This window comes from Zingiber officinale, chromosome 6B (assembly GCF_018446385.1).
Source record: "Zingiber officinale cultivar Zhangliang chromosome 6B, Zo_v1.1, whole genome shotgun sequence".
NCBI lineage: Eukaryota > Viridiplantae > Streptophyta > Magnoliopsida > Zingiberales > Zingiberaceae > Zingiber > Zingiber officinale.
The window spans coordinates 114,539,763-114,597,934 of NC_055996.1; the positions used below are offsets into that span (position 1 = coordinate 114,539,763).

At 38.7% G+C, this 58,172-nt stretch overlaps 6 protein-coding genes across 10 annotated transcripts; 2 read left to right on the forward strand and 4 right to left on the reverse strand.

Annotated features, from left to right (window-relative positions):
• Positions 1-28,549: 28,549 nt before the first annotated feature.
• On the reverse strand, positions 28,550-30,159 carry LOC121989065 (ethylene-responsive transcription factor ERF113-like). Of its 2 annotated transcripts, XM_042542882.1 has the most exons (3): positions 29,968-30,159; positions 29,458-29,796; positions 28,550-29,209 (listed from the first exon to the last, which is right to left on the reverse strand). In XM_042542882.1, exons 2-3 carry the CDS (start codon positions 29,603-29,605, stop codon positions 28,656-28,658), a joined length of 702 nt encoding a protein of 233 aa, XP_042398816.1. In that variant the 5' UTR covers positions 29,606-29,796; positions 29,968-30,159; the 3' UTR covers positions 28,550-28,655. The 2 variants fall into 2 exon arrangements, with proteins under 2 accessions (XP_042398816.1, XP_042398815.1); XM_042542881.1 differs by lacking the exon at positions 29,968-30,159 and having other exon boundaries at positions 29,458-29,953.
• A 4,586-nt stretch (positions 30,160-34,745) lies between these two features.
• On the reverse strand, positions 34,746-43,539 carry LOC121989043 (poly(A) polymerase I-like). 3 transcript variants are annotated; one of them, XM_042542848.1, is made up of 13 exons: positions 43,198-43,538; positions 42,997-43,116; positions 41,599-41,696; positions 40,365-40,448; positions 39,946-40,076; positions 39,644-39,716; positions 39,508-39,553; positions 39,278-39,387; positions 39,104-39,211; positions 38,958-39,017; positions 36,622-36,683; positions 35,566-35,878; positions 34,746-35,344 (listed from the first exon to the last, which is right to left on the reverse strand). In XM_042542848.1, the coding sequence occupies exons 1-13, from the start codon at positions 43,391-43,393 to the stop codon at positions 35,120-35,122; spliced, it is 1,626 nt and encodes a 541-aa protein (XP_042398782.1). In that variant the 5' UTR covers positions 43,394-43,538; the 3' UTR covers positions 34,746-35,119. The 3 variants fall into 3 exon arrangements, with proteins under 3 accessions (XP_042398782.1, XP_042398783.1, XP_042398784.1); XM_042542849.1 differs by having other exon boundaries at positions 42,997-43,113; positions 43,198-43,537; XM_042542850.1 differs by lacking the exon at positions 38,958-39,017 and having other exon boundaries at positions 43,198-43,539.
• Positions 43,540-43,687: 148 nt separating this feature from the next.
• On the reverse strand, positions 43,688-44,659 carry LOC121991409. Its single transcript, XM_042545417.1, has one exon. It carries the CDS (start codon positions 44,657-44,659, stop codon positions 43,688-43,690), a length of 972 nt encoding a protein of 323 aa, XP_042401351.1.
• A 2,355-nt stretch (positions 44,660-47,014) lies between these two features.
• On the forward strand, positions 47,015-48,907 carry LOC121989053 (E3 ubiquitin-protein ligase APD2-like). 2 transcript variants are annotated; one of them, XM_042542868.1, is made up of 8 exons: positions 47,015-47,144; positions 47,233-47,459; positions 47,522-47,624; positions 47,690-47,761; positions 47,834-48,057; positions 48,136-48,193; positions 48,269-48,563; positions 48,632-48,907. In XM_042542868.1, exons 1-8 carry the CDS (start codon positions 47,078-47,080, stop codon positions 48,708-48,710), a joined length of 1,125 nt encoding a protein of 374 aa, XP_042398802.1. In that variant the 5' UTR covers positions 47,015-47,077; the 3' UTR covers positions 48,711-48,907. The 2 variants fall into 2 exon arrangements, with proteins under 2 accessions (XP_042398802.1, XP_042398801.1); XM_042542867.1 differs by having other exon boundaries at positions 47,020-47,148; positions 47,228-47,459.
• Positions 48,908-49,040: 133 nt separating this feature from the next.
• Positions 49,041-52,735, reverse strand: LOC121989054 (probable protein phosphatase 2C 78). Its single transcript, XM_042542869.1, has 4 exons — positions 52,235-52,735; positions 51,780-52,147; positions 49,657-49,893; positions 49,041-49,562 (listed from the first exon to the last, which is right to left on the reverse strand). Exons 1-4 carry the CDS (start codon positions 52,491-52,493, stop codon positions 49,299-49,301), a joined length of 1,128 nt encoding a protein of 375 aa, XP_042398803.1. The 5' UTR covers positions 52,494-52,735; the 3' UTR covers positions 49,041-49,298.
• A 1,265-nt stretch (positions 52,736-54,000) lies between these two features.
• Positions 54,001-54,933, forward strand: LOC121989071 (microsomal glutathione S-transferase 3-like). Its single transcript, XM_042542890.1, has 4 exons — positions 54,001-54,196; positions 54,294-54,369; positions 54,469-54,641; positions 54,721-54,933. The coding sequence occupies exons 1-4, from the start codon at positions 54,084-54,086 to the stop codon at positions 54,794-54,796; spliced, it is 438 nt and encodes a 145-aa protein (XP_042398824.1). The 5' UTR covers positions 54,001-54,083; the 3' UTR covers positions 54,797-54,933.
• The last annotated feature ends 3,239 nt before the right edge of the window (positions 54,934-58,172 follow it).

Here is a 58,172-nt window from a genome sequence, read left to right on the forward strand (position 1 = left end):
ACAACAGTTTTTAACTGTTATCTTTGAGCACCCCTTTAATAACACAACATTTAATAACAGGTCTAAAGAGGCTACGACAACGATGAAAAATCATTGTGTTAGGCTTTTTTCTTATAACATGAAGACTAGGTATACGCCCGGCCAGTGAGTATGGTCGGCATAAGGTTTGCTCGGACATGGAGTCAGACCCAGGGGAAGTGGGAAATTGGGCCCATAGATATGACCAGCTCTAGGTCCGACCAGCTCGGATCTAGAGTGTAAGATATGATAAATTAAATAATAAGTGTTATTGGAAAAATAACTTTATGGAATTTTTAAAGAATTTTTAGAAATTTTTTAAGATTTAAACAGAATCCGTATGAAATATTTAAGGGGATGAATCTATTAGGTTTAGAGGAAACCTATTTAGAATATCATTAAAGTGAGAGTTGATTGAGGAAATTAGCCTAAGGTTGAAATCATTTAACCTAAGTTAATTTCATCAAAACTTAAGTATAAATATTAAATCTTATGTTTAATACCTTACCTAAGCTTCATCTCCCAATTCCATTCTCCGATCCCCCTCTCCCTTTGCCGCCTCCATGTCGGCATTGCCCGCGCCCGTTTCACATGTGTTGTTGACTGCCAGCCTCCGAGGTATGATGCCAACAACCACGAGAGTCGAACGCCTCCGTCCAGCTCACGTTCGCCTCATCCGCCATCATCCCAAGCCCTCACCTAATCCTCTTTCCTTCATCTTGCTGTCAATCTCTCCTCCCGTCTTCATTGTCGACATGGTTTTACCGACCTCTTCCTCCTCCACTCCCTATAACCACCCGATTGTGCCTGATCTCTACTCGGCGTCACCACTTGATCGTGTCGGATCCCTGCTTAGTGTCACCACTCGATTGTGCAGTATCTCTGCTCGGCATCACCGCTAGATCGGGTCAACACCACATCGTCGTCATCCTTTCCTTTGCCTTGGCTCGCCACCACATTTCTCTGATTACTTCAAAGTCGATGCCCTAGTGTCATCACTACCCTTCCCTCTGCCCCGGATTACCACCACAACAACACTCAAATTTTGTCCAAGAGGAATATGTGGATTTGGTTTAGGGGTAAGACACGCTTGGTATTAGATTTGCAGAGATTTGATTTCATTTTCGATGTTGGAATATTGTGACTAACTACTTGACCCATTCTTGTAGCTCCAACCATCAGTTCGAGCAGTGGTTTGGGTAATATTAGTCAAGTGGTCGTAAGATCGGATGGTCGAAATGCACGGAAAAATTCACTTATAACTTATCTAATCGACACTAAAGTCTAGAGCTTGGATATAAGAGCATTCTTGCTTATAACTCAGTCTGTCAGTATGAGAGTCTTAGAACTTGGTCCGTCGGTGTTTTGATAGCCCCTCTCAGGGAGTATGAGCCTCTTTAAGGGTGAATCTCTTTTAGTTTCTGGTCGAGGAGATTGAGCCTCTAAGGGTGATTCTTTAATGGCTCCTGCTCAGGGAGGTTGAGCCTCTTTAAGGGTGAATCTCTTTGATAGCTCCCGCTTAAGGAGGTTGAGCCTCTTTAAGAGCGAATCTCTTTGAATGCTCCTGCCGGGGAGGTTGAGCATCTTTAAGGGCAAATCTCTTAAAGGCTCCCGTTCGGGGAGGTTGAGCCTCTTTAAGGGCGAATCTCTTTGAAAGCTCCTGCTCGGGAAGGTTAAGCCTCTTTAAGGGTGAATCTCTTTGAAAGCTCCTGCTTGGGGAGGTTAAGCCTCTAACGGTGATGAATTAACTTTTATTCTCCCAAGTCGGTTAACCTTTTATTTTATAAGTAAGTGCTTACATAAGATATTTAAAAGATGGACACTCAGTATACTCATTGGGTCTTGTAGGGTTGAAGATGAGTTACACTCCAAGGCTAGCCCAACATCTTTTTTCTCAACTCTTCAAGATAATAACTTCCTGACTTCATCTTGCTGTTGATCTTGTAGGGGCCTCCCCATTGTGATGCAAGTTTGTTGACATCGCTGATCGACTTAATTTTTTTTTCCATACAAGGTCTCATACCTGAAATGAACGAGGAGTAACTTTTCGATTGTACACTTACCTTATCCGCTATCTATATGCCTTCAGCCGAGAGACCGCCTTGTCTCTATCTTTGGTGACAAAGTCAAGCTCCAATAACCGATTTTGAATAATGCCTTCTTCCTCGTAAGTGTCCCGCCGCACAGATTCCTCTCCTACCTCAACCGGGACCATAGTTTCTCCCCCGTATACCAAGTGAAAAGGAGTTTGATCGATACTTTCCCCTAGAGTTGTTTGATATGCCCATAGGGTGTACGGGAGTTCATCCACCCAACAGCCTCGCACATGGTCCAACTTGATTTTGAGGCCTCAAATGATTTCTTGGTTGACAACCTTGTGAGTATCCTGGGATAATTTTATGTGGTCAATTGAGTTAAGTTAGGGCATGTTGTGTATGATCCTTGTGTTTAAGTGTATAGGAACTTAGGAATATAAGAAGTCGAGCGGAAGACGCGGATAGAGAGAAGAATGATACGAGAAGTAAGTCGACGGCTCGATGTATCCGAGTGACAAGGTGCTACGGAAGAGCACACTAGAGGATGAGAAGGGCGCATGTGGTGCTTCTGAGGGATGAGAAGCTAAAGTGAAAGACTACTTTTGGAGAAGGCCGAAGTTAGGTTCAAGTGAGCTCAACTCTGGATGAGCAAAGAATCACCCAAACGATCGGTGCAATAGAGGGATAAGTCAACATAAAGTTGACTTATCCAGGCGCCCGAACCAGTCCAGGAGCCTAGACCAACTTGGGCTAGCATAGACACCCTTTCAGAGACGTTGTAGCGAGATAGAGTTTGGGTCCACATCAGCAACACTCCAGGGACCTGTCTAGGTGCCCGGGTGTTGGTTGCTACTCGGAAAGCCTAGAGGTTCCACTGTACAAAAATTTTGTACAAAGGTCTGAACCTTTTCCTAGCTACCATGTGTTCTTTTAAATTAAATTTTGGATCGCCTGCGGAACTTAACACGTTTGATCCAAAACTTAATCTATTTGTTCTTTTAGGTTTTGACTTGGATCTCCTGCGGAACTTAACACGTTCGACCCAAATCACCTTAAGTTATTAATTCCATTAAATATTAATTTCCATAATTGGTTCCCAGTACTGACGTGGCGAGGCACATGGCCTTCTTGGATATGGGAGCAACCACCACCGACTAGACAAAACCTTTTATAGAAATCTAATATTTAATTTCCTAAAAATAACTTTAGGTTAACCGAAAAGAACAATCAAATCACAAGGAAAAATAAAACAAAAGAACACAACTTCGAAAAACATATTCGAAATACTAGAATCGTAAGCCTCTTGTATTTGGTATTATTTCCAAAAATAACTAGTATGATGCGGAAAGAAAAATACTAGTTATACCTTTTAGAAAGACCTCTTGATCTTCTACCGTTTTCCTCTTCTAACCTCGGACGTTGTGTGGGCAACGATCTTCCGAGATGAGAATCCACCAAAGCACCTTCTTCTCCTTTCTTCAAGTTTCGGCCAAGCACAAAGCTTCCAAAAGATGAAGATCTTTTCCACCAACCAAACTCCAAGGGATACAAGCTTTCTCTCCTTCTTCTTCTTCTTCTCCAAGTAGTATCCGGCCACCACAAGCGCTCCAAGCAAATAGAGAAGGTTCGGCCACCACCAAGAGGATGAGAGGAAGAGGTTGGCCCACAACACCAAGGAAAAGAGGGAGAGAAATAATAGAGGTTGTTCACCATGAAGCCTTCTCTACCCCCTCTTTTATAATCCTTGGTCTTGGCAAATAAGGAAATTTAATTAAAAACTTCCTTAATTCTTTTACCATGAAAAGGAAAAATTTATTTAATTAAAAACAATTTTCCTTTTCTCAATTTACATGGCCGGCCACACCAAAGCTACAAACAAGGAGAGTTTTAATTAATTAAAACTTCCTAATTTGTCTCCAGAAATTTATAAAATTTCTCCAATAATTTAATCCCTTCATGATTGGTTTATAAAAAGGAAATTTAATAAATTAAAATCTTTCTTTTAAACATGTGGATAAAAATAAAGTTATCTCTAAAAATTAAAATCTCTTTTAATCTACAAATAAGGAAAGATATCAAATCTTTTCTCAATCTTTTGTAGAAACTAATAAAAGAGAATTATTAATTTTTAAACTTTCTTTTAAATCATAAACATGGTTAAAAGGAAAGTTTTCTTAAAATTTAAAATCCTCCTTTAATCAACAAATAAGGAAAGATTTCAAATTTTAAACTCTCTTTTAAACATGTAGATGATTTACAAATAAGAAAAGTTTTTACCAAAAATTAAAACAATCCTTTTAATCTACAAATAAGGAAAGAGATTAATCTCTTCTCTTAATCTTTTGTAGAAAGTTATAAAAGGAAATTTTTAATTTTTAAACTCTCTTTAAAATCATGATATCCACATAAGAAATAATTTTAATAAAATCCTTTTAATATTCTAGTGGCGGCCACTAAGCTTGGGACCCAAGCTTTGGCGCCACCTACAACTCATCCACTTGGTTTTGGCCGCCAAGCTTGGCCGGCCCCATTGGATGGGTAAGAAGGTGGGTATGCGGTGGGTATAAATCTCTATATACTAAAGGCTACGATAGGGACCGAGAGGAGGAATTGGTTTTGGTCTCCCGATGAAATTAAGCATCCCGTGTTCGCCCCGAACACACAACTAAATTTCATCAATAATAATTCATTCCACTAAAGAACTATTATTGCACTACCGCACCAATCCCAAATTACATTTTGGGCTCCTTCTTATTATGAGTGTGTTAGTCTCCCTGTGTTTAAGATAACAAATGTCCACTAATTAAGTAAGTTACTGACAACTCACTTAATTAATATCTAGCTCCAAGAGTAGTACCACTCAACTTCATCGTCATGTCGGACTAAGTCCACCTGCAGGGTTTAACATGATAATCCTTATGAGCTCCTCTTGGGGACATTCTCAACCTAGATCACTAGGACACAGTTTCCTTCTATAGTCAACAACACACACTATAAGTGATATCATTTCCCAACTTATCGGGCTTATTGATTCATCGAACTAAATCTCACCCATTGATAAATTAAAGAAATAAATATCAAATATATGTGCTTGTTATTATATTAGGATTAAGAGCACACACTTCCATAATAACTGAGGTCTTTGTTTCTTTATAAAGTCAGTATAAAAGAAACGACCTCTAATGGTCCTACTCAATACACTCTAAGTGTACTAGTGTAATTATATAGTTAAGATAAACTAATACATAATTACACTACGACCTTCCAATGGTTTGTTCCTTTCCATTATGGTCGTGAGCTACTGTTTATAATTTATAAGGTACTGATAACATGATCCTCTGTGTGTGACACCACACACCATGTTATCTACAATATAAATTAATTGAACAACTACATTTATCATAAATGTAGATATTTGACCAATGTGATTCTTATTTCTAGATAAATGTTTATACCAAAAGCTAGGCTTTTAGTATACACTCTAACACCGGGTACCGATAAAGACTTATTAGCAAGTTGTTGAAGAGTCATTGCGAAGCAAAAAAGGTGCACCGCTGGGGGCGCTCGGACCTGCTCCAAGCGCCTGGAGCTACCACGTCAGCCAATGGATAAATTCGACCAGTAGGATATAAATAGAGCCCTAGTTCAGTAGACTATTTATAGTTTACTAGTCAAAATGACCGTTTGTTGATGTGGCACTTCCCGAGCACCTGGAAGCAATCCAAGCGGTTAGACTCGGTTGAGTCAATCTACTTGGCAACAGATTTCTCTAATAGTCTTGGGCTTCCCGGGAATATGGAAGGGATCCGGGCGCCTAGAGTCTGATGATGTGGATACCGTGTTGATCCGCTTTGACAACAACTTTGCTGACATGGCTGCCCTTCTCAGTGTTGGACCCTGTGGTAGTTTTGATGTGATCAACCAAGTTTAGGTTATGTCCTGTTTGTCTGATCCCTGTGTCTAAGTGTGCAGGAACTTAAGAGCGCAGGAAGTCGAGCGGAAGACACAGCTAGCGAGAAGGACGGCACAGGAAGGGAACCGAAGGGCACGGTGCATCCGAAGGACGAGAGAGCTGCGGAAGAGTACATCGGTGGGCTTGAAGAACGTGCACGGCGTTCAAGGGATGTAAAGCCAGGACGGAAGACTGCTCGAGGAGAAGGCCAGGAACTGGGTTCGGATGAGCCCTATTCTGGTTGGCCGAAATCACCCAAAGAAGTCGAACCAGAGCAAGTCAATAGGAAGTTAATGTTGGTGCAATATCCCTCAGGTCAAGGTTGACCTGGTTAACCAAGCTGAGTCTTGGTTTGGGTTTAGATGTTTGACAATAAGATACTGATTGAAGGAGAGTCAAGTAGGTCAAGGTTGACCGGATACTTGACTGGGAAGTCCTGACTGGGATGTCAGGCAGAAGGAATTCCTGGTGAGTGAAGCCAGGTGAAAGTCCTGACTGGGATGTTAGGCAGAAGGAAATCCTGGTGAGTGAAGCCAGGTGAAAGACCTAGTGAGTGAAGCTAGGCAGATGGAAAACCCTAGTGAGTGAAGCTAGGTGAAAGTCCTGGTGAGTGAAGCCAGGCAAGGGAAAATCCAGATGGATCAAGGATGATCGGACATCTGGTGTTGGGAAGTCCAAGTAGGTCAAAGGATTGACTGGATACTTGGCACGAGGAAATACAGATAGGTCAAAGGGATTGACCAGACATCTGAATAGAAAAGTCCAAGTAGGTCAAGGGAGTGACCAGATACTTGGCATGACGAGAAAAGTCCAAGTGGGTCAAAGGAATTGACCGGACACTTGGTGGGAAGTCCTGGCAGGTCAAGGAGTGACCTAGGCATGATGTACCAACAGGTCAAGGATGACCGGATGTTGGTTTGGGAGTCTTGGAACTTGGCTTTGGGCAAAAACCAAGTGCTGGATCGATCAGGGGATCGATCCAGGAGCTGGATCGATCAGTGGATCGATCCAGGCTTTTCCCAGCGAACAGAAAGCCTCTGGATCGATCCGTGGATCGATCCAGATGTCCCAATCGATCAGTGGATCGATTGGGACGCGGCTGCTTCGCGCGATAAGCGCTGGATCGATCCGTGGATCGATCCAGGCGTTTTTCCTAGAGCACAGAGGCGCTCTGGATCGATCCGTGGATCGATCCAAAGCCTCCCCGATCGATTGGGAACATTTGAATCGATCGGGTTCCGACCGTTGGCGTCAATTTAAGCTGCAGGCGTGCGATGGCTGCGGCATCTCTTCTCCGATTCACTCCAGATCTTTCGCCAACTTCTCCACAGCGCTCTCAAAGATCAGATCGCCAGTTCTTGAAGGATCTTGGAAGCTTTCCAAGTCAAGAGGCGGATCAAAGACAAGAAGAGAAGCTAGGGTTAGGGTTTTCTGTACTCATTGTAAGCTTTGCGCTTGTATTTAGTTTCCCTTTCCTTTCTTCTTGTACTGAGAGTCTTGTAGGGCTTCTCCGCCCTCGGTAGTTACCGAAAAGGAGTGTTTTCATAGTGGAGGGTGCGTGCGTGGTGTGGATCCTTGGACTAGTCACCTCTTGTGAGGTGGATACCAAGTAAACCAACCTTGTTAGCGTTGTGTGTTTGTTTCTGTTATTTTCCGCTGCATATCCTTGAAGAAACAAGCCACGCCGAGCGACGAGCACGCGATGAGCTATTCACCCCCCCTCTAGCTACTTTTGGTCCTAACAAGTGGTATCAGAGCAAGGACGCTCTTCACCGGAATCATCACCGGAAGGGTCAAGCATAACAAGAAAAGCTAGAGGGTGAAGAAGTTGGAGCAAATTCTTCAAGTTCAAGACTTTATCAAGCTCAACTTCAAGATGCAATTCCAAGATGGACTTGGATTTGACACAAGGGTGGCTCCACCATACACTTCTACGAGTTTCGATTCTTGGAAATCAAGAATCGAAAATTTTCTTATGATGGAGATAGAGCAATGGTTTGCTCTAATGGAAGGCTTCAAGGCTCCAAGAAATTCAAAGGGTAAAGTTCTCAAGAGGAGCAAGTGGAGCCAAGAGCAAGTCCAAAGGTGCGAGGCTAATGACAAAGTGACCAAGCTTTTGGTCAATTTATTGCCAAGCACCATCCTTTGCAAAATTGGAGAATTTGAAGATGCAAAGGAGCTATGGAGCAAATTGGACAAGCTTCATAAAGAGATCCCCTCCACTGTACAAGATCATGAAGAATCCAGAGAGGGTGACTCTTTGGAGCAAGATCAAGAGGAGGACTCCGAGGTTGAGAGATGCTCAACCTCCGAAGAAGAGGAAATCCAAGAAGCTTCATCCTCAAGGGAATGCAACGAAGGGAACAAGGAGGGAGCATACTCCTTGTTTCATGTTCAAGATGATGAAGCCTCCACCTCTAGGATTGAGGGGGAGCAATCCTTGGTGACGCCGGATCAAGAAGAAGGAGAAGCTTCTACATCCGGGCCAAGTGAAGAAGAAGAAGATGGTGCCACCTCCGAAATTCAAGAAATATCAAATGGAGGAGCAAGTGCCATCCCTACACAAGAAGGTATAAACATTTCAATTAATAATAAAAATCATATCATATGTTTTGAGTGTAGGGAAAGTGGGCACTACAAGAGCAAGTGTCCCAACTTGGCCAAGAAGAAGGGTCAAGTGACGCAAAAGGGCAAGGAGAAGCCCGAGGAGACCATTCCCGGAACAAAGAAGAGCAAGGAGCATATCATATGCTTCTCTTGCAATCAAAAGGGGCATTATCGGAGTCAATGCCCTAAGGGGAAGAAGATGGTCAAGGCTCAAGGAGGAAGCTCAAGTCAAGGGGGAGCCTCTAAGGTAAAAAGGAAGGTAACATTTATTGAGCCTACCCCTTTACATTATGGTAAAAAGCATGATAGTTCTAACTTTTATCATTTTAATGCAATTTACCATAAGAATAGGAAGCATGAGGGCTTTAAGGAAAAGCATGTGGCCCTACATGCCAAAACTACTACATCTAAGGCTAGGAATGTAGGTAAAAGTCTAGGCAAGAACTCTAAGGATTGTAGCTACAAGCCTAGAAACAAAAATGCTCATGAACTTAATGGAAAAACAAAAACTAAGGACTTAGTGATGGAAAATCAAGTCTTGAGGTCAAGACTTGATAAAATGGAAAAGACCCTAAAAAGGATGGAAAATATCCTATTAGGGCAAAAAGAGCATAACCTAGGTTTAGGGGTACAAAAGCCATCCAATGGCCATAGAGGTTTGGGATACAAACCAAAGGCTAAGAAGGATGTGCCCTCTTACCATAGAGTTCCATATAGTTATGGAACAAACCCTAGGTCTAGTGGTCAAGCCAAAAATACTAGGGAAGTCATCCCTAAGAGTATTTTTGCAATAAATGTGACTAAGGCTTCTAAGAAGTCTAAGAAAGTCACAAACAAGGTCACAAGGGAGGCTATCCCTAGAGTTGACCTAGAAAGTGTGACCAAGGCCTCCAAGAAGCCAAACAAGGTCACTAGGAAGGTATCTAGGGAAGGTATCCCTAGTGAGTATCTAGAGCATCCAAGGAGCACCAATAGGTGTTGGGTTCCTAGGAGCATTTTTTCTACCCCATAAATGGGTTAGAGAGTGTCAACTCCGATTAGAAGGGTAGTTAACCCAACTTTGAGGAAATTGACACTCAAGGAGCATTTTCAAGGTTTTTGTTAACCTTTGAAAATGAAATGGAATTATTATTTACTCCTTGAAAGAGTAAAATGTGCCTAATGGTGGAAGAATTGATTTTAGTCTTAAATGGCACATATTGGGAAATTCATAAGAACTACCAAGTTGGGATTACGGTATGTTCTTAGGAAATGTAAAGGCAATCCGGGCCTTAATTTAAAGTGCTACTCTTGTGGAAAAATGAAATATGCCAACATTTGAGGATATGCTTACTTTCAATTGGCATACATTAATCAAGGAATTAGAAATGCCAATTTAGGCTTTGGCATTTTCTTGAAGCACTTTAGGGCAATCTAGGTTTAAGTTGTAAGTTTAGCTAAGATTTTAAGGATACTTAGATAGTTAATCTAGGAATATTTTATTTATGCTAAACCTTGCCATGATTGTTTGCTCATAATATGCCATGACATCATATTTTATCTTATTTGTATTTTGCATTCATGACTTATCATGAAAAATACAAAATACCATGTCATGCCATACATACATCATGTAGTTATAGGAATCTTTCTTTTGAAAGCTATTTTATTTTGATGTATGCCATAACATTATCATGCATTATGTTTATTTCCTTAAAAATTAAGGACATATGGCATTAGTTAAACAAGTGGCATTTGTTTACAACAAGTGGAATAAACAAGTGACATTTGTTTAACAAGTAAATCAACAAGTAACATCCTTTGTGGATGTCTACCTCTCAAAATGCCTAGATAGATATGCATGATCCCTAGAATAGGGCAAAACCAAAATCTTACATCTCACAAAGACCTATAAGATGACTTGTATGTGTTTCAGTGCACATTAGATACAAGTGAGATGTTAGGATGATGAACAAAACTCAAGATGTTGATTTAGTGCATTCTTTCGAGTTTTAAGTTCATCAAAACACATAGTTATGTGTTTTCCCATCATTGGGAAAGCTAATGTACAAGTCATGTGCATTATGCCCAAGGAACATGATGGGATATTGGTTTTAAAAAAATGTTTTTAAATGTTTTTGGAAAACCTTGGTGAAGGCTGTCTTTTGATAGTAATCACCATTGAATAGTTAGACACAAACTTGAAGAAAACACTAAAGTTTTTGCAAGTTTTCAAGTTTGTGTCAATCTTTGAAAATATGATGTATTTTCATAGAAAACTATTTTTCCATGATTAAGTATGCCTTAAGTAATGTCTACACAAAATTTCATGATTTTTGGATTTTTGTAGAATTTTCTAGGGGTTTCTGAAGTTGGCTGAATTTGAAATTCAGCAACTATCAGAGGCTCCGATCGATCCGTGGATCGATTGGAGTTCCTGAATCGATCCGTGGATCGATTCAGAAGGCAACTCTTGCGAGCAGAAGCTCGCTGGATCGATCAGCCGATCGATCCACACATCCTGAATCGATCAGTGGATCGATTCAAATAGGTTGAATCGATTGGAACCCAACTCCAATCGATCCAGGATGCTGATTTTGGCTGGGAAGGTCTGATTTCAGCACTCTAAACCTAATTGAGTCTATGTAACCATTCCAAACCCCTAAAAATACATTTGTATATATAAAACGGGTGTTTTCGTGTGGAAAACAAGGATGGATTGGTTAAGGAAGGCTAAGTTGAAGTTTAGGTTGAGATTTGTTTCAAATTTTGAATATTTGAACCTCAAAACTTCTAAATTTGGGTTTCCTAAAGGTTTAGGGATTCCAAGTCATTGTTGGTACAATGACAGAAGTTACCACCATGTCTTTAGGGGGAGGGACTCTTTAAAGGCATGAAAATTATTTTTCATGAACCTTGGAAGGTGGTTAACCTTCTTTAAAGAAAATGCTCATGGACGAGCTTTTGAACTTGAAATGGGGAGTGGATATCCTCATTATTTCAAGTGGAAACTCAAGTGGTTAGAAAATGCTCAAGGTTGGGTATTTGTCTACATTGAGGGTGAAGTTAAGGATAAATGAAGGGTATGAGACCTTCATTTGTCGTGTTGATCACAACGAGTGATGTTGTGAACAACGATGAGCAACTCTTCAGGGGGAGAGTTGTCAACAAATGGATTTGTTGATGTATACCCAAAATTGGGGCATGGGTTGATGTGTGCCCAAAGATGGGTTGATGTGTTTTATCAGTAGGGAGTTGATGTGTGCCAATAGGGGGAGAATGAAAGGAAGTAAGGTAGGTTTTCATTACCTAGAGGGAGTTTGCCCTCTTAGGGGGAGAATGAAAAGCTTAACTTATGTGTTCATTACCTAGTGGCATGAAGAAGGAGGCTATAGGATTAGCCTAACTTACATGTGGGATTGTAAGTGTTATTGTGGTATTGTCAAACATCAAAAAGGGGGAGATTGTTGGTGCAATATCCCTCAGGTCAAGGTTGACCTGGTTAACCAAGCTGAGTCTTGGTTTGGGTTTAGATGTTTGACAATAAGATACTGATTGAAGGAGAGTCAAGTAGGTCAAGGTTGACCGGATACTTGACTGGGAAGTCCGAGATGGGCAGAAGGGAATTCTGGTGAGTGAAGCCGGTGAAAGTCCCAGGAGGATGTTGCGAAGGAAATCACAGTGAGTGAAGCCGGGTGAAAGACCTAGTGAGTGAAGCTAGGCGGATGGAAAACCCTAGTGAGTGAAGCTAGGTGAAAGTCTGGTGAGTGAAGCCGGGCAGGGAAAATCCAGATGGATCGAGGATGATCGGACATCCGGTGTTGGGAAGTCAAGTAGGTCAAAGGATTGTTGGATACTTGCACGAAATCTGAGATAGGTCGAAGGTTGACGGACATCTGAATAGAAAAGTCCAAGTAGGTCAAGGGGTGACCGGATACTTGGCATGACGAGAAAAGTCCAAGTGGGTCAAAGGAATTGACCGGACACTTGGTGGGGAAGTCTGGCGGTCAAGGGTGACGGATGCTAGGCATGATGTACCAACAGGTCAAGGATGACCGGATGTTGGTTTGGGAGTCTTGGAACTTGGCTTTGGGCAAAACCAAGTCTTTGGATCGATCGAGGATCAATCCGAGCTGGATCGATCGGTGGATCGATCCGAGCTTTTCAATGACGAAAGCCTGCGGATCGATCCGTGGATCGATCGAGATGTCAATCGATCGGTGGATCGATTGGGACGTTGCTCGCGATAAGCGCTGGATCGATCCGTGGATCGATCGAGCGCCCTGAAACAGGCGCTCGGATCGATCCGTGGATCGATCCAAAGCCTCCCGATCGATTGGGAACATTTGAATCGATCGGGTTCCGACCGATTAGCGTCGATTTAAAGGCTGCGCGATGGGCTGGCATCTCTTCTCGATTCACTCCGGATCTTTCGCCAACTTCTCCACAGCGCTCTCAAAGATCAGATCGCCAGTTCTTGAAGGATCTTGGAAGCTTTCCAAGTCAAGAGGCGGATCAAAGACAAGAAGAGAAGCTAGGGTTAGGGTTTTCTGTACTCATTGTAAGCTTTGCGCTTGTATTTAGTTTCCCTTTCCTTTCTTCTTGTACTGAGAGTCTTGTAGGGCTTCTCCGCCCTCGGTAGTTACCGAAAAGGAGTGTTTTCATAGTGGAGGGTGCGTGCGTGGTGTGGATCCTTGGACTAGTCACCTCTTGTGAGGTGGATACCAAGTAAACCAACCTTGTTAGCGTTGTGTGTTTGTTTCTGTTATTTTCCGCTGCATATCCTTGAAGAAACAAGCCACGCCGAGCGACGAGCACGCGATGAGCTATTCACCCCCCCCTCTAGCTACTTTTGGTCCTAACAGTTAACTTGTCAACGGTTCGGTCGACCGAACCCCATGATCGGTCGACCGAATCCCTTTTCATCAGAACCGTTGGTGACACATCAGAATACACGTCAGCAGCCAGCCGGACTGATCGGTCGACCGAATCGAGGATAATCCATAGACTCAGTCGAGCATTTTGATCGAGCCAACTCAGCTAGAGACCGTTGGCTGATCGGTCGACCGAACACAAGGATTGGTCGATCGAACCCAAGCTCGATCCAGATAAACTGCACCTGGACTGAAGGTTGGGCAGGTACAGCAGGTTCGGTCAACCGAACCTGGAGATCGGTCGACCGATCCCTCTCGAGTCAAAACCTGATCCCGAAAATCAGGTTATCTGATAAGTCTTGGAACCCATATATAAAGGGGTCTCGAATAGCTGTTCAGAATAATGAAACAACGATAAACTACCACTCCTATACTTTCATTCTAGCAATAGTTCTGTGCTTCCAAGTGTGTAAAAGGCTTCTCCGCCTTCAGAGAATGAGATCGTTTATAGCGCTTTCTTACTGCCTTGGATTAACAACCTTCTTGGTTGTAACTAAGTAAATAGCTGAGTTCCCTTTTTCTGTTCATATTTTAGTTTTGTTTAAATTTATAACTATTGCATTTATTTGAGTTTAATTTGGTTGAGGAGGGTATAGTTTTTATTCGCAAGCAATTCACCCCCCTCTTGTCGGTCTCCGCTGTTCCAACAACTGGTATCAGAGCCAAGTTGCCTTAGAAGGACTAACCGTCGTCTGAAGCATAAAGATCAGAACAATGGCCGGCGCGAACATTCATCCCCCGAAGTTCGACGGAGATTTCGCTACATGGAAGCGAAAAATGGAGGTATTCTTTAAAATGGATTTTGACATTCTTATTACAATGAAATATGGTTTTGCAGCTCCAAAAGACAAAGAAGAAAACCAATGGACGAAGAAGGAGTAGGCTGACTTCGTCGCTAACGGAAAGGCTGAGTTCCACTTGCTCAGTGTTCTTCCGCCCCAGGAGGTAAATCAGATCGGAAGTTACAACTCTGCAAAAGACCTCTGGGATAAATTCCTGGAGCTCCACGAGGGTACCTCGGAAGCAAAGCTAGCGAGGCGCGACATCCTTCGGACACAACTAACGAACCTCCGGATGAACAATGGCGAGAAGGTAGCGCAACTCCAAGCAAGGATTAAGGAGCTAATAACTCAACTAATCAATCTTGGAGAAGAAGTAACGAACCGGGATTCCATCCGATACGCACTCAACGCCTTCCCCAGAACTCCAGACTGGGTGTCCTTAGTAGATGCATATTACATCTCTAAGAACTTTGAGGTAAGTAGCTTAGAAAACTTATTTTCTACCTTCGAACTTCACGAGTCTCGACTTGTAGAAAAACCAGTAGAGAAGTCGAATCTCAACATTGCCCTACAAGCCGAAAAGGACGATCTCGACTCCGAAGCATCAATCGACGAAACCGAAGCGGCACTACTAGTAAGACGTTTTAATAAATTTCTTAAATCTAACAAATTTAAATCGCAGTCAAGGAAGCATCAACGCAACAGAAGGACGGTCTGATGCTACAACTACAACGAGGAAGGGCACATCAAGGATAACTATCCCAAACTGAAGAAAAAGAACAAAGAGAAACCTTAAAAATCGACGTCCTCTACACGCAAGAGCCTGAAGGCCACATGGGATGATTCTTCATCCTCTGAGTCAGAAGCCGAAGCTTTCTCGGGACTAGCACTGGTGGCCAACCATCTATTCGAAGGTGACTCGGACTCAGAGATGAGCATTGATCAAGGGGGAGAATTAGAAGAAGAAAGCTACGATGAAGGGGGAGCATCACCAAGTGAGGTAAGTAAGGTACGTGATCTCACTCCCTCTCAGTCTTTTAGGTTTATCAAAGTACTTGCTAAAGACTTAGTCAAATCAAAAAAAGAAATTGCCAATTTAAAAACAATGTTAGAAAATATGAATTTAGAAAATGAGAAATTAACTTTGGAACTTGAAAAATTGAAAACTGAAAATGCATGCTTAAGACCAAATTGATTTCAAAAATAAAAAATTAAGGTCTACGGAAAATTAAATTGGTATATAAGAAAACATCAGGGACAACTTAGGAAAGTTACCAGAAATTATGTACCCCCTAAATTTCTGAATAACCCAGTAGGAAGGAATCTATACTGGATTTCAAAATCTTTGCTAGTTTAATTTTTTTTGTTAAGAGCTTACAGTAAGAAAATTAAACAATGGGTTTCTTTATGGAAGCTTTGTCTAAGGAAATGGTTGTTGCTCTAATAACCAAGAAGGCCTAGTGCCTCGCCATGACCTGGAAGTCGAAATATTGAAATAAAATGTTTAATTAACTTTCTGATAAAAGCATTAAAATTAGAATTAAATAATGCTTTGAAATTTTTTTTAACATTTCCTTAGAAATTCTCCAAAAATTATTTTTGTTACTTAGAAAAATTCTCAGTCTTTGATAAGTTAAAATCTCTTTTTACACTTAGAAATTTTTTTGTCTTAATTTAAGTTTTTCAAAAACTTAGAGATTTTCAAAAGACTAAGTTAAAAGACTAAGTAAATTTTCAAAAGACTTTGACAGTATTTTTGTACCCCGTTTTTGCTGTGATCAAAGGGGGAGGATAAGTGTAAGTTCAGTTAAGGGGGAATTTAAAATTTTTTTTGTTCAAACAATTAACTAACTAAATTTTGATGTTGCAATTACTTTAAATTGCAAATTTATTTCTAAAATGTTAGTTTAGTAATTTTTTTAAATTACTATGTGTTTGTTATTACCCTAACCTGAACTTGGGTTGATGCACATCAAAAAGGGGGAGATTATTGGACCCCGTGGTAGTTTTGATGTGATCAACCAAGTTTAGGTTAGGTCATATTTGTCTGATCCTTGTGTCTAAGTGTGCAGGAACTTAGGAGCGCAGGAAGTCTAGCGGAAGACGCAGCTAGCGAGAAGGACGACACGGGAAGGGAGCCGACGGGCTCGGTGAGTCCGAAGGACGAGAGAGCTGCGGAAGAGTACATCGGTGGGCGTGAAGAACGTGCACGGTGTTCGAGGGGCGTAAAGTCGGGACGGAAGACTGCTCAAAGAGAAGGCCGGGAACTGGGTTCGGGTGAGCCCTATTCCGGTTGGCTGAAATCACCCAAAGAAGTCGAACCAGAGCAAGTCAACAGGAAGTTGACTTGTCAACGGTTCGGTCGACCGAACCCCATGATCGGTCGACCGAACCCCTTTTCATCAGAACCGTTGGTGACACATCAGAAGACACGTCAGCAGCCAGCCGGACTGATCAGTCGACCGAACACTCTGATTGGTCAACTGAATCGAAGATAATCCACAGACTCAGTCGAGCATTTTGATCGGGCCAACTCAGTTGGAGACTGTTGGCTGATCGGTCGACCGAACATAAGGATCGGTCGACCGAACCCAAGCTCGATCCAGAGAAACTGCACCTGGACTGAAGGCTGGGCAGGTACAGCAGGTTCGGTCGACCGAACCTGGGGATCGGTCGACCGATCCCTCTCGAGTCAAAACCTAATCCCGAAAATCAGGTTATCTGATAAATCTTGGAACCCCTATATAAAGGGGTCTCGAATAGCTGTTCAGAATAATGAAACAACGATAAACTACAACTCCTGTACTTTCATTCTAGCAATAGTTCTGTGCTTCCAAGTGTGTAAAAGGCTTCTCCACCTTCAGAGAAGGAGATCGTTCATAGCGCTTTCTTACTACTTTGGATTAACAACCTTCTTGGTTGTAACCAAGTAAATAGCTGAGTTCCCTTTTTCTGTTCATATTTTAGTTTTGTTTAAATTTATAACTATTGCATTTATTTGAGTTTAAATTGGTTGAGGAGGGTATAGTTTTTATTCGCAGGCAATTCACCCCTCTTGCCAGTCCCTGCTGTTCCAACACTCAGGTGCTTGGAATGGATCCAGGAGTCTAGAATCTGGGTGCCTTGATTAAATTCGGGTGCTTGGAATAAATTCAGGCGCCCAGAATGGTCAACTTAGAAGTTGACCATTCTTCGTTCTAATCGTTTGGTTGATGCTCCAGACATCAACAATTGATCTCACCTGAACTCTACTATGTCCTTCTTCTCGAGCAGACTTCCTCCTGGCTTCTCGTCCTTGGGATGTATCGCCTGCGTCCTTTTCGCTCCACCGGTATACTTTTCCATTGCTCCTCGTCTCACGGATGCACCGAGCACATTGGTTTCCTTCCCGTGTCATCATTCTCGCTCGCTGCGCTTTTCGTTCAACTTCCTGTGTTCCTAAATTCATGCATATTTAAACATAAGATATCAAATACATATAACCAAACTTAACTCGGTTGATCAACATCAAAATTAACCCGAGGTACTTATAATCTTCCTTTTTTTTATGTACATCAACCCGAGTTAAAGTTAGAGTAAACAAACAAGAAATTGTATATGGAAAGCAATTTATAAACAATCATAAAAAAATATTTGCAATTAAGTCATCCCCTTCATTTAACACTACTCTCCCCCTTAATCGCATCAGATAAAAAATAAAAAAAAAATAGCATAGGAAAATTTGAACAAACTCTAGGAGTTATACACACTTGATCTAAGGATCTGGTTTTTCAACGCAATTATTTTACTAATAAAATAATTTTTAAGAATTAAACCTCAGATTTGTCAAAAATAATTTTAAAATCCTGATTTTTTTAATATCAAAGAGAATCAATCGGAGAATATAAAAAAAAAATCTACAATAAAACTATTTTTTAATCAAAATAAATATTTTTTATAGAAATAATTATTTTTGAAATAAATTTCATAAAAATAGATTTATATGTCAAAATAACTTTCAATTATTATGAACATGTAAAATATAACGGTTATCTAAAAAAAATCAAGTTTTTTCAAAAATAAATCTCTAAAAAATTTAAATTTTTAAAAATCCAATTTTATTAAAAATTCATAAAAAAATTATTTAGCATTGAAAAATTTTAAATTTTTTTACTAATAGATAATAAATTTTTTTATCACAGAAAAATTAAAACATAAAGAAAATTGAACATGGAAGTTTACGAAAATTAATTTAACCAATTATGCTTAATAATTCAAGCACATTATTTTCTAGCATGCACATAAAGATAATTTAATAGGTTAAAACAGATTTTAAAATTCAAAATAAATTATTACTGTTTTAATTAAGTATTTTATTGAAATATTTGTTTTTTATAATTTTTATAATTTAACCCCTATGATATGTAATATATCAATTTAATTCAAAATTCCGTGCATAAGTACACAGAATTAAGTTTGAATTTTTAGGAATTTTTTCTAACTCTATTTTTTTTAGTTGCCAATAATTCTTTTAATTTAGAGTTTTCATTTTTAATTTTATTAAATTCTTCTAATGAAGATAGGTTAAATTAACTTAATCAATATTATCCTTTTTTAATTTTACATACTTTGTTCTTAGTTTACACAATGATCTATATAACATTTTAATACCATCATACAGTTAGTTGGGAGGGGGTTTGACGTACCTCATTTACCGTTTTAGATTTGTAGTTGAAGACTCTCCATTCATTACTATTTTCTTCTGAAGTAGCTCCTCCTTCATTGATATCCTTCACTTAGTAGTCAGTCGTTAGTGTTAGTCCAACACATTCTTTATTTTCTACCTCTTCAGACAATGAGTCGCTTCATGTCACCTTGAGATTCTTGTGCTTAGACTTTCTTGACCCATTATCCTTTTCTTTTTCTTTGTTCTTCAATCCCCACGCCCTTTGCCCTATATATATATATATATATATATATATATATATATATATATATATATATATATATATATATATATATATATATATATATATATATATATATATATGCATGATTATATTATATATATTAGGATATATATATAGTATACAGATATAATTAGAATGGTGGAGTACAAGATGATGAAATTAATCTTCCTTTTTAATATATTTTAATATAATCGATGATATACTTATTAAATATGCTATATAATTTTAGAGAAAAATATTTTTCTTGGATGTTTTTTAATTTACCTGATAGGAATTATGTTGGAAAAAAAAAAATTTAACAAAAGGAAACTACTGGTCATTAATTATATACAAATATTATTAGTAATAATATTATTAGTTTATTACTATATAGAAATCTTTTCTAATTTATGATATAGGCATTTTCTCTCCTATGGTTAGACATCTCGATCTTTTCCAATTCACACCAAAATCATTAATGTTGCTTTCATTGTCAATTGTAGCATCGTCGATCGCCAGAATTCAAAATTGATTACATATTTAGAAAGTCCGCAACCTAAATTTTCTATTGGTAGTTTGATACCAAAATCTTGAAGTAATATCTCAACTTGAGAAGGGTCGTTGGCCCTTATTTCGTGTCGGAGCTACATTTGAACTTGTTCGTTATTGTTGTGAGAATTCGGAGGTTGTTCAAGGGTGTACAAATTTCTGACGATAATTATTTTTATCACTTAGCATGCGGCCCCCCTAAATTTAAAATTCTGGATCCGCCCCTGCTTCAATCTGAGGTAGTTATTCTTGATATATCCTTCTTCATCGTAGTTGCATTACCTCATTTTCTTTTTTTCTTCATAGGAGCTTTTTAACCAATATCTTATCAAATTTGTTGGTTCTAAAAAATTTATTAAATTTTCTTATCATGTATGTTTTTTCATTTTTGTCGAGGGATGACTCTGAATCTGGTTCGATCTTTTTAACTTTTAGTACGAGGTTCTTGTTAGAGTGTATACTAAAAGCCTAGCCTTTTGTAAATATTTTATTTTGAAATAAAGAATCACATTGGTCAAATGTCTACATTTATATGCTAAGTGTAGTTATTCAATTAATTTATATTGTAGATAACATGGTGTGTGGTGTCATACACAGAAGATCATATTATCAATTCCTTATAAATTATAAACAATAGCTCACGACTAAGATGGAAATGAACAAATCATTGAAATAGTCATAGTGTAATTTGATATTAGTTTATCTTAATTATAAAATTATACTAGTACACTCTGAGTGTATTGAGCAGGACCATTAAAGGTAAGTTCTTTTTATACTGACTGAATAAAAGAACAAGATCTTTGTTATTATGGAAGTGTATGCTCTTAATCCTGATATAATAACAAACACATATATCTAGTATTTATTTCTTTACCTTATCAGTAGGTGAGATTTAGTTCGATAAATCAAGAGGCCCGATAAGTTGGGAAATGATATTATTTATAGTGTGTGTTGTTGATTATAGAAGGAAACTGTGTCCTAGTAATCTAGGTTGATGATGTCCCCAAGAGGAGCTCATAAAGATTGTCATGTAAACCCTACAGGTGGACTTAGTTCGACATGATAATGAAGTTGAGTGGTACTACTCTTGGAGCTAGATATTAATTAAGTGAGTTGTCAGTAACACATTTAATTAGTGAACATTTTATATCTTAAACACAGGGAGACTAATACACTCATAATAAGAAGGAGCCCAAAATGTAATTTGGGATTGGTGCGATAGTTCAATAATAATTCTTTAGTGGTATGAATTATTATTGATGAAATTAAGTTGGGTGTTCGGGGTGAACACGGGAAGCTTAATTTCATCGGGAGACCAAAACTAATTCCTCCTTTCGGTCCCTATTGTAGCCTCTTATTTATAAAGTATTATACCCACTCATACCCATCTTCTTACCCATCCTTATGTAGCCGGTCAAGCCAAGCTTGGAGCCCAAGCAAGGGCCGACCAAGACATGGCTTGGATGAGTTGAAGTGTGGCCGACCCTGGCTTGAGTCCAAGCTTAGGTGGTCGGCCACAATAAAATTAAAAGGATTTTATTTTTTAAATTTTTTCTTATGTGGATTCCATGATTTTAAAAGAGAGTTTAAAATTTAAATCTATCCTTTTATAGCTTTCTACAAAAGATTAAGTGAAAGGTTTGATATTTTTCCTTATTTATAGTTGAAAGGAAGATTTTAATTTTTGATAAAACTTTCCTTTTTTAACCATCCTCATGATTTAAAAGAGAGTTTTAAAATTAAATCTTTCCTTTTATAGTTTCTACAAAAGATTAAGAAAAGATTTGTTATCTTTTCTTATTTGTAGATTGAGAGGAAGATTTTAATTTTAAAGATAACTTTCCTTTTTGAAAATCATCCACATGTTTTAAAAGAGATATTTTAATTTATAAAATTTCCTTTTATAACCAACCATGAAGGGAAAAATTAATAGAGAAATTTTATTTTAAAAATTTCCGAAAACAAATAAGGAAGTTTTAATTTTGTGTTTAAAACTTTCCTTACTTGGATGATTGAGAGGTGGTCGGGCACATTTAGTTTGAAAGAAAATTTTTTATTAAAACTTTCCTTTCATTGGCTAAGAGAATAAGGAAGTTTTATAAAATTTTCCTTATTTGTCAAGACTAAGGAATATAAAAGAGAGGGTAGAGGTGCCTCACCTCATAACTTATGTTCTAGTTTTCCTCTCTTCTATTTCTTTGGTTGGTGGCCAGCCCTTCTCATCCTCTTCCTCTCCTCCTTTTCTTCTTCATTGGTGGTCGGCGGCATCAACTCTCAAGGAGCTTGTTGGTGGTCGGATTTTGCTTGGAGAAGGAGAGAAAGGAGGTTTTGTTTCTAGCATCCCTTGGAGTTTGGTGGTGTGGCCGAACCTCATCTATTCTTGGAATTCTTGTGGTGGCCGAAACTCACAAGTAGAAGAAGGAATCTTGGGTGGTTCTCATCTCGGTAGATCGTTGTCCACACGACGTCCGAGATAAGAAGAGGAATACGGTAGAAGATCAAGAGGTTGTTGCTTACAAAGAAAGGTATAACTAGTAATTGTTTTCCGCATCATACTAGTTTTCTTCGTATAGTTTTTGAAATACCAAACACAAGAGGCATATGATTCTAGGTTTCGAATTTGTGATTCGAGTTTGTGTTTTTTTTTATTTTTCGAATTTGTGATTCGATTGTTCTATTTGGCTAAACCTAGGGTTATATAAGGAAATTAAATATTAGATTTCTTTAAAAGGCTTTGTCTAGGCGGTGGTGGATGATCCCATACTCAAGAAGGCCTAGTGCCTCGTCATGCAGTCCTGAAAGCCAATTTTAGAAATTAATATTTAATTGAATTTGTAACATAGGTGGATTTGGATCAATAATGTTAAGCATCGTTTGCGATCCAAGTCTAAACCACTAAGAACAGATAAGTTAAATTTGGAATCAATAATGTTAAGTTCTATTTGCGATTCCTAATTTAATTTCTAAAGAACACAATAAGTTGTTAGTAAAGGTTTAGGACTTGTACAAAATTTTTGTACAGGGGAACCGGTATGATATTCCGCGTAGCAACCAACAGTTCTGACTTTAACTCTCATCATTTCTAGAGCCTCCATATCTTAACTCGTTAAATTCAAAAGTAGAAAATAGTTCTTATTGTATAAATTAAGAAAAAGAAAAAACTAGTCATGTTATTAAATCCAAAATTGATACTTAGAAATACAGAGTATAAAGTCTTATATAGTTCAGTTAAGAAACCCTAAACTCAAAATATAAAAGGAAAAAAGACCAAATTGCCCTAAAATGAAAGTGTGAAGAAGAATATGACTTGGTAAATATATTAGTAATTTGTAACTTTGAAGGAACAAAAGGCAATGTGATGGTGTCAATCTGAAGATGATAACAAGTAATGTGACAATCAATTTCAATATGTTTCGTCTGCTCATGAAAAACTGAATTGTGTGTAATTTGAATAGCACTCTGATTATCACAATATAAAAGAGTAGGTTGATGAAGAAAGATACTCATATCTGCAAGCAACCAACGCAACCACTCTATCTCACAAGTAGTTGAGGACATGACACGATACTCAACGTCTATGGAAGATGTAGAAATAACATCTTGCTTCTTACTCTTCCAAGAAATGAGGGAATCACCAAGAAATACATTCTTGAGCATCCATCTGAGATATTCTCCATCGACGAACAGAAGCAACAACAATCAAAGTACGAATAGTCATCATTTTTACAACAGGAGCAAATGTTTCCTCATAATCTATGTTATATTTTTTAGAATAACCTTTAGCTACAAGACGAGTTTTGTATTGTTCGATAGATCCATTAGATTTAGTTTTGATCTTATATACCCAACAAGAACCAATAGTGTGTTTTCCTGGTAGCAATGGAATTAAATCTCATGTATGAGTCTGATGCAAAGCAGTTTATTCCTCAGTCATAGCATTCTGCCAAAGTAAATTACAAGCAGCTTCTCTATAGGATACAGGCTCGGAAAGACATGGAATAGATGCAACAAATAAAGCAAAAGAATGAGAATAACAAGAGTAAGAAAAATCTGGTAGTTTAGTAGACTTATGAACATGAGTGGATTGACGACGGTGGAGAGAAGGATCATCCGCAATCTCAGAAGATGATTGGGTAGTGGCAGAAGGAGGAGTATATGGAGTGGATATCTCAGGAACCAAAGTACCAGATTCAGTTGAGATACCAGTAAGAGATGTGGGTGAAACTTCCTCAGTGTCGATATTGAAAGGATCAATATAAAGCAAATCTGACTTTGTCAAAGGCGAACTAGCTGGAATAAAAAAGAATGGAATATGCTCAAGAAACGCAACATGATGAGAGACATGCAATCTTTGACTAACGGGATCAAAACAACGATATCCTTTTTAGTAATACCATAACCCAAAAAGATACAAAGAGCAGACCGAGAGGCTAATTTATTACGCTCGACATGTGGACGAAGGACAAAGCAAGTACAAACAAAAACATGCAAAGAGAAATAGAGAGGAGCATGCCCATACAATTTTTCAAAAGGTGACAAGCCTAAATTGTGTGAGGTTGGAATTCTATTAATCACGTGAGAAGCGGTAAGGCTTGCTTCCCCTCAAAAGAAACTAGGAACACTGGCAGATAATAAAAATGAACGAGCTATTTTAATAAGATGCCTATGTTTTCGTTCAGCCACATCATTTTGTTCAGGAGTATCTGTACAAGAGATTTGATGAATAGTACCATCAAAAGCAAGTAATTGTGAAAAATGATTCCAAGTATATTCACCCCCAAATCATAATGACAATACTTTATGACACTAGAATTTAATTTTTCACAAGAGATCTGAAATTGTTGAAAATGATAAGATAATCATACATGAGTTTCATAAGATAGACCCAAGTATAATGAGTATAATCATCAATAAATGAAACATAATACCTTAACCTCTCTTTTGTAGGAATAGGAGAGGGTCCCCACACATTAGAATGGATAAGATCAAATGGAGTAGAAGAAAAAGAAAGACTTTTAGAAAATGGTAAGACAAAAAATTTGGCCAGTTTACAACCACTACAATCAGAAATATCAGAACTTTTTAAAGATTCTAATACTCTTGTAGAAATTAAAAACTACAAACGAGATGCTAAAACATCACCTAAACGAGAGTGCCACAAATAAAAATCAAAAAATGAATGATTCAGATAAAAAAATGATAAATCTACACTCGAAGCTACAACTTCTGGTACTTTGAGTTAATCTAAAACATAGAGTCCTCCTTGCCTACGACCTATCCCAATCATCCTCTGAGATTGCGGGTCCTGAATATAACAATTGGATGAAGAAAAAAAGACTATGTATCCAGACTCACATAATTGATTAACAGAAATAAGATTTAAAGTAAGACTCGGAATATAATAAACATCAGTAAAAGATAAATAAGATGTAACAATTGAACTGATACCTATTAATGAGTACTATCAGCAGTCACAATAGATATAGATGAACAGGGAGAAAAAGAAACAAAAGATGATAAATTAGATGACATATGATGGGAGACACCAAAGTCCAAAATCCACAAGGATGAAGATATACCTGAAATACCATACGATGACAAAGCTAAATGAGAGGAAGCTGACATGGCAGAGGGTTGTGAAGTAAGGAACTGTTAAAATTGCTTCCATATATACGGATTAGATTTCCATGAAGCATCTGCACGACCAGACATGATAACAGAATGAATAATACTTAGAATAACCAAACTGTAAGGATACACATATGTACAATCCATAAAAACTGGTGTCAAGACGACCCGTGGTCGCACAGAGAACTTGAGGTAGAAAAGGATGTCAAACGTAGAAATCGACAGCACAGGGCGTCGATGTCGAAATCAGTAGAAAAGGATGTCAATGCCAAAATCAGTAGCACAGGGCGTCGACACTGAAATCGATAGAAAAGAGTATCGGCACTGAAATCAGCAACATAAGACATCGGCGCCGAAATCAGCAAAAAAGAGCATCGGTGCCGAAATTGACAGAAAAGAGCGTTGGTGCCAAAATCAACAGAAAATGGTGTTGGCGCCGAAATTGACAGAACAGGTTGTTGGCGCCTAAATCAGCAGGATAGGGTGTTAGCGCTGAAATCGACAGAAAAGAGCATCGGCGTCGAAATTGGCAGCAAGAGTGTTGGCGCCAAAATCGATAGCAGCAGTAGGAGACAATAGTGGCAACAGGAAGTAATAACAGGGGGTGGCAGAAAAAATTAGGTCAGAGAAGGAGAACCTCACACGGATACCATGTAGAAATTAAGAAAAAAAAACTAGGATGTTATTAAATCCAAAATTGATACTTAGAAATACATAGTATAATATCTTATATAGTTTAGTTAAGAAATCCTAAACTCAAAATATAAAAGGGAAAAAGACCAAATTGCCCTAAAAGTTATAAACAAATAAATATATACATTCTAATACTTATAAACTACTTACCTCATGGTCTTTCGAAATATAATACGAATCTACAATCGAGGTTGACTCTTGAGTTATTGGAAAAGAATTTAGAGCGTATCTGATTGAGTCTCGATTCATTACCGTTTCTCTGAAGTTAGTGAGTTCATTGATCATCTCCTTGATCTTTGCATGTAGTTGAGCCACCTTTTCTCCCCTTTGTATCTAAAGGTTGGTTAGTTGATTTCGAAGCAGGTCCTGTCTTGCTAGTTTGACCTCCGAGGTTCCTTCATGAAGCTCTAGAAACTTTTCCCAAAGTTCTTTAGCGAAGTTGTAAGCATCAATCCAGTTGACTTCATGAGGCGGTAGTACGCTTAGAAGATAGAATTCTGCTTTACCGTTGGCCACAAAGTCAGTTTGTTACTTCATGTTCCAAAATTGCTCTTCCTTTTCTTCTTCATTCTCGTCTTTTGGTACTTTAGAATCATATAATTGTTAACAAAATATCAAAATTGATTTTGAAAAATACCTCCATTCGTCGCTTCTAAAGCGCAAACTCCCCCTCAAATTTTGATAGGTGAATGCTTAATCCGACCATTGTTCTTGTTACTTTAGTTGGTGGTTAGTTCTTATAAGACAATTGGACTTTGAAACAACTTGTCAAGATCGATGGACTGACTAGAGGTGGGGGTGGGGCTTACAATTGTAAATTACAATTTACAATTTCTCTTGCTTTTTACTTAGCTAGCAAGGACATACTGATTAATTAAAACAAATAACATAAAGTAAAGTTAGAGACAAAGAGGTTACTAATCCAAAGCAATGGAAAGCACACAAAAGATCTCCTTCGATGAAGATCGGAGGCGGAGAAACCCTTTACGGTAGTTGAAGCTTAAATTGAAATACAGAGTGTGTTATCGTAATTCAGAGAACAATGCCTCTATTTTTAACCTACTGGTCGAAATGACAATTTACTGACGTGACACTTCCCGGACACCTTGAAATAATCTGGGTGCTTGGACCCAGTCAAGTTAATCCACTTGGCAACTCTCCAATGGTCCTGGTTTCCTAGACGCCTGGAAGGGATATGAGCGTCTGGAGTTTTCTAACGTGGATACCATACTGATTCGCTTCGACAACGGCTCTACTGACATGATTGTCCTTCCCCAACCCCTGGAATCCCATCACCAGGATTGAATCCAGGCGTCTGGAATGGTTAACTGAGAAGTTGACAATTCTTCATTCTGGTCACTTGTGTGATGCTCCGAACATTCAGAATTGAGCTCACCCAAACCTGACTTCATCCTTCTCATTGAGCAAACTTCCTTCCAGCTTCTCGTCCCCCAGATGCGCCGCGCGGGTCCTTTTTACTTTATCGATATATTTTTCTGTAGCTCCTCATCACTTAGATGCACCGTAACCCGTCAGCTCTCTTCCCATATCATTCTTCTCGCTCATTGCGTCTTCCGCTCGACTTTTTGTATTTCTAAATTTCTGCACACTTAAGCACAAAAAATCAAATACATATAATCCAACTTAACTCGATTGATCAACATCAAAATTAATTCGAAATACTTATAAAATCCTTATAATTTTTGTTTTAGACTCTACTAAAAGGTTTCATCTGAATGAATGAATATATCTTTTATCTTATAATCCCGTAGTATTTTTTATATATTTTAATGTGAGATTTTAATGGTATTATGAACCGATCAAGTCATGAAAAATGCAGCAACATGTAATTAAGTTAAACAAAGTTTGCTTGCGATTATTCTTTGTTCTACCTGCACCGTAACATCGTGGCAGAGGGAACAGTTGCAGTCTAACGTGGGCATACGATTGGCCTGTAGCACAGTACTCATGGTTTTGGGATATATACTGCTTGTGGGACATGAACATATATTTTATTGTCCAACAATAATGAGATGGATCATAAATTGTAATAGTTAGGATTGACTTAATTTGTTGTCTTGCATTTTTAGTTTAGTACACCTACTTCATGCTTAATTTAATGTTTAAAGCTTACTGATGTAGTTCGACACTGCTATCAGTGCGCTGTAAAACTATTTCTTTGACCATGAAGTTTTGGTCGAAGCATGCCAAATAAAGTCCAGAAATTTCTCGTGGGATGAGGATGATGATGCCAACGTGTGGGATAAATCTGTAAAAGAAAAACAAAACCATAGAGGATAAGAACTGAAGAAAATGGCCGGTTGCTGAGGCTGGGGAAGGTGGACTACAACATGACAAACTTTTCACACACGCTTGCTTCATTTTCACACCACGCTACCTCTCTCTTCTCCCTAACCATCCCGATCACGTTGATCACAAAGAATCAATCCAACTCGATCACATATCTTCGATTAATTAATAAGTCCATCCATTCATTCATTCATTCATTCATCCCGAGTCAAAGTCAGTGCCATAACCACATACATTCATTATATGCCCGGTGGCCGCTTCCGCTGCCGCTCATCATCCTTCTCCTCCTTCTGGTACGGCAACGGCCTCGACGACGAAGAAGAAGAGCTCTCGAATCGCGACTGCCGCACCGGCGACGAGAAGTCTATCGTCTCCTGCATGGAAGAATAAGGCGTCGACGACGAGGAAGTGAAGCCGCCGTAGACGGCGCCGCTCATGTCCACGTCGTCCCTGCTCTGCAGGAGCTGCGCGTACTGCACCAAGTGCGGGTAGAAAGTCACCGCCGGCGACGATTGGGAGGCTCCAGGAGACGGAGGAGCAACGGAAGCCGTGGGCGCCGCCGCGAAGGTGCCGCGGCCAGTGCGACTTTGGACGCGCTCGGGGAAGTTGAGCTTCGCCTTCGCGCCCTTGAAACGCAGGGCCGCATCGTCGTAGGCGATGGCGGCAGCTTCGGCCGTGTCGAAGGTCCCGAGCCACACGCGCGCCGCCTTCTTGGGGTCCCGGATCTCCGCTGCCCATTTCCCCCAAGGTCTCTGCCTTACCCCTCTATAGTGTCTCCTTTCCTCGATGTTCCCTTCAAGAAATTCACCATTAATACAATTTCCATGCACGTTTCAGTCTCTGTTGCAAATGGATCTATCTACAGATCGAACTGTGCATTTATTAATTCATATCCCTAGCTACCTTTCCACTCGATCTCAACATGCGATGAGGGTTGAAACCCTAACCCACGCAGGAGCTTGCTCTCTCGCGTGGTGCAAGACGCGCACAGGGATGCATGATGAATTAATAATATATACATGTACGTATTTGTATATATACCTTGCTCATCAGAAGTAGTTTGTGCTGGTGCGGTGTCCATCGATCCTGACCCTGATCGACCAAGCGCGTGGTGATCTGGTGGCTCAGCAAGCTCGCCGGTGGCCGGCGGCCGAGAGCAGCTGATTACTTGCGCGAGGGCGGAGACCATGGCTGACACGTCCTGCTCGGCGCGGTGAGGGATGTAGTCCGGTGAGAAGAAATCACGTGCTTCCTTCTCCTCCGGTGCCTCGTCTGGAGGAAGGGACCTCTTCCCATACCGTCGATCCACCTTATAGATCTTTGTTCAGCTCTGCAACTGTATGTACACCTCTGCTTCCCATTTGCAGTGGATGTTTGCAGCTGGTTTCAATTCAATATATACATGAGCCAAAAGAAAAGAAGATTAAAGGACAGAAAGAAAGAAAGAAAGAAAAACCAAAAAGAGAATAAGTGATAAGGAAGGAACTATATAAATAAAGCCGGAGAGAAAGAGATGAAGATGGTCGAAAGAAGAAGAAAATGAGCACACACATGATTGAATAGTAGTGGAAGGCTTGTTGGGGGAGAGATGGTGATAAGAACAGGCAAAGTGCTAGGTGGATTGCTTTAATTTATTGGCTGTTTGAGGAGAGAAGTCCTAATTTGTCTTTTTCATAATATGGTCCTTATTCCATCGTAAGAATATATATATATTAAACTTAATAGTGTTATTCTTAGATTTTAATAGTGTCGATTTTCTACTTGAATCATATATATTTTATGTGGTCAAATGTCCATGTATTTATAATGAATAAAATGATATTAATTTTTTATGCTTAAATTGATGAGTGTAAAGCACTCGGACGGACATCAATTTCTAAAGATTTAAAGGATTTTTTCGGTGATTCTTCGTGACTTTATTCTTTTGCGGCGCCTCAACTTTTCTCTTGCTTAAGCTTCGAATCTAAACATGTTCAATTGCCTTTTGATTGTAACATATTTATTTAAATGCCTTTTTAATGTTTAATTAACGATTGATTGTTAGAGGTGTTTAAGTATGGATATCAAAAGACTAAAACGGAGACTTAATTTTTCAAAAGTTTATATATTTATACAAATTTCAAAATTAATTGTCATCACGGCCCCGTCCCTTTTATAGTTACTGAGAAAAAAAAATCATTTAGTATATCATTGTTCTCCTGTTGCTTTTGCTTAAGTCTACCATTAGTAGGGCATATCTAATGGTAGGTGTCATTATAGGAGGTTTTTATGGCCTATATCAAAATTAACAAAAAATCATGCATCCCTCTCATGGTCCACTCTTTATTTATGTTTTATTATAGATCATTTAATTTATATATTATTTATATTTTAGGTAGAATATGTATTTAATATATTATTATTTGGATTCACATATATATTTTTAATTTAATAATAATTGATTTAATTTTTACTCTCTCCCGCCAGATTTTTGTCATCCTCATGCAATGGTCTCATTGATTTAAACTTTCTATCACTAATTTTAAATTTTCTTGTAATGGTGTTACCTAACTAATTGTCTAACTATTATATCTTACTATTTTATTAAAAATCTCCCTCCTTTACTAACTAATTTTGGTAAAGCCTAAAATGAATTTACGTTAATGTCCTTTTTTCTATTCACACTACAAATAATTCCAAGGTTTATTAGTAATTCTACAAGCGAAACAATCAGTGATCTAGAGTTCGAGACTCAGCTATGACGTATTATTATGAATTTTTCTTATCATTAATTTTCTCTGGTTATTTTATATAAAAAAAATAAAGTTCTCTTTAGTCCCACATCTTAGAATTGATAACACTATGATCAAAAAAGTTTCTATAAATATTTTAAGCCGACAATGTTAAAAAATATTTTTTTCTTAGTTTCTTTTACTAAGATAAGTATAATATTAAATTAAAATAATTTTTTTCATATAGGGAAGCCCATTACAGTAGTTTATTGCTAGGGCCCAAATAATTTATATATTATTATATTACACACGCAACGTGTGTGCACGATCACACTAGTAGTTATAAAGATTCTATAAAAATTAGAAAATTTTCATCCCTATCTTTTGCTTATTTAAAAATAATTTTTATAGAGATTATTTTAAAATTAGTAAGAAGAATTAGAAAATTTTCATCCCTATCTTTTGCTTATTTAAAAATAATTTTTATAGAGATTATTTTAAAATTAGTAAGAAGTTAAAGTATAAAGTGTTTAGAAATAGAAATTAAAAGTTAATAAAGGTAGTTAAATGATAATAATATTCTTAAACTATATAAATTATTTTTTTTAATTATCTAAATATAATTTTGATACACTATTTTGTTTATATAATTATCATTATATTTTAAATATTGTATCATAATTATTTTTAATATAATAAAAAATATATAAAAATAAAAAAAATATAAAATTTATATAAATACACAAAAATATGTATAAAAAATCCTAGAAATACAAATTATATAAAATATTATTTAAAAAATAAATATCTAAGTGTGGTGACAATTATGTAAAATGATAAATTTATTAAGGTAAATGTAGTGGTAATTATATAAAATGATAAATTTATTAAGGACATAAATATCAAATTTTAATTTTAGATCATAAATTAAAAAACATAAGCAAGAAAAATTATCAAACTCTTGCCTCTAGTTTTTGAATAAAAGTTCACCTTCACAATTATTCAAAAGTACTTCTGTATAGTTGAAATCTAAGTAGCTTTTAATAGAAGCTCTACCAAACACTCTCATAGTTATTATAATATTGTAACAACTCCTACGAGTTAGCACAGATGATTTATACAGTAATGTTATCTTAGATAAATCTAGGGTTGATTATTAGTATATGTAAAATATTGTATTGATTACCTTACCTCATGTGTGTACTACTATTATTGGGTGAAATCCCACGTGATTTATCCTCTTTCGAAAAATATGGGGCCATAAAGATAATAATTTTACCTTTTTCTCACCTCCCGTATGCACTACTGTTACAATATTCTACCAAATTAAAATCATTTTAATAGAATGTAAGTAATTTTCATAAGTTTCTAAAATATTAATTTATTCAGAGTAAATTTTATTACAATGAAATTAATATTATTTATATTTTTTATATGATATAATAATTATTATACATTAAATAATAAACTCAACTAGATTTGGATGACCAATTCAGTCTCATAAAAAAAATTTTATCTACCATCAACAAAATTTTGGAAATGCTCAGGATGAGTTATCCAAAAGTTTAGTTTAGCATCTTATAGATTCCTACATAATCTAGTTTCATTTAGAGAAATTTTTTTTATAAATTCATTATAATTAAAGATTAAAAATAATAAAAAATTTATGATAATAATATGAATATTCTATCGTTGCATATAGTCAGGGACAATTATTATTATTATACATTAGAGTAGTTACTACGAGGGGATTACAAATAATGATATTTTTTTTGAGAATATGTATTTAATGATTCATTAAATATAGGTGCCCTTTTGCATGTGAAGGGGTAGGCTTCAATCTTGTCATGGGCCCAAAGTCGTGATGGAATTGACAAGGTTGTCGCCATAAACAAGCGTAAATTAAACTTTGTGGGTAGTTTTGGAAGGGCATGCGGGTGCAGGAATAGTGACTACCCTTCCTCCAACTCGACAAGTGTCACGTGGAGAAAGCTTTGGCGGATAAACCTTTCATGCTCCAAAGCAATCGATGACCCCGAAGGCAGAATCGATGGGGCCGAGGCGTCGAGATTCAATGCACCCAGCGCGCGCGGTCCGCCAGCAGATGTATAATTACGCTGCCAGCTCACGGACGGGGCCATATGGAAGCAGGCGCATGGCTTGCCACATGAGCTGTTGGTGGTAGGCCAAGCCACGCATCAACAGCGCTAGCTCCTCCCCGACCGACCATCTGCATGCGCGCAGTTGGGTTGGGTTGGGAGATGATAGAGGCAGCAATGAGTTGTCAGTGGCACATCGTCATATGGAATATTGGATTGGAGGAGGTTGTTTCACGCGACGTACGATCCAGGAATGCATGTTGTTTGTAGCAGAGGCATGCAAGGGCGTACGTAACTCTCTCCGTCGAGTTGGACATGTTTTTCTTGCTGCAGTCTCGTGCGTGAGTGGGTCGGTGACTTGGGTCATGACTATGTTTTTTACTGGATAATATCATCAGGTCAAAGTGAGAGTTGGAATCTTTTTTATTTGAGGCAATGTTTCTTCACTTTGTTTTTTACAACTGCTTATTATTATATTAATTTCCTCCAAACTCAAAATAGGAACATTTCGAGACCTAACTAGCTTTCAACACCTTAGAATAGATTTCGAGGAATAGTGTGGAGCAAGGAACCTTACATTTTGAATCAAAATTTTCTAATGTCCAATTGACCTACGCGAGATGGTTTAACCAATTGATGATTTTCAGCTAGTCAATTCAGGGAAACTGGGTAGGCCGGCCAATCAACTCGACCGAGGGAGCATGGCATCAGGAAATTAGTTTTGAAGACGAACTCTTAAGTGGATAAGTGGCTTGCATGCAGATTCATAAAAGGGGAAGATATATTAGTCACCGGCTTACATAGAAACCTTGGTAGCTGGCCCAATGCCTAAAGCTGCATATCAGCCTAGGTCGATCAACACAATAAGGAATGGATCTCAATTATTTGGTCAAGATTTAAAATTTCAACCTAAGTTTTAAAGTCGCTATAATTTTACTATTTTTTAAATATAAAATATATTAATTAAAATATTTAATATTTAATAAATAAAGTATAAAAAATAATCTTTTAAAAATATATAAAAATAAATAAATAAATTATTATATATAAAATTAATTAGATAATTTTATTAGAATTTAATAAAATATTTTTCAATTATCTCTATCATAAAATTGATTAAATAATTAATCTAAGTCTTAATTAAAATTTTTTAAATCCAACTGCACGCCCCTCAACGGAGGCCGGGGAGAGGAGGAGTCGTGCAACTGCTCCGATGCGACCGTGGGAGTCATGAGACCCCTCCATGGCATCCGCACGTCGCAAAATGCCTCCGTTGTGACCCTCACACAACACCTAGCAATCATTAGGCCTAGTGTTAGGGTCATGCCAGTACCGATCGACGGACGGAACATCCGTTGTCTGTCTCAGTTTTTTAAACCATGGTGCGGAGTAGTACAAATGAGAATATCGAACCACATTGTTAGAGGTAAGCAGGGCAAAATTGTGGCAAGGTTGATGGAAAGAATGCATTGTCGTACAAATCAGTTGCAAAAATGAACTTCCATGTAGAAGATTGTCGTGTTTAAGCATCAATTTTCTAAATGGCTGAAGCAAAAAATCAGCATGCCTTATAACCAAAACCCGTGATAGGGTCCTGCAGCTCCGCAGACATTGTACATAACTGCCAATTATTTGAGATCTACATTTCCCCCAGATCTACATTTCCTAAACCGCTAAAAAAAAATCAGTAACCGCTGCTGTAGATGTGCAAGCGTTCATAATTTAAACATCATCATCTGCCATCGACAAAGATTGGCAATTGCACAATGGATCCAAACCTGGTTTGGATATTAGTCAATTCGAGGCATGTGCAGATTCCACATGCAGCTCGTTGAGCCATTCAAGTGTGTAAAATGTATGGTTCCAGTTTATCTTTATTTTATCGAGAATCCTTCAAACAGGATTTATCCTGACTTCACCTTCCGAGTTGGGAGGAAAGATTGTGTCAAAGACAACCCTTGCGAATACATGTCGGATTTCAGCTAGCCCACCTTCGGCAAGAGAACAGTAGTTTATTTTATTTCCCTTTTTGGCAATGTACCCTCGCTCCAACTGCCGATTATTAACACACTCAAATATTCTGCCAACACTCAAGTACAACTGTAGAGGTATAAATACCTGCAAAACATAAAAGAAACCATTCAATACAAACATGAAAATCTCCTGTTCTAGTTACAAATTGCTTTCAACCATTAATTCTTACTAGATGACAATGATGCTGTCAAAATTCAATGTGACCAACAATATACAAGATAGTATCAGTTACTGATATTGCAAAATTATTTTGATTAATCAGTCATAAGGATATGCAACTACTTAGAACACAATGTCATACATACCAAATCAGAATATGGAGCTTGAGGATATGGTGCCATTGCTTGTGAAACAAAATGCTCGTCTGTCATCGAGCTTAGTGCAGAAGTAACTGAGGAAGCAAGGTTCCTAACCTCACAAATCAAATCTCCATCATCCCATTCTCGAGATTTCAACAATTCTGGAAATTTGTTATCATGTGAACGAGTGATACTCCTTGCAATATCTACAGCCTCTGGCAAATTTCCTCCATTATGAAGAGCAAGGCAGTATGTTGCTATTACTGAAGGATCACGAGGTTGACGAACTAATGCTTGATGAAATGCTAAAATCCCTACCCTGGTAAGCAATTAATTTATGCTTGTTTAGGAACTTCAAGTAGAAATACAGTATCTTAAATATATATATATAGGCTACCAAATTTGGTGATGTCTTCATATATCATCAATGATGAAATCTTACGCGACATACCTCATAGTATAAAGGATCTCCAATACAAGGTTAGGTTATGTACCAAAAACATTTTTGACCATTTTATGCACTAATTCCTTTTTCCCTCAAAGATTTTACTTATCTTACACATAATCATCAGCCTACTTGAATGAATAATTAATAAGACAATGCATGCACAAGTTTAATGTGAATGGGCATACAAGTAACACGGTGACATTGAAAAATATGATAATTCTCGCAAGAAAATGGAGCAGTAAATAGTGACGCCAAAAACCAATAAGAAAAAACAGAAAAATGCTTAGATGTCAAAGTATTCTATAACAAGCATAACAAGCGTAGTACCAACAACTTGGGATTGGTTACATGGATATTATCCATTTATTTAAACTCCCTGCAGTGGTATTCAGCTCAAAGTGATAAATGAAGCATGACATAGGATCCAAAGGCCATATCACACGAGGATGATTCAATGTGGTAGAACTTTAAAAGAAATTGCAGAAGTGACAGGCTGTACCAGTACTAAAGCAGCAAAAGAAGTAAACCTATGTTCATGGTAGATTTCATTGAAATTGAGTTTAATGGTGGATTATGTAAGCATTTGGAAAAACTAGAATGGATATGCAGCTTACCATAGGCTATTATGGCACGGCCTGTTAGGCGCAAGAAGTTTGTCCAAGGTGGCAAATATATCCTGCATATGTAGTGTCACTGTAATTTATCTGTTCAAAATTTCAGTTTACAATAAATATGGGAAACCGGAAGCAAACATTTTGGGCGCTTCTTAATTTTCATCTTTTAGTCCATTGACTGAACCTAATACAGAGAAATGAAGAGGCGTCCAAAATGTTTGCTTTCTGAGTCTCTGTATAATTGATATATGAATATATCCTGCATATGTAGTGTCACCTTTTTCTATACCTCCTTTTATAATGCAAAACAAAGTACATATATGCAAAGGTCCAATTTACCAATGGGGGCACATAGGAGTCGTTACTCCCAGCTTGTGCTACCAAGTTTCAAATTCCCGAACCCCACACCTGCACCTGTCGCTCAATATCTGCATTTTACCCTTGCTAAACCAAACATTCAACCAAATGGTTTGCCCAAACTTATTCATGTGAAAAATTATGCCACTTGAACCCAGTAAATTCACATTATTTTATCCTTAAAATGTGATTTTCAGCATAAACATCCAGCTCAGTAAAAATGAGTCCCTAAAAAGTGATTCTCAAAGATAAACATTCCACTTAGTGAAAACCCAACATTTTTATCTCAAAAAGTGGTTATTTGAAGGATAAACATCCTGCTTTTTTCTAGCCTCATGTGCAATCTGGCAATCTAGTTTTCATTCCCTTTCTCAGACAAGGATTCCCTTCCACAATCTTCATCTTCCGTCTTTCAGACACTCTTTAACAATGAGATGTATGAGTATTTTTAGGGCTGTAAACGAGTCGAGCCGAGCTTTAGGGTGTTCAAACTTGTTTGATAAGGTAACCAAGCCAAGCCGAGCTTAAAATGAACCAAACTTTTAAAATAATTGTTCAAGCTGGGCTTGATCTATTTTTTACGAGCTTGAGCTTGTTTGAAGCTTGACTTAAGCTTAGTTCATTTAGATGTTATCGAGCTCTCAATTCAAGCTTGGCTTGAGCTTGATTCGAGCTTGGTTCGTTTAGATGTAATCGGACTCTCAATTCAAATTTGTTTGATTGTTTGATTGATTATTGAGCTTGATAATTCAAACTTATTTGTTTATTTTATTTTATTTTATGTTATTGTTTATTTAGCATATTGATAAGAATTTTATTAATGAATATGGTTAGTTAACATTGTTCATGAACATTGTTCACAAACCACGAACGTTGTTCACGAACGTTAATGAGCTGAACATATATGTATTCAAGCTTGTTTGTTTAGTTTACCGAGTTGTTCAAGCTTGTTTGTTTAATTGATCTTGTGTATATTAACCAAACATAAACAATCTCTTACCAAGCCGAACACCAAGCTTGTTCATAAACATTTAGTTCATTTACAGCCCTAAGTATTTCTCCCTTTTTTTATTGTTCTTCTTCAAAGATAAAAACATAGGAGTCGTGTAATCTATTTTTCATGTTTAAATGTTTATTGTAATAGTCATTTATTTTCACCACCTCTTCTGAATGTAAAGGATATATCATTATGCTTATTTCTGTGTTGAAAATAGTCATCATGGATTTTTGTATGCATCTCCTTGATGGGCCCGCGGAGTGTAGAATAATCATGTACTTTCACCACCTCCTTGATGCATTTCCATAGAGTTTATGTAAGTAACAAGAATGCTAAAAAACAAATGGGCACCTTGGAGTGTAGAATAAAACTATCCTCTTGTTTGGTGTTTGTTAGCTGAAAATAGCCATCCAGGAGTTCTAGAAAGAGACTTCTTGAATTCCTTAGGCAAATCGTATAGGTCAACACAAAGCCAGAATTGGCTCCTTGCAGTTTTCTGGGTATAAAAAAAATCCACTTTTTTTTGGCATGGAAATGGCCCCAAAGTTCTTGATTGTCCTAAAAATGACATACAGGTACCATGAAGGAAAAAATGGGTTCCTTGATGCTGGCAGAGTATAATATGGTTTAGTGCATTTTTGCAAGGCGAATAAAGAAGCCTATATGCACCTGTAGGGAAATTTGCCTATATATAAAAAAAAAACAAAGATGGTGGTTCAGAGTAATGGAAGTAAAGATGATAATTAAAGAGGAGATGAAGTTCACAAAAAAAAAAAAAAACAGATAAAGGTTATATTAAGATATTTTCTCTTCTCCCCTTTGTTTGCCACACATGATATTAGAGAACCTTATCATACCTTAATTTGCACTCCCAATGTTTTTGTAAAACACCTAACAAAATTTCTAAATGGATTAATCTAATTCCATCAGCCTATCTCCTAAGAATTTAATGGTTTCAAAATAGAAATATATTCATTCTCACCAGTAACATGTTAGATCTCTTATCCCGCCTTTGGAAACCTTGTGAAACAAAATATGCAGCCTGGTAGTGCAATCAAAACCTCATTCTTTATACAAATAGAAACACTGGATAATAAAGAAATATCAACTTATGGAAAAGTATCAGACCTGGATAGGTAAAAGAAGTTCAAGGATGCCAAATCTCCAAAGCAATCTCAAAGAATTCTCAGCAGATCCATATGCTAGCATATAGTTCATTTCCATGAGGATTCTTCCCTGAAATAGGTGAAGTGGCGGCTCAATCCTAAAGTAAGATGAAGGTTAAAAATGTCAAAATATTACCTTGTCAAGTCTAAGTACTGAATTGGCAAGATCCTTCACAGAATAAGCTGTCTCTTTAGAAAAACTAAAGCCCAAACGAGCTGCAATTCTGATTGCACGTAGTATACGAGCTGTGAAATATATGAATTCCACTTAATGCAAAGCTCCTATTTATGCTTACAGAAGAAAATATTATATTGCTTCTAGTTGGGCGCATAATGTTACAAAAGGGAAGAAATTAGTCAACTAACCACAGTCTTCGTGGAAAGATAAATGTGCCGGTTTTACTGTCCTGACCTAGTTGAAGAGAAAAAATAGGATGAACAAGGATTACAGGCTGGTACAGATAAATGTATAAAAATTAAAGAGAAAAAAATACATGCACACTTTAGCTTTTCTAATGTCCTCCATGCCTCCCAAGTAATCATACACAATCTTTGAGAATGGATTGAACATTAACCTGACAAGGACACAGAGAAATGAGAAGAGAACCAAAGGAAAGCTAGATATGAAAGACTTGCAAGCACAGTGGAAATGCAAAGAAGCAAATCAATAGATATGATTTTGTTGAAGGAAACACATGAAAGCAAAAAAAGGTTTTGAACTTGCAAAGACAATGTATAAGTCATGAAACCAAAGAGGCTAAGTTAATGCAACATTAAATTTGAAGGGATCAAGTTAATGATAACCCATTAATTGTGAAATCCCGACGAAGACAGTTCTTCCAGCGAGCATAATCATGTTCATCACAATCAGATCTTCTTGGAAGATAACTCAAATCATTGCGTTGCCTTCTCGCATGGGTGTTAAAACTTGAAACCTGCTTCATAAGTTTAAAGGAGTAAGAGTGAATATTGCAGAAAAACAAACTAAATACAAACTCAGCTAGCTAGAGATTAAGTCATCCAAAAAACTCCAGCACTTCCCTCACACATAAACAAACACACAATTTCAATAGAATACATGATATCCTATCCAAATGTATGTCCATGCAACTTAACTGTAAATGAGCATAGGTTGATGCATAATTAACTAGCATAAATTATGGAGTCATCTAGTTATCATAATTTTTTTTTCACAGAAAAATTAAGCTTAACTGAGAACTAACCTCCACAATACAATCACTAACATGAACATGGCATATTGGAAACCTCTTTCCAACAATATCACAATGTGAGAACGTCCTTTTCACCTGTAAATTAGTAAAAGTTCAAATAAGAAACTATTTCATCACTGTGTTCAAAAAGCTCATACTGCTGCTGATATGGCCATACTTGGACTAGCTCAGTAGTGGCATCCTAACCAAAAGCAATGGGACTCAACATAAGGCAAATCCAATCCCATCAAATAATTGATATCCAGAAGGAATAATAAAATGCAAGCAATATGCAAATAAACACATTAACTGAAGTTATAAGATCCATAAGTTGCTTGCTAGAAAGAAGTCATATTCCCACATATGGGAATCATTTTGGGCCCTGATTCATAGGCAGTTCTGGAAGACCTCAAGATAAATTTAGAATCACATTATTGAAGTGCCCTATCTTGGGTGTAGTAAGGGACAGATTGTTTCTACCTTGAGCTGGATAAGTCTTCATTATGAACAAATTTTAGGGACCCAAAAGAAAGAATTACTTATATATATCTAGTTTATTCCTTTATTAATTAGGAATAACAAAGCGAGGTTGTGACATGTACATCAAAGTCATTCATGTTGTACAGACATCTAGATGAAAGACAACTTCTGGCTATAAAATTTTTCTTCTCCTTTATATTCCATTTTTAGAGGTACCCCTTCAAATAAGAGCCAGTAAATCCTATCAGTTACTGATTATGTTTTATTTTCAGCAAAAGAAAGTGGCAATTAACTACCAGGTAAATGGTCATGAAACATCTGAATTTTTATGTCAATTTCTGCTGTATACCAGAAAATGTGAAATCAAGTTATTAGAAGTTATAGATTGTGATGTAACCATAATAACATGTGCACGTGAACATGCCATTTGAGCATCAATTTTTTTCCTCTTGAAAATAAAATGAAGTAGGTTTGCTATAATGCTGGGATGGCATAACTACAAGCTTCAATGTAAAGATGATGTTACACATCTTTTGAATTTTTCTTCTTTTCTTTTTTTGACTGAAAGGTGCTCCTAGTTCCTATTGAATAAAGCATACATTGTAGCAATGAGTTAAATGTATGCAATGAGTTAAATATATGGAAGTGTAAATGAGGATTGATCATGATCAGTGAACCACTTTCCACACGAAAACGAAAACAAAAACAAAAACACCATATCTTCAAGTATGCATATTATTTTAGAGAAGAAAAGACAGGAACTAACATCATTAAGGTCCGCAGTTGTAATAACATCATAATCTTTAGGTACTCTCTTCATTAGAAGATCTCGTACACAACCTCCAACCAGATATGCATCATAGCCTGCAGAAGCATTAACCAATAACCATGTTGTCTCAGTCCACAGCAAAAACAATATTATATGCAACAATATAAAGGAATCAAGATTTATGTTTAGTATTAATTGCAACATGAAAGAATTATAAAATAATCAGTAATAAGATAGCTCATTGATCTCAACAACACCAACAAAATCATAGATCTAACAGTCATGAAAATCGAGACAATACTCCCTCATGTATAAAGGTGGAATATCATTGGAAGAGCAATAATTCTATTGGGTTGGATTTCAAGAGCTGAAAAATTTTCATTTACAAGGTACCAAATTGAATTTTAGCACATCTCATGACCCATGGTCATATGAACAAACCGAGGTGGTAAATTAATGTCTAGCGAACTATTTGCATTGTCTTATTAGGGATAAAACAAAGGAGTGGATTCATTGGCTTCCATGGGTACAATTGTGGTACAACATAAATTACCACTCCACTACTAAAATTAATCAGTTTGAGACGACATGAAGTTGACAAAGACATACATACTTGGGAGTAAGTGTTGCAACTTTTGAAAGAAAGAAAGAAAAAGCTTATGTAATGCTTAAGCTAGAATCAAACATCTTGCAAACAAGCATCGTTCAGAGAGAGTTTGCAATAGGAGTGTGTTTCTCTTGGTATAAGAAAGTTTCAGTTCGTACTTCCACCTCTATAAAGTTGTGACAAAAATTTTAAAGCCCCTAGTAGGTATTGGAACATATAGTTACTGACTTGAGCTTCTTCAAGAATTTAAATATAATAGACCTTGTATTCCATGTGTCTTGTTTGATGAAGAAATTAGTTACAAATTTAATCAACATCTTCCTATAGTGAATTTTGATGGAGAAGTTTCGCCTCACAATTTTAGAAACAAGGCTTATGGGGAAAAAATAATAAAATTTGTGGTCAGCTTAATGATTCAATGGGACAACCTAATATTGAAGATGCAGCATGGGAGTCATATGACACAGTTCAAGAAAGGTTTTCAGAATTTATCGTTTAGTAACCTCTAGGACAATGTTGTTTTGAATCACAGTAAAATTATATGATCTAAAAATAGCTACATTTAAACAGTCTCTTTAAACATTAGCCCCAATAGTAGATCACTTAATAGAATAAATAAATGCTTTAGAATTAGTAATAACAAATTATCATTTAGAACTTTTATAATTTGAATTTATTATTGTTGAGAAGAAACTCTTAGATGCCTATAAATAAAGAAAATGTGTAGTCATTGATAAGATTGCCAATTTTTATTCAACAAAAACGAAAGCAAGAAAGAAAAAATGAACCTTTTTTCTTAAGTCCATTCAAAACAATCCTGGTTGGCTTGGGTAGCCTCGATGCCTTAATACCCAGCTCCTTCGAGCTCAGGACTTTCCACTCCCACTCCCGAATGCCATCACTACCTTCTTAGAACAAAAACCATGTCACGACTACAAATAGCATTCTTTATTATTTGGAAGGAGGAGCTGCAATCTCATGGTGCCTACTTCCTGCATTGGGCTTAGGCGGAGGAGGCGAGGGCGGAGAGGAGGCCGTACCGTCTCCGACGAGGCTGTCGAGATCGGCCAGTGTTTCTACAGTGGAAGTGGGAGCCGAGGAGCTCCGGCGACGGGCGCAGAGCGCAAGAGAACGTCGGAACGGGAAGGAAACTCTCGAGACGGCTCCGAAGCCGGCGACGGCCATCTGGAGCTCCAGAATTTGAAGCGCCGTGGTCGGGAGAACCCTTGACCCTAGACGCTGCTCCGGAGGCGGCGACGATAAGAACTGAGACTGTCTCCTTCCCTCCTTCTGAATAGGTAATCATTCCCACCGTACGATCAGTCGATTCGAAGCGTTCTCAGCCAACCGATGCAACCATCAAACAGACGCATATAACGGGGATAGTTCGAGCCAGAAAATTTCCGGTTCAATATTCTATTGATATAAATATGTATATCGGATTTAAATGTAACAGTATAAATATATTTACATATCGAATTAAATGAACAGAGCAGCCCTCTTCTCTTCCGGTTCCAGTTCGATATAATGATCGTCGACGCCGTCCTCGGAATCCAATCGCCGTCGGAATTTACAGTGGTTGTAGAACAAGCAGCTCGTGATGGCGTCGAGGACGAGGAGGAGGCTGTGGACGTACGCAATCAAGTAGGCCTCCCACACCATCTCCCCGTTCACCTTCCCTCCGCCGTCAAGGTACGGTCTCACCACCTTGTATTGGAACAAAGCCTCCGCCAGTGCCATTCCCATGTCGGCGGCCATGACCAAGGCCAGCGCAGTCTCCGCCCTTCCCTTCGCAAGCACGCAGGCCTTCACGAGCGCCTCCCAACCCGAGCGCCCCTCCGTCGTCGCCACGACGATGGATAACTTGCAGACCGCGATCGCATTTCCAATGGCCACAGCGCTCAGCATCAAGCCCGTCGCGGTGAGCAGCAGCGCCCAGGTGTTCGACGTCAGTCCTGCTATTTCCGCTGCGCTGAAGACGAGGCAGAGCGCGGAAAAGACCGCCGCATTGAGGACGACCATCACGGAGGAACTGAAAAGGTGGGTGATGAGGGCGGAGCAGTAGCTGCGCCGGCACGACGGCATCTGGGGAGAAAAAAGGCAGCGTCGCCAACAGGGCTGCCCGTTAGTTGTCCTGATAATCAATACTTTGGCCAACAGCAAGAACGTGAGCGTGAATGGAAGCGTAAAGATGAAGGAAAAGATCGTCTGTGCCAGCTTGAGGTTGATCCAGGAATATAATCCAACGTCTGGAAATCTTGCAGCTCTGAAAAGAAAACAGAGGTGGCTGTAGACGATACGGTGGAGGATGGGGTTGGAGCAGGAGAGGAAGGCTTGTGAGAAGAGGATAGATAAGGAAGCAGGGAAGACGAAGAGACCAGCAATGGAAGTGAACGTCTGGTAGCTACACAAGAAAGTATTCACGGATTCTCTCATGATCTTGGCGGCCATCTCCCTGCAATCCTCCTCAGAGGTATGGCCCTGTATGAATCAACTAGGTATAATCAGCTTGTGTTTGGTCAAGAAAAACAACATTAAATTAAAAGTCTAAGAATTTAAGATCCTTGTATTCTATAGCAGGAAGTCATTTGCAATTTTGCAGTGCAAATTAACCTAACTTGCCTACCTCTTTTAGACTAATTATTCCACGATACATCATGCAGATGCTACTTGCTTGTCTACATTAAATTGTTCCTAACTTTTTGTGCCGAAGAGCATAGTTATTGGTGGAGTGAGTCTCTCTTGGCCAGTACTTCGTTACTTTTACCCACTTCTTTTAAGCCTAATTAATTCCTTAAAACATTATTGTGGAGTAAAATCGATGCTGAGAACAAGATGTGACGAAGACAGAATGGTAGGTGAGACAAAACTAAATGGCTGCGAATGATAATTCCAATCCACGGTGATGTGACGAAGACATCGAGAGCCACGTAACATGTTCAGGACTCGATCAATGCAGATCCTTTATCCTGATAAATTTGAGACGATCAAGTTCAGTTCTTAAGACAAACTTACTCGGGTTAAGTCCAACGACTAACGATCAAGTTCAATCAACATCAACAACAATAAAAGAAAATTTTATTAATAATAAGGATGAATTCTGTTTATATAAATTATAAATATAAGATTAAGAAAGTAAAAAAAATCCAACATGAATTCCTATTTGTAAACAAGAAAAAAAAAGATTTTTTTGAAAAATAAAATTTCTTGGAAGAAATTGTAAGTAATAGAATATGATTTTGATTTAGATAAATTATGATCCATAAATATTAGAAATGCTAAAATTATTTTAAATATTATAAAATATAAATTATTAAAAATAGTAATAAAATTTTCAAAGGCTCAATTAATGGTCTAAACGTTGGATTTTTTATCCAAAAGTTGATGGTTATGAATTCTCCGATAATAAATGTAGATTTTGAAATTTTACACGCATGAGATTTGACAAAGTCTAATTTCAAATTCTGAGTCAAAAATCCTTGGACGTTTAAGTTGATCCTACATTAACCCGAGTCGTCATATCCAAGTTAAAATCCAACCATTTAAGGCTCGGGGCATGACAATTACACTAGCATGGAGAGATACAATAATTACAATTACGGTTGAGCTCGAGCTCGAAAAAAACTATAGAGGCTTGGCTTGAGCTCAAGCTCGGCTCGAGCTTTATTTGAAAAAATAAATTAAAAGCATGTTCAAATGGGATTTAAATTGTGTATCTTAAATACATGACATGTTCTAACCATAAACTTCTCTTTAACTTATTCTTCATTTTAAAAATAATAATAATTTTAATTATTAAAATATTAAATTAATCTAGTTTGATAAGGCTCGATGAGCCTTCGAGCCAATATTAAATGAGCTCGAACTCGACTCAAGTTCGATCAAATTTAAACTCGAGTGGAGCTTTGATCGAGTGACTTACGATATTTGCACTCCTAGTTACAATAATATGAACGGACACGACAGTTACAAATGCCACTAGTTATAGAAAGATCAGATCATTTAGCAGTGAGGGAAGAAGTTCTATGTAAGTAACCTTGTATATATATCTTTTCCCTCTATAATGAAGTAGCGTTGAAAGGCACATTATTGTTATATTGATGTTACCGCTTTTACTTTATTATTATTATCTCATCTAAATTTCGACTTGAATGTTGGGAGAGTTTCATCAAGATAAGTATTCATCTTCGTTCTAACCTCTCTTTTTGAGTCTTTCAATTGTTATCGCATAGAGTCTTCCCCCGAGTTCTTGTATAGCTCAGTTTGATCAGTAAAAATCCTCTTGTCCGTAATTTGTGGATCAGAAGATGATCCTTTACATTAAGACCCTCGATTTGGATGAACTCCACCTTTAAATAGGTGGGATCCATCCAAATCAAGGGTATAAAAAAATGAATTATCCTCTGATCCGTAATTTGCGGACCAAGGATCCGTCCTCTAGTCTGATCCCTGCCGACTCGATGAAAATCGATCCAATAGAAACTAACTCGATAGAAACTGACTTGATGAAGCCGACCTACCAAAAGATGTCCTGATATTGAACTGAATCACTTAAAGTTAATATCATTAAATTGTTGTAAATTGAGCTGAATTCCATCGCCCGTAACATCTGATGTTCCAATTGGTAAGAAAAAGGAAAATAAATAGTCTAAACACCATTAAACCAAACCGTTTCCTAACAAATTAAATAGCGGTTGAGGGAACGGACGAACGGTAGATGAACCTGAAAGCAGGCTCCGCTGTCTACCGGTCTTTCTCGTTATTACGACCAGTAGCTGTCACTCTTCTATCAAACTTCATTAATCCGTCCTTCGTCCATCTCCATGATCGCGCCTCCTCCCTCCCCCCCTTCACTAGCCTAGCTAGCTCATGCCTCCGCGGCCGGACCAACGACGATTCGCTCACGCGCTCCTCCCTCTCCTTGCGTGGCTATGCGGCATGTATTGCAGTCTGCTTTCCGTCTCACTCTTTAGAAACTCCACGCCTCTTCTCACCCCACCTTCCTTTCATTGACTAAAGTGCAGTTGCTCTTAGCCTGCGCTATGGTTACTACGGCAACCACAAGCTCGTGCTGGGGCGCAACACCTCTCGAATGATCAGGACCAGTTCCCTCTTCGTCAAGCAACTGAAAGCCCAAGGCGAAGCCAAGCAGGGAGTCTTGCTTTATGGATTCAACGAAAAGCCGCAGCTCAGCTCGGAAAACAATTGGACCCTCGCCAATTATTTGTTTGTGGATGCTTACGATCGCAAGGTAATTTTGTTTATAGATTTTCTTCCTCGCGCCGTTTCAATCAACTTATCATAGGGCTTCAGGGAGTCTCTTTGTGGTTGAACACGGGCTCTAGAGTTTGGTTGGAATGGAGAGTGTCGAATGGTGGTGATAGTTACACAGACATGCTTGTGATTTTAATCAAAGGTAACATTTCTATGATCTGTCCTTCTCTTTCAGATTTCCTCTTTGATCGAGTGTGTGTATGATAGGAGAACAAAACTTGGAGAAGCCGGAGAGATTTTCCACAAGCTCCCATAACAATCTAAGAAATTCTAGGAATGGTAAGTGAATATTTTATAAATGGTTGTAAAACTAATCAGAAGATGTTTAGTTCTTCTGACATTTGTATTTAGGTTCCAAAGAAGAATATATTATCTCTGAGGACAGTACGTATTATCTTGGTGTCATCAATTTAACACCTCGGAGCGTTATTATGAACATGAGTATAACAGTAGCATCAAAAGTTTATGACACCAGTAAGGCAACAAGCGTCTGCTCGACAAGTAGGGGTGCCTGCAAGCTTAAGCTTCCGTTTCCCAATACTCGATATTATGTTTTGACAACGTCAGGCGATGAGGTAAGTAAACTTAAGGCTGAAAAGATTAATAATCTCTAAGATGATGAAAATTAGATAGGTGTGTGTTTAATTTTCCAGGTTACCAACATTGAGGTATCATTCATAGCCAGATTGACTGCCTATTTCATAATCACAGGTGTTTAATTTGCTTGCTCAATTCTCCCTTGCACCTCGCAACCCTTGAATAGTTTACTGATTAGTTTTTGTTCAGTCATTATAGTGGTCATCCTTTCGATACTACTGAAGTATCTTGGGGCATTTCGGCCTGAGCAGCCTAGGCAGGAGTATCAAGTTGCTGAGATAGATACCGAGACAGACCCCATCGTTCCGAGGAAGGTGGTGGCTTGTGCTTATGGGGCGACTGAAGAGGAGCCTGAATCGAGTGTGTGTTGCTCCTCAGAGGACTTGTATGACGGGAAGATTTGCGTGATCTGCTACGATGTGAGACGCAATTGCTTCTTCACTCCTTGTGGGCACTGCGTTGCTTGCTACTCCTGCGCACAGAGGTAAACTAAATGGCTTTAATTTAGTGTCATTTGAGCTGAATGCCTAATGGTTGTATCTGGATTTGCAGGATCATGGAGGAAGATAAAAAGGTTTGTCCAATCTGCAGAAGATTTATTCACAAAGCAAAAAGGTTGCCGAGTTCATAGCATGAGCAATCATGGAGCTTGTTTACGTGTATGCACATGCACATTGAGCCTCGATGAAGATCTATTTTTGGTTGTTGGTGTTCAACAAGATACCATACGTATATATCAGATGAATTGGTTTGATGCTAACAAAAGCATTGCATTAGAGCTTATTTCTAAGAATTGGTGCAATATCAATAAAACAATTGCATTGAAACTCCAACATAAATACAACACTTCCTAGTAAAGGCCAACAACGTATACAATATTTGTCATCATTTGTGGTTGAAGCTCGACTTTGAAAAATGGCTCAATAAGAAATGGTGAAAATTTGATAGTTTAAGAAGAGAATGGAACAAGGTTCTATTTTGAATTCATTAAGAAAATAATCCCTGAGGACTGATGACTGCTCGATTTCTTCTTACAATGCCATCCAAAATTTTGACAAGTTGTTTCAGTTTCTACTATATATATATAATATTCCATCCCTGATGACTCTTATTCAAAATCCTTCTTTTCTGAAACTACTGTAAGATCATAGTTTGATGGAACAAAAAACATATTGTTGCAACCACTATTCACAATGAAGTCAGTCCCTGTAGCACCTACTCATGTCGACAAAGGGGTTTCTTCAGATTCATCAGAATTGAAAGAAAATATGTCAGCAGGCACTCTAGTGCAGTCATTAGTACTACCATTGAACTTGGAATGGCCCACTTGACCATGCTGATCAAGATAGATCACTATGACAGTGATATCATCATGAAAGTGGCGCCTAATTCCTTTCTCGATCTGTCTGATATCGTTGTATCTCATTTCTCTTTTCCTTGCAGCCTCACTGAGAGCAGCTTTGGCCAATCGCTTTGCTATTCCCTGCATTAGTTTTGAGAAAGAAACAACTTGGATCTGTCGTAACTATCGAACTGTATAGAAAGCATTCTAGATATTAGGGAGCTAAAAAGATTACTGTTCTTGGGTTCTTGAAAACAATCTCAGCTGCAGCTTCATCACTTAATTGCTCCCATAGACCATCTGAAGCAAATATCAAAAATAAGTCATGTGGCTTAAGCTTTTGAATCCTTATCGATGGCTCCGCACTGATGACAGGTCTCTTTAATGGAATAGGAGAAACAAATTGCTGAAATAATGGATCTCTACTGAACTCAGGTTTCTTGAGGTAGATGTCCCCAATAGCCCTAGACACCTAAGAAGCAAGAAGAATGCCACTTAATATTCAAAATGACAACTAATTTATGCCAAAACAATGTATAAAGTAGCTGAATAAAGATCCAATCTACAATCCAAATCGCTTGATCCGAATAACATAAAAATACCAGTTCAGATATATTCATTATCACCATAATCTATTGAACATAAGGCATATAGTAGGTCAACTAGTACATTATGCCTGATTGCACAGGAAAAGAAAAATACATAATGCCTGCAAGTAAACATGCAACAAGGGCACCTTTTACTTCCACATTCCATTGACCAAAACAGTAGATCAGAACGGTGGAATATTTTTTACAACTATCAATCTCAGTCGATAAAATTGTACGTAGTTCACAATGCAGGTGCGAACGGAAAGATAGTCAAGTATTCTTTATCCAATTTGCACTGGTTCTTGCCCAATTTAGCCACAATTATTTCTTAATTTCTCTCTCATATCTTAGATTTATTATGATGAATTCCTATTTAATGTGTCTATATAGATCCTGCTCATGGATTAATAAAAATGTGTAAAATCTCAATTTTCTTTTGTCATTCTATGAGTCTCTTTTTACTAAATATCTTTTTTTGTCCCATACATTCGTTTTCACTTCTCTAAATTCATTTACTCACTGCAATCTCCTCAACATTCTCTGATTTATATTTAAATTTAGTATCTATTTTTCTTTTCATGCATTTCTTTTTCCTTAATCACTTCTATAAATTCTTATAATCATTATGATAACAGACTATATTAAATATAATTTTATTTCACTCACAAATGTTGCCAAAGAAAGCACAGCAAGTTCAGTATCAAATTAAAAAAAAAAATGAAATTATGTACAAAACAGTTATGTAAATCAAATTAATAATGTAATCATATCCCTAGTGTGGTAGCGTCGTTGCTCCCACAATATTTAACAGCAATCAAGATCATCTCCTCAGAAATAGCATAATTCAAAGTAAGTTCCAAATTCCACTTTAACATTCAGATGTGTTGAGAATGGTTGTTGTTGATGTGTTGACAGTGGTTGTCCTGTAAAAAAACCAAATGTGAAAAATGGAAATCTAATGAAATATATGATACATATATGTTTAGCAACTCCTTTCGAAGCTTTTCAGGAACTGTAAGAACTTATTTCTTTGTTTAGGAGAATAAGTAGTAATGCAACTCCTCAGATAAGCTTTTGAGGTACTATAACAACTCCCATGAGAATATCAAAAGTTCAACTTTCTTCTTCTTCCTTCTCTATGTTTTGACAATCATTTCTAAAATATTTTATTTTTCCTACTTGATGAGGTGTTGTGGTCTCTTACAAACATGTTGAAGTAGTTGCACATAGGCAAGGCCAGTCTATGGTGGTGAATGCCTCACATATTAATGATGAATCAGTGATCCAACACAACACTACTTGGTCATTCCAACATCATAGCTTAAAAAGGTAGCTCTATAAGGAAGGAAGATCTTCAACGTTCATCCCCTTGAATGAGACCAAAAGTTAAGATTGCAGATAGGAATCAGGTAGTTGAAGAAAAGAAAGAACATGAAACTTTACTTGCTTTTGCAGTGAATTTAAGTAAAAGTTCTACATGTTTCAGGCTACCAAAGGTTCTACATTTTGAAGACGACATACATGCAACAAATAGAAGTATCTTATCTAAGGAAGAACTGAAATGGCAGCTATGAACTTTACCCCCTGCAATCACTATAAGCAATTCAAATGGCACAGAGAAGGTAATAAAACAAAGTTTCATTCAAGATGTTCATTCAGTAGTGATTGCAGCAAATGCAAGCAATTCAAGATGTTCCATTCCAACAGGCCGTGTATGAAAATCCTTGATATTGAAGGGAATGAGGTAAAATGGAAGAAAAGAGCTCACCTGGATTATCCCTTTTATCCGCCAGGCGCCGCGAGCATGAACTACTATTTGGCTGTCATCTGGATGCAGCTCAACGACCTCCTTCCTCACTTCCTCGACGGCAACGTTATGGTCCGTTGATAGTCTCTCGACCACCACAGACTTGCCGCCTAAGCTCCGGCGTCCAAGAACAGCCCTGGAATCACCCAGGTTGGCCACGTAGAGCGTGTCCCCGGCGATCGCCCCCACGAGGCAGCACGTCCCCACCGAGGCTATCTTCGGCCGGGACAGCCAGGACCTCTTCACCAATTGCACGAAATCCTCCTCGGTCGCGCGGAACGCCTTCTTGATCACTTCCGCCGACAGGCCCCCTTGCTCAGAAGCGAACCCTAAACGAAATCAGATTTCGATCAGTTTGATTCATGAAAATGGGATTTTGGAGGAAGGGACGAGAGCCGAGAGTACGAGCGGAGTACTATCAAGGTCGGGGAGCAGGCGGTTGCTGACGAAGCGCGACGCCTCGGGTCCGCCGTGGCCGTCATAGACGCCGACGAAGGTGGCAGAAGGCGAGGTGAACACTTGGCCCTGATCCTCGAGGGAATCGTTGGCCTGAACAACGGCAATGGAGAACTCGCCGTAGGCATGGGGCTTCAGGTCCATGTGCCACATCAAGCCATCGCCGCCGCCGATCCGCCCAAAGCACCGCTCAAGCGGCCTCAAGCACGAGCGCAGCATCGCCGCCCGCTCCTCCAGCGCGGATCTGAAGCCTCCGAATCTCGGGATCTTTCTCCGCCACTTCTGCCGACACCGGCAGCTGGAACACACACGAAACCGCCAGCCGGGGCCTCACGGAGAGAATGCTCGGCGGGTTCGAATTAGAATGCACAGCTCGCAGAAGCGACTCGACGAACGAGAGGAAGAAAAGGAAGCCATTTGACTGTCGCTGAAAGGGAAGAAGAAAGTTGGCGTGGGCAACGCGTCGACGAAGCAAAGTGGAAGCTCCATACAATTTCCTTCCTGTCAAATGTCAATTGTCTCCGTCCGCATCTGCCCAGTGGACTGAATCCCTTCGCGTGTCTCCATTGCTGCCGGCTGTTGCCGAGCGATGACGTAATGCTTACAGCGAATCCGTGGCGAGGAAGAAAATAATTTACGTTTTATCGTCACAAGAAAACAGCGAGTCGCCCTTCGTTTTCAATTTGTGTTTCAGATTCAAAATATTAAATTTTTTATGAAAATGTTTATTCGACGCATGCATTTGCCGAAACATAACGACAAGAACAGAATCTAGCAAAGCATCATCTAACTCTCAGACCAACTCGAACGAGCTATTCTCGTCAATGAGGCGAACGTCGACGGCATCATCGTCCTCGGAAGGTGCGTCGTCTACGGCAGCCAACGGAATGACTTCGAATTCAACGCCTCTAGTTTGATCAAACTCAGCAGCGGCTGCGGCGGCGGCGTTTCCCTGCACCGGAGAAGATTCGGCGGCGAGTGCGGCAGCATTTTCGCTTCCCTCTGTCTCCGAAGCTTCGACTCCGAGGGTGGCGGAGACAGCCGCAACGGCGGAGTGGCCGCCATCAGAAACGCCGGCTGCTGCTTCATCGGGATATAATGGATCATATAGTAAGCACCTAAAGGGAGAAGACCACACGATTTTGTAGAGGATATCTAAGAGTTTGACCATCGGGCAGAGATCTGCCAGCGGTGATCGGATAGCAGGGACATCGCCGGCGGCACTGGTGGCGCAACGATCCATGACGATCAAAAACAAAGTGAATGCATCAGTGCCAAAAATTGCTGTATATAAACATATACACGCACAAAAATCGATCAAATTCTATCCAATGAAGAATGATTCAAAATTGGACAAAATGCTAAATTAATCCGCCAATCACCACAATCCTTCCTAACTAAACGCTTTGACCATCTATAGTATGATTTAGTGTGTCGTAATATATGATAATTGAGAAAATTTCCCGATCTGAAAAATTCTTAGATTTAATTCTTTATAAATTCAAATATGCAATAATGGATTGTGAGGAAGGAACGGAGGAAAATTAAAAGATAAAAAAGGGACTTTCTACTTATTTATTTAAAAAAATATTTTTAATTCGAAAATGGACGTCTCACGTTGCTTTGCTGGCGTCATCTGTGATGGAATCCAACGCCCAAGAACACGCGCACTAGCAATAAATCCCAACCGTAGAATTTCCCAGTAGCTTCGCGGACCGTTAACTATCGAATCAATTTCACGCTGTTGCTAGGGTTTTTACTAGACACATCATTCCTGCGGAGCAATAGGAAGGCAGACGAAGCAGATCCATGGCGGTGACCTTGGAGATCACCAATGACTATGGCTACGTCGTTCTCGTCCTCGTCCTTTACATCTTCTTCAACTTTTGGATGGCCATTCAAGTCGGCAAGGCTCGCAGGAAGTACTGATCTTCATCTTCGTCTTCGTATTTTCCGCCTGATCTGGTTTATCCTTTTAGATAATGATTTGCCCTCCCTTTTTTTTTTCTTTACCCTCAGGTACAAGGTCTCCTATCCAACGCTCTACGCGATCGAATCGGAGAACAAGGACGCCAAGCTATTCAACTGCATCCAGGTGCGTGGTTTCCTCCAATATGATTTCTTTTGCCCCCTCTTTTGTTTCAATCTGGATCCGCGCTCATTGCCGCTGTTTTGTTGTTCGATGGAATGCCAGAGAGGGCACCAGAACGCACTGGAGATGATGCCGGTTTTCTTCGTTACGCTGCTTTTGAGCGGGCTCTACTGCCCCATCGTCGCCGCTGGGCTCGGCGCCTTCTACACCGTCGCCCGCTACTTCTACTTCAGGGGCTACGCCACCGGCGTGCCCGAGAACAGGCTCAAGATCGGGTACTTCTCCCTCCCTCCTGGTCAGAAAGAAATATCGCCGTTCTGGCTTTTGACATCCTGTGTGTTGTGTTGATTGCAGTGGGTTTAACTTCTTAGCGTTGCTGGGGCTCATGATCCTGGCGGCGGTCTTTGGAGTTCGCCTTCTTCTCAGCTGATGATGCTTTTGCAAAAGGTCGAGTGCTGGCTTTTGCCAATGGAGAATAAGTGCAATGCTGCGCTGTTGATGCATGTTTCCCTTGTTCGCTCGTTGTATCTTAGACATTGATACTTTTGCAAGTTCCTTTCATCTTTAGCTCTGGTTGATCCTTCAGAGCACTGGTTGAGATTCTCAACGTCATTCACAGGGGTCTGTTTTGTTAGATTTGCCTAGATCGTATACTTTGACAAAATGTGTTGACTTGGATTAAATGTGTGGGCATGGAGAATCGATTTTGACTTTCCATGGTAATTGATTAGTTATAGTGTCGGGAAGCAGCAGGGATGTCCACAAATTACGGATTTATCTGGACCTTTGATTTGAATGGATCTCATCTTTAAATAAGTGGGATTTATTCAAATCAAAGGTCCACATGTAGTGGACCATCCCCTGATCCACAATTTACGGACCAGGAGATCTGCTCCGGGTGTCAACCTTTTCAACGTTGCTTGAAAGGATTAGAGTTTGGAATGACTAATTTTAACAGTTTTATTTTTTAAAAAAAAAGTTAAAAGAATTTAAAAGTATATGACTGTCGTAATTTGTCAATTTTAATATCATGCATACTCATGCGAACAATCCAGAATGAATCAATCTCTCTCGCCCTGATATTCCTGGCATTCTAAACCAGCATCATTCATCTTCTAAAAACCAACACCCAGATGATTAATATTGATTTGAAATATCAGTATTAAGGTAGTGCTAATATTTAAGGATGGTGCTAATCTTTAAAAATTAATTTTAATGTTGAAATTGGTCTTCTCAGTCCTTACTTTATAAAGTAGCACCAATATGATATTAGTTTTAAAGATAAACTTCTATGGGTTGATTTTTAAAGACCAACTCCAAGGTGGTTGGTAGTGTCAACATTAGGATGGTATTGGTTTGGTGATATCAGCACCAACGCTATCTGATTTATAGAAATCAGTATCGTCTTGCATACAATCAAAGGAGAAAAAAAGGTTGGTGGGAAACTTCTGGGGACAGGTTGATCGTCTTAGGGTAGGTGTTACTTGGTTTATTATTTTGAGATTCCGGGACTATGGTGCAACAGAATGTGCCAAATTGTCACCTACACCTAGATATTCATAGTTCTATCCATAGTTACGACATATTTAATGAGATTTTTTTTTCAAATGGGATGTATAATCATAAGATGATAGGCTTCTAGGCTACATATCAAAAGTGCTTCTCGATTTATCCTGACGATTAATGAAAAAATTTTATAGGGCCAAATCAATTATCAGTGTTATCTAATTTAATATTTTTACTGATGAAAATTTTTTATGAATCAGACCGATTGTTTCGTAATTAATCAAGTCAAAAGATAGCTGGTACTATATGCAGATAATAAAAGAATTAAAAAAAATTAACCTCATCAAATCGCGTCCATGTCAATGTCCAAATATTACCTATAACCTCTCACATAGAGGTCGGTAGACTATGATTCTTCCCGTATTTGTAGCTGGTATAATATGTATGATACGGATATGTCCTGATGGTAAAGTAGTAATTAGGAAGGAGAGGAGAGGCAATTTCGTGATTCCACTGTGTAGGACGTTAAGGGGAAGGAAGTGGGACTGTTGGAGGGGGGGCTTCCGTGTTTTTTCTCTCCGCCGCCACTAACAAGAAGAGAGAGGCTACTTCCTCCACCTACGGTGTTGGCGCCGGTCACATCCGACGCCGGCAACTCTCTCTTTCCCTCTCTCCTTCCTTCTCCATGTCGACAACCTCACGCACGCCTCCACTCTGCTGCCTCCTTTCCTTCCTCCTGTCTCCTCGACACGGACATTGCCAGGAATAGACCAGCAACACCGCCGGTCGCACATGTCGTCGCCACCTCCTCCCTCGTCGTCGGCGAGCCATCTCTCTCTCTCTCTCTCTCTCTCTCTCTCTCTCTCTCTTTCTTCCGTCCGCGACTAGGTCACCTCTCACAAAAGGAGGGCTGAGGTCTGAGTCTTCTCCGCCGCCTTCATAGCGCGAAAGATGCACGCCGCCACCCGCGTCCGGCGCCACCTCGCCGGAGGCGCTCGCAACCACCTCGTCGAAGGCTCATACGCCGCTCCTGTCTCTCTCGCTTCTCCGTTTGGGGCTTGATAACCATGATTTTATTATACTATTCTCATTCATATAATCATGGTTTGATGTAGTTTTCATATATAGAACTCATATTTACATTACATTTTTATACATTGTATCAATTTTGGACTAAATTGCAAATTATGTTATTATGGCTTAATTTGATGCTAATATTTGATCCTTATTTTGTAGGCATCAAAAGGGTCATGGACCCGATCAGATCAGGCTGCATTTGGGCTCAAATCAAGGGCTAATCAAGTCGATCAAGCCTCGGAGCATTATAGGCCGTTCATCCAAGATTGAGCAGATCTGAGCCATCCGTTGAAGATATGGCCGATCCAACTTAATGGGGAGCAGATCTGAGCTATTTATGAAGATCCAGAAGTTTTGATCCAGATCTGAGTTCATCCAGCCATTGATCCAGCCGGATTAATCTAGACCGTTCATTGAAGACTGGTCGGATCTGGACCATCCAGTGATGATCTGATCGATCCGACCTACAGGAGAGTAGATCCAGACCCTAGATCAATATCAGTACCTTCAGATCATATTTTGGGATGACTTTTCACCGTTGATTTAGCCCGGAATCATCTCAGCCGTCCGATCAGATTGAAGATGATTTAAAAGCTTCGTGAGATGCTACAGTACAGTTGAGCTCGGTTCGCGATTTCTCTACAGTGCCTTCATCTTCTTCGCCGCGACGCAGACGCTCCCATTCCTCCATCCAGATCCGTGAGCTAGATTTCTTCGACGAAGACGATCATCAGCTGCCGGCGTTCATCTTCCGGTGATCAGAGACCTTGAGGGAGGTTTCCCGAACGGCGATTTGGGTTCTGTTTCATCGCCGCGATTCCGATTGTGGAGGTCTCCCAATCGGCGATCTTCGCATCCACCAGAGCTGAAGGGAGGTTTCTCAGATGCTACTGGACCTTTTCCGATCTCCATTCCGCAGCCAAACTGTGTTGAATTGGCCATTCGATCTCGTTTGCAACTTCACAGGACCTGGGCTCTGTTTCTTCGGCCGATGAGGTTTCCAGATGGATGGAGCTTGAACGGAGGTTTCCGTGAGCTGTGAGTGCCCTATGGAAATAGCTGGAAGCTTGTTTGATTGTTGTTGAATGCTTATAGGGGTCCCGAGAGCATTTCTGTTGGTTTTACAGCAGATTGGAGGAGTTTGATTTGGATCCGGATTAAGGAATGTTTAGGGTTTTAGTTTCCTTAACTTTGTCTTTGAATTGTCCATGAATTCGCTCAGA

Coding starts and splice junctions, on each gene's coding strand:
- LOC121989065 (XM_042542882.1), bottom strand. CDS start 29,605: ATGGTCTCCGCCCTCGCGCAAGTAATCAGCTGCTCTCGGCCGCCGGCC. Junction 29,210..29,457: donor AACTACTTCTGATGAGCAAG/GTATATATACAA, acceptor AATTTCTTGAAG/GGAACATCGAGGAAAGGAGA.
- LOC121989043 (XM_042542848.1), bottom strand. CDS start 43,393: ATGGCCGTCGCCGGCTTCGGAGCCGTCTCGAGAGTTTCCTTCCCGTTC. Junction 43,117..43,197: donor GCCTAAGCCCAATGCAGGAA/GTAGGCACCATG, acceptor TTTTGTTCTAAG/AAGGTAGTGATGGCATTCGG. Junction 39,018..39,103: donor AACTTCTTTTACCTATCCAG/GTCTGATACTTT, acceptor TTGCACTACCAG/GCTGCATATTTTGTTTCACA.
- LOC121991409 (XM_042545417.1), bottom strand. CDS start 44,659: ATGGCCGCCAAGATCATGAGAGAATCCGTGAATACTTTCTTGTGTAGC.
- LOC121989053 (XM_042542867.1), top strand. CDS start 47,078: ATGCCTCCGCGGCCGGACCAACGACGATTCGCTCACGCGCTCCTCCCT. Junction 47,762..47,833: donor TCTAAGAAATTCTAGGAATG/GTAAGTGAATAT, acceptor ATTTGTATTTAG/GTTCCAAAGAAGAATATATT. Junction 48,058..48,135: donor TGACAACGTCAGGCGATGAG/GTAAGTAAACTT, acceptor TTAATTTTCCAG/GTTACCAACATTGAGGTATC.
- LOC121989054 (XM_042542869.1), bottom strand. CDS start 52,493: ATGCTGCGCTCGTGCTTGAGGCCGCTTGAGCGGTGCTTTGGGCGGATC. Junction 49,894..51,779: donor GGATAAAAGGGATAATCCAG/GTGAGCTCTTTT, acceptor CTTGCTTCTTAG/GTGTCTAGGGCTATTGGGGA. Junction 49,563..49,656: donor TTTTCAAGAACCCAAGAACA/GTAATCTTTTTA, acceptor AAACTAATGCAG/GGAATAGCAAAGCGATTGGC.
- LOC121989071 (XM_042542890.1), top strand. CDS start 54,084: ATGGCGGTGACCTTGGAGATCACCAATGACTATGGCTACGTCGTTCTC. Junction 54,197..54,293: donor GTCGGCAAGGCTCGCAGGAA/GTACTGATCTTC, acceptor CTTTACCCTCAG/GTACAAGGTCTCCTATCCAA. Junction 54,642..54,720: donor GAGAACAGGCTCAAGATCGG/GTACTTCTCCCT, acceptor TGTTGATTGCAG/TGGGTTTAACTTCTTAGCGT.